This window comes from Barbus barbus (genome assembly GCF_936440315.1).
Source record: "Barbus barbus genome assembly, chromosome: 17".
Classification (NCBI taxonomy): Eukaryota; Metazoa; Chordata; class Actinopteri; order Cypriniformes; family Cyprinidae; genus Barbus; species Barbus barbus.
The window spans coordinates 30,694,319-30,766,407 of record NC_136745.1 but is presented as its reverse complement, the minus strand read 5'-3'; the positions used below and the strand labels follow the sequence as shown (position 1 = coordinate 30,766,407).

The following is a 72,089-nucleotide window of genomic DNA, read 5'->3' as shown; positions in this document are numbered from 1 at the left end:
AAGCCATCTGTATTACTGATGTTTTCTTTTTCTCCTTTGTTCAGCTGTTTTGGTTCTGAGCCTGGAGTTCATTGCATGAGAAGTTTGATTGTAAATAGCTGACCGTGTACATTGAAAACGTTCACATTTTGAAATGTAATTTCCTGTATTATATTGAGCTGAATTTTTCTGACATTAAAGTGCTTAATAAACATATCTGCTTTTCTGCCAAAGCTATTCATTAAGTGTTTCTTCTTAATTTGTGGTGTCGATCGTGACTGTTGTTGCTCTTGCTGATTTGACAAAACCCACAAACTTACATTGAAGGAGGGACTTGAGCAGCATTGAAACCCCCTATGAGTGGGTGAGCATCATGCATGTTGTCTTTACAAATTTATCAAATCTACTTTAGATTAAGGCAAGACACTACAGGCAAACCCATTTGATTTTTCATGCACTGGTCAATTTTCAGTTTTTGCCTTATTTTGCTTCAATAACATCTGTTGTTTCAGACTAGTGGAAAGAAAACATCCAAAAAAAAAAAAAAAAACATTTTAAGTTTGTTTTATTTCACTTGTTCTATTTGCATCTGTAGATTTCAGATTTCAAGTTTGTTTTTCCACTTCAGCAGCACTTCACACCAAAACTTAGAATTCAATTCCTCTCTTTAGTTTGTTGGTTTGTTCATATATCATTCACACTGATTTATACAACATTTTATTCCTAAAAAAGCATGGTAAAATCCATATATTTAAAGTCTGTGAGTTTTTTGTCTACTTCAGCAGCACTTACATACACCAAAACTTAGAATTTAATTCCTCTCTATATTCTGAAGGATTTTATAGAAGGGTTTGTTCATATATCATTCACACTTATGTTTACATCATTTTATTCCTTAAAGCATGGTTAAAGCAATGAAACATGCATAAAAAAAAATGTGTTTGTTTTCTGACTGTTGACAGTATTTTCTGATTTATGGAGTGATAAAAAAGAGAAATCAAACCAAAATCCACTCTGTAAAAACCTTTAACTCATATGTCAATAAAATCAAACAAGAACTATCAACCTGACTTTATCCAACGATCAGATTTATGTTCCTGAAATGTATGCAGATTTAATGCCTAATTTGCATATTTAAACATTACATTTCAGAAAATTTGTAATGCAAAACAATTGTACTGTGATTAATCAGCTGAGGAGAGTATGATGCTGTCTAGTAGTTAAATTGTCATCCTATTCACCTGTAGTGTCTTGCCTTAAAATCATTTTCCAAGTTCTTTGTAAGTTATAAGGTATTTGGATATGGACTCAGTGTCCGGATTCATCACACAGCCTGCAGACACCATGACAAAAATGCTTTGTGTTGATGTTTTTACCCCTTATCTGGAGACTAGATCTCTCACAGAAAGGAGCCAGTGATATCTGACAGCTTTCACACATGAAATATCTTGTGCTTTCAGAGTCCGGTTGATAAGACAGAGAAAAGCTGATTCTGCTTCCAGTTGTTCATGCCACTAGGTAAAGTGTGACAATCGCACATGCATCCAAACAAAAACTGAGAACACTGACTGTCACTGGAAATATGTTTCAGAATATTTGCACATATGTTACAGTATAACAGATTTTTTTTTAAACCCAAACAAAAATATTGCACAATGTCTAAGCTATTCGTTCATACATTGAAAAAGAAGGGGACTGTGGCTTTCTAAAAAAGTGCTTTGCTTTAAATAGCTTTGTGTGGGCAGTATAGCTCTCAAATCTCATTCGTGCTTGCGTTCAGGTCGGCCAAAACCAGGCCAGGTTTGACATCACGAAAGAACCAGCGATATTTGACAGTCAACGTCGAACCTGCTGAGACACGTCTCAAATTGAACCTGCATCATCAGGTTAGATTTTCAATGAATAACGCTATTTTCATCTTTCTGACAGAAAGCTGTTGTATGATTTCATAATACTTGGAATAAAGGACAAGACCCATACTAAGTACTTGTATGGTGCTTTTTCTAAACTGCTGGAGTATTGTAAAGTTGGGACAATATTTGGACAAGTTTTGAACAAATACTTGAGTATCTAAGTAAGGTCAAGGAACATGTTTAGAGTATTATTGTTCAGTTCACAGCACACAAAATCATAAATTGACTCATTCTACTAAAAACGTAACCCTGTACCATAAAACCAGTCATTAGGGTCGATTTTTCTAAATTGAGATGTATACATCATCTGAAAGATGAATAAATAATCTTTCCATTGATGGTTTGTTATGATAGGACAATATTTGTCTGAGATACAACTATTGGAAAATCTGGAATCTGAGGGAGCAAAAAAATCTAAATATTGAGAAAATCTCCTTTAAAGTTGTTCAAATGAAGTTCTTAGCAATGCATATTACTAATCAGAAATGAAGTTTTGATATATTTACGGATTGGAAATTTACTAAATATCTTCATGGAACATGATCTTTACTTAATATCCTAATGATTTTTGATGTCTATGTGCTCCAGGATACAAATAATCTTTGTAAAAGCTACTTTTTTGTATTTGTTAAAGGGTTTTGAGCCAAAATATGATCATTCTGTCATTTACTCACGTTCATGTCATTTCAAACCTGTATGATATTTTGAAGAACACAGATCCAAAAATATTGGACCCCACTGACTTTCATTAAATGGTAATTTTTCTCTAAATATATGTTATTTTTAGTAAATGAAGACAAAATGTTTGTTTCTGGGCGGACTGTCTCTTTAAGGGTTTGTTGCGGCCCTTAGAAAGCATAAAGCTCTTGAGAACTCTAAGAATCTGACAGCAGTGAAGAGCTGCAGCAGACGCTGGTATTACTCCAGCTTTCCTCAGTCTTTCCATCGTTTGTCCTGCGGTGAGCGCCGTAATTACACAGCCGTGTCCTGAGCTGCACGTGGCAGCCATAGGTTGAGGGGCTGCAGCTCAAACCTCAAACTTTTAACCGAGTCATGTCTAAATGTTTCCTGTTACGCTGACCCGACAGATTTATAGGCTACGTGACGCTGGGCCACGTAACAAACCGCAGCGGCGCACTGCGAAAACATCTCGTTTGCCTGTCTGTGTTGTTATCTTTAGCTATTAAAAAAATATTTTTTTAACTGAAATGAAAGAACATATAAATATTATGTGGAAAAAATGTTTAACCATACAATTTGATACTTGAAATAAAATATGTTAACTAAAATTAAATGAAATATAGAAAAAAAGTTAAACTTATTTTCTTTTCTTTTTTATAGTTATTTATTATATATTTTTATATTTTATTTTAATTTTTTATTTTCCCATTCAGTATAACTTGATGCACTAAAATAACTGAAACTAAAACATAAAGTCCTGGTTTCACAGACAGGGCTTAGACTAAACCAGGATTAGGCCATTGTTCAATTAGAATATGTAAGTAATTTTTATTAACATGCCTTAGAAAAAAAAACATTACTGTGTGCATCTTGAGACGAAACATATGCACTGATATATTTTAAGATTAGTCAGTGCAAGTTTCCTTCAGTTAAAACAGCTCAGACTTACACTTTAGTCTGGGACTAGGTTTAGGCTTGTCTGTGAAACCAGGGGAAAAATATATACAAACTAGACATTTTAAAAAACTAATAGAAATTACAAAAATACACAGCTAAATTGCTAAAACTTTAACTAAAATTTAAATGAAAACAAAATATAAAAATAAAAACCTAATTCAAACAAATAATAAAAACAATAATAATATCTCAATAATACTAAAATATCACTGTAACTGAAATAAATTCATGATGAAGCATTCAAATTACTAATAGGAAATAAAAACTAAAACGAAACTAAAAAAATCAATGAACTTAAATAGTAATATATAGAATGAAGAACATAAAAATATATACAAATGGTTGTACTAGTTCCGGTCAAAAGGGCACGCTGGCGCGTTTGGCTGCCGCTCCTTTCTCCCGTTTCATTTAAGTTGTTTCTGTGATTTTTGAGCCAGTGAAGACTGTATATGTCTTTTTATTCTACTGTGATGTGGAATCATGCTTCACACGCTGGATTACTGCTTTTATTTTTGAGTGCTGTTTGGTGGAATTTACTCTCCTGTTGCCTGGTCCAGGACGTACACCGCTGACACCGCTGCAAGGCTGCTGTTGGTGTGGATTCTCCCCGAATGGCTCTCAGGGACACCGCTCGCCAGTTGCTGAACCTGAAGGGAAACTTAGTCTTGGCGAATGACATGCGTGCTTTCTCGTGTTGGAATACTGCGACCTAAGCGTTACATACATCGCTCGTCAAGGCGTAGTTTGTTATGCTCAACATCTAAACCTGACGTTTATCTGACATTTCTGTGCAAACCCCAAAGACTGCTGTTTAGACCTACAGGGGTTAATTTTAATAACTTATCCGCACTCAAGCATGTGGAGGTTGCCTCGGCCTCATCTGCTCCCTCGCGTCTGCTGAAATCTGCGCTGTTTAACTCGTGCTCTGTCAACAACAAAGCTGTTATTTTATCCGACATTATTTTAGAACAAAAGCTGGACCTTGTCTGTTTAACTGAAACATGGCACAAAGAATCTGACAGTCTTCTTTTTAATGAATTGACTCCTGCTGGCTATGGATTATTTGATCTTCCGCGTTCCTCTGGTAGAGGTGAGGGTATCATTGTGTTGCACAATCAACATTACAACGTGTGTCCCGTGGCCGTTCCCAAATCTGACTCATTTGAATGCCTTGCTTTGAGTGTTTCTGCGCCCCTTTCTACTGCAGTGGCTACAGTCTACAGGCCTCCTAAGACTAATAAAGACTTTTTATCTGAATTTTCAGATATTTTGTCTTTTCTCTGCCTCAAATTTGAGAGAATCCTTCTTTTGGGGGATTTCAATATCCATATGGATATAAAAGACTCCACAATAACAAAATACTTTTCGGGCTGTCTTTTTTAACATGGAGTTACCTGACAAACATTTCCTCGTCTCGCATCATTAATTATCACAAATGGAGATCTATTGTGCCCACTGATTTCTCAGATTTTATTGACTCTTCTTTAAGTTGTGTTTCTCTTTCTGATGATCTGGATGACAAAGTCTCTATGCTGAATTCTGTTCTCTTGTCTGGTCTTGATATGTTGGCTCCCTTGAAATCACGATCTGTTTCTTTTGTACGCTCCTTGGTACAATGATGACCTGCGTGCTATGAAGGCCTTGTGTCGTAAAATGGAGCGTAGATGGCGTATGTCAGGTTTAACTGTTCATCACCAGGCCTGGAAAGAAACCTTACTTGAGTATAGGGCTGAAATTGTGTCAGCTAGATCAATTTATTTTTCACAAATAATTGTCAGCAATCAGAGAAACCCTAAACAACTGTTTCAACTAATGTTCCTGCTTCAGCTCACCTTTGTAACAAGTTCTTGGAGTTTTTTAACACCAAAATCGCTAATATACGTAACCGCATTATCAATGCTCATACTTCGGCTGCTTCTTCCTTATGTATTTCGGCATTCTCTGGTATTTCTCTCTACAATTTTGCAATTCTTGACTCCCAGACTCTCTGTAATATGGTTTTGAAAATGAAAGCTACGACTTCCAGAGTTGATCCGGTTCCTTGTCTGTTTAAATCATGTTTTGATTCCCTATGTCCTGTTGTTTTGAGTATTATCAATGACTCTTTGTGCACTGGTGTTGTGCCAGCTGCACTTAAAATTGCTGCTGTCACCCCTGTACCAAAAACTAACGACATGGACTTTGATAACCTGAATAATTTTCGTCCCATCTCTAATCTTCCATTCTTTACCAAAAGTTTAGAACAAACGGTGGCTTCTCAATTGCTTTCACATCTTTACGTAAACTGATCAGTACTGAAACAGCGTTAGTTACGGTCACCAATGACTTGTTAATGGCTTCTGATTCTGGCCGTCTATCTATACTGATTCTTCTTGATCTTAGTGGTGCTTTTGACACTATAGATCACTCTATTTTAATCACCCGTTTAGAGACTGTCTTTGGAGTTTCTGATACTGCATTGAAGTGGTTTAAGTCCTATCTGTCTGATCGCAAGCAGTTTGTTGCGATGGGTGGTTGCAGGTCTGAGGTCGGTGTGGTGCATTTTGGTGTTCCCCAGGGATCAGTTTTGGGCCCTTTACTTTTTAGTATTTACATTTTTCCTCTTGGCCAACTTTTAAGAACACTTGGTCTTAATTTCCACTTTTATGCTGATGACACTCAGATCTATATACATTCTAAACCTGATGTCAATATGCCTGCGTCTTTTCTCAATGTTTTACTGAGATAAAAAAATGCATGTCTGAAAATGTGCTCTGTCTAAACAGTGATAAGACCGAAGTGATGCTTATTGGTTCCCCTCACCAGTTTCGCAAAGCAGAGTCCACAACTTTAGGTCTGGATGCCTCTGCTTTACAGTTTCAAACTACACTAAAAAATCCTGGGGTGATATTTGACAGCAACTTAACATTTGATCCGCATGTTCGTAATAAAGTCGAAGCATCTTTTTTTCATCTCAGAAACACTGCCAAATTATGTCCCATGTTGACTTTTTCTGTGGCTGAAAAGTGAATCAACATTTTTGTGTTTTCGCGAATTGATTATTGTAATGCTTTGCTGGCTGGAGTTTAAAAAGCTACGCTAAGTAAATTACAGTTGGTACAAAATTCAGCTGCCAGAATACTGACTAGGACCAGTGCAAGGGAGCACATCACACCTGTCTTGGAAAATTTGCCCTGGCTTCCTGTTAGTTTTCGTATCGATTTTAAAATTCTCATGCTTGCTTATAAGGCCTTGAATAATTTGGCTCCTCAATATTTGTCAGAGCTTTTAACCCCCTACACACCTAGACGTGTTCTACGCTCCTCTGAAGCTGGTCTCTTAACTGTTCAATCAACTCGGCTTAAAACTATGGGTGATCAGGCTTTCTCTTCATTGACTCATAAACTGTGGAATTCCCTGCCCTCTGAGATTAGAAATGCAGAATCTCTTAGTGTTTTTAAATGGTGCCTTAAAACATACGTTTTTAGGGTAGCTTTTATGTGATTGATGTGATTACTTTGTGTTTTATTATATTGGCCTTGTATTGTTTTATTACTGCCTGTACTCTTGTGTGTATCTTTTTTACTTCATATTTGTATTTGTATGTAAAGAGCTTTGAGATGCTACTTTTAAAGGCGCTATATAAAATAACATAATGTAAAATAATGTTTATTATTACTATTATAAATGACAAAAGCACATAAATCACTAGAAATTAATATGAAAACTGAAAATACTAAATATTAAATATATGAATAGTATATAAATTATTCGAAAATAACACTCATTGGAGGCTGATAACATGGCTTATTATTTCCAAATGCATTTCACTCAAAACATGTGATTTCATTAAATGAATATACATTTATTTAACTTTTTTTTTTTTTTCCTTAAACAGCCATAGAGTTAAAAATCATTGACAAAAACATCTCTATTAGCGCATCTGAGAAGCTGTGGTCTTCATGGACAGATGGATGGAGAGAAACGAATTCAGTAATCAGTAAAGCTGTCAGCAGTAACGGTCAGATAGTCACTGTGTGTTCTGGACTCTGGGAATCTCTATCTCAACAGCTGTGTGTGTGTGTGTGTGTGCGCTGTGGCAGTGTTTTGGATGCCTTGTGGGGATTTCTTGAGGTCTGTGTGTGAGCATGTGTTCAGAGTTGATCTGAGGACACGTCTCTGCTGTCGGCGAATTATAGTCTCATGCAGAAGAATTTACAGTTACTGGAACTTCCTGTAGTCAGACACACACACACACACACACACAGTCTGTTAGAAAGCCTGAAACACAAAGGTGGGTGTGTTTAAGTTTCCTGATGCTTTTAAGCGTCTCTTGATTGTGTGTGTGTGTGTGTGTGAGTGAGTGAGTGAAAACACAGGTGTGACCCAATAGAACACTGAATAATTTATAGATGGCTTGATGTGTCACATGGTCATGTGACTTTAACCTCCATTAGCTTTACATCTGCAGAACGAAAAGAAAAGAACTGACACCTTGCAGTTCAAGAGTCTGAATCCTGATGTTAATTAACAGGAATCTGAATTGACATTTGAATTAAAGGAAGTGGAATTTTCAATTAAGGGAAATTCAATTAAATTTCTATTTAATTCTGTTTCCTTACATTTAATTCAAATTGCAATACTGCGTTCTGTTTGCTTTCAATTCTATTCTGAATTTTGCACAACCACTACAACCAGATTTTCTTTATGTCTTGCATTTTGCTTAAATACATCATATATAAACTAAAACATTCTGAAAATGTTTTGTTTTTAATCTTATTTCCACAGTTTGATTTCTTTGGACTGTAGATGTTCCCAGACTAAAGACAGAAACACCTGTCAGTCGAGCGCATCCACATATGTCTGTCTGCATTCATTACTGTAATCGTTAAGCGCTAAGACAGACCGTGACCCTGCCGAACGCACAGGTCAGAGGTCACGCAGGGTCAGACCAGGAGTGTGTGTGTGTGTGTGTGTGTGTGTGAGAAGCCAAATGTGTAATTTTACTGCCATTGTGGTTGTTTCCTAAATCAACGCTCCTCGTCTGGTTTGGTCACAGTGTGACAACCCAAAACTACTCACCGGCCAACAATAACAAAACATGTCTTTAATATCAAACACTGAAATTGAAAACGTGTGTGTGTGTGTGTGTGTGTATATATATATATGTATATTATATATAATAAATAATATACATGATGTAATACATTTTAATTTTATTTACAACCCTAAATATGTCTAAATGTTTTTTTTTACATTTTTTTTAGCATTTTTCCTGCTTGCAAACCAGAGACGCCAGATGAAAAACATTCATTGATTTCTTTCCTTCACATGTGTTTTATTAATGTCAAGAGGGGAGAAAGGCATAATTATTCCATTAAAACTACTTTTGTAATTCATTATGCATTAAGGCTTTCAGTAAAGTGTTACCAGAAACACCTGCAGGTTTGAAACAACTCAAGGAAGAGTAAATGAGGACAAATGTAATTTTTTGGTGAACTGTCCCTTTAATAAACGTCACTGATGTGTACATGTGGACGAATCTGTGTTTGATGTGAGAATAGGATGTTTAATGAGGTGAAAACACTGCAGGATTGGATTTTCTCTGTTGAACAGATGTGATGCTGTAAAGTGTGTTTATTACATTCTGATGAAAGATTACAAAGACAAGCATCATCCCAGTAAGAGTGAATGAATGAAAGTAACTGAGTTGGGTTTGATTTGTTGCTGGCCTGTGAGGTGATTCTCTTCATAAACAGCTGCGTGATGAGTCTGCACTCGCCCAAACACAGACACGCTCAGAGACGCTTATCGTGAGAGCAAGATCATAAACGAGCAGAGACGTGATTATACCTGCCCTCCGTCATGAAAGCAGAGGACAGGTGGATGGATGCTCTCTGTTTTTATTTCTGATCATACTTTCATCTGATGGACAAAGAGCTGCTTTAGACGAGAAGTGTCTGTTCTAGAGAGAGAAGAATAAATAAGCCCATTCTCTGTGTCAGGTGACTTAAAACAGGACAAAAGACCCGCCTACTTCCTGTTAGCTAAAACACTCAGTACCTGGTGTGTGTGTGTGTGTGTGTGTGTGTGTGCGCGTGTGTGTTTCCATCTCTAAATGTCATATGTTGCATAAGCAGTAGAGCAGTGATGAGTGTTCAGTTCTGAACGATCACATTTCAATTTTTTACTTATTTTATGAAAAAAATTAAAAAGATCAACTTTTGTGTGGAAAAAAGAACAAAATGCATCTATACTTAATTATTATTATATATAAGGAATATATAACAATATTTAATCAAATCACAATATCGAGAGATCATATTTTTTAAATATATTTTATATATAATATAATAATGCCTTTTGAAAGATACTTTTTTAAAAAATTGTTAACTCTTTAGACAAAATATTAAACGTTTATTAAAAAAGTTTGCATATGTATTTTTTATTCCTATTTGCTCCGTCAGGCTTTTATGGGTCATAAAGTCTGATACAGTAAGAAAAAACAGCTCAGTTTTATTCAGAGTAATGCAATGCTGATTGAGAGATGAAGAAATAAACGCTCCTCAGAAGATGTGAGATGAAGATCATTCCTCCGCTGAGGAACAGAGAAAGTAAAGCTTCTGGAAACAAACGCTCTTCAAAAGATCCTGACGATCAGATTTGAGACTAAAAAATGATTGATGGAGAATCAAGTAAAGCTGAGCTGCTTCAGTCCAGAAAGAGTTCATCTGGAAATATAACTGCAGATATTCTGATGTTTACTTAAACATAAAGTTTCATTAAAACTTATTCTGTCCTGTTGTTCAGGTTCTGATCATCGTCTGATCTGTGAGTCTTCATCGGTTTCTCAGGAGGTCGGGGAACAGCACAGGTTCTGATGGATTTTGTTGCTCTGAAGAAACCTGTCGGTTCTTCCCTGGAGCGTCCTGTCATCCTCATGAATCAATAACCCGTCTGCTTCATTTACACACACACACACACACACACTCTCTCTCTCTCTCTCTCACACACACACACACACAACTCTGTCACACACTAACACACACACACACACACACACTCTCTCTCTCTCCTTCTCTCTCTCTGTAACACACTAACACACACACTCTGTCACACACACACACACTAACACACACACACTTTCTCTCTCTCACACACACACACACACACACTCTGTCACACACTAACACACACACTCTGTCTGTCACACACACACACACACTTCATTGATCAGGGACTCGGGGAGTTTTCTCCTCTTCAGCTTGTCATGTCAGATTCTCATCATTCGAGAGCAGAAGAGCCGCTCTGACCTCCTGCTGCAGGAACAGAGCAACAGAAGTGTGTGTTTGACCCTCAGTTATTATCACAGATAATCAGCTCTGATACGCTGGAGCAAAAGCTGTTCTGGGTCTCTTAATCATAATCCAGTATGATTTATTCAAATCTGTCAAAGCTTATCTAATAAAATTCACCTAATATAGTCTATACACGTTTTGGTGCAGGAATTACTTAGAAACTATTTTCACTTATATTTTGCTAGTAGGTTTTACAAACAGTTACAAAGAAACGGCAAATAACATTGAATTAAACAAATATATTTGCATATATATGCAAGCCTGTTTCTGCCACTGAATAAAAAAGTAACTGTTTTTTTCTATCACACAATGCTGACTTTATTTTCTTCAATGCGGTTCATTTCTCAGAACTGCGAGAGTCCAATTCTGAGGCATTGAAAAGAGTTGGAAAAGACTATTTTCTTACAATTGCCAGTTTATATCACACAATTCTGAAAAAAGTAAGAATTGCAAAATAAACTCTCAATTGTGAGGAAAAAAAGTCACAATTAGCTTTTTGAATTGTATTCAGTGTCAGAAACAAGCTTCCATAGAAATAGCCTTTTCTTGTAAAGTATACTCCAATAATCTTTCATTTACAGCTTTGTTGCTCATTGCCATTGATATTTTACTATTAATTATTAGTATTACTATTCTAGTATTTTATATGAATTTGCTTTTATTACCGTTTTCATTTTAAGTTTAGTTTGTTTTAGTCCTTTTATGTGCTTGTCATTTTTATTTGTTTATATTCGCTGTATTTTTATTTCATTTTGAGTAATTTTGGCACTTGAACTTATTAATCAAACTTGAATCAGTTGCTAAGGCAATGCTTCTCATTTTTAAGTTCTATAAGTTTTTAATCTGATAATTGTTACATTATTTCAGTTTTATTTCAATTACTGAAAATTGTATACATTTTCCCTGGATTACACTTAAAACAAATCTATAGTTTATGCAAAATGTAACATTTTGTCAGTATTTACTCACCTTCATGCTGTTCTAAATCTTCTAAAATGGGATGTTTAGCATTCATAAAATCAGTCTGTTTTTTTTTATTAATTTACTGATTTATAGAAAAGATGAATCTCAAAAGAGTGAATAATGACTGATATTGTCATATGACCAGATGCACGAGGTCATGAGGTTATGAAGCTCATTCACTGTGGTCAAACTGAGCAGGACTTTCCTCAAAATACATCTGTTGTTTTCCACAGAAGAACAAATATGGGTTTGGAAGGACATGAGGGTGAATAAACGATGACAGGACGATCATTTAAGGCTGAACTTTCCTTTAGCGCAGTAATGAAGGAATGTGGAGCGTGATGAAATCCTGCAGGTTTGTGGAGGTCTGGTATCTGAGGTTCGTCTGCATCAGTGAGGAACCTCAGCCGTTCTCCGTCTGATGGATGTTCCAGATGTTTGTCGGCCCCCAGCGCAGCGGCCGGAGGAAACACGACCCCACAGAACCCCAGAAACCAGAGCTGAAGACCAGACTGAGAGGAAAGAAACCAGAGCGTGAGCTGGATCAGATTCACTAAACCACACCAGGAACGAGAGGAACACAAACCCAGTGAACGGCACTTTAACTCACAGCGTTATTTTAGTATCAGTTCTTGATTCTATTTTAGTTAAACATTTAGTAGTTTCTTGTTTTTGTCATTTTTATTAGCTTTTTTATGTCGATATAGTTTATCTTTTTTTTTTTTACTACATCAAGACAAACTAAATGAAAATTAGAAATGTTGCCTTGCAAGCTAAAATAAAATGTTTATTTATATTTTCAGTTCAATTTTAGCATTACAGTAGTCTTTGTTTTACTTATAATTTATATACAATAACTTAGTTTTACAGTGTGAAGTTTCATAACTAGTTGCCAGTGTTATTTTAGTATTTTTTAAGTAACGTGATAGTATTTAAATTGCATTAACTTTTATTTTTAGTTTTCAGTTTTCTTTTTTAAGTTAAGTTTAAGTTCTGGTAATTTTATGTGATTTTCATAAATTTTGTGCAATTTTTGCGAATTGTTGCTTTGGCAACTAGCTGAAATAAGTTTATTTCAGTAAATATTTATTTAAACTAAAATTTTTTATAATAATTTTAGTTCCAGTTAAATATAATAACCCTGTGCCCTGTGATTATTATTTTTTTTTTTTTATATTTTTAATTTGATTTAATTTATTTTTATTACTTCCATTTATTTTATTTATGTTGCTAAGGCAACATTTGTAATTTTAAAATTAATATTGTGTGTGCGCACGCACAACTGTAATTGAATTTCCTGTCATATTGACAGCGTGCGTGCGTGTGTGTGTGTGTGTGTGTGTGTGTGTGCGTGTGTGTATGTGTATGTGTATGTGTGTGTGTGCGTGCGTGTGCGTGTGTGCGTGTGCGTGTGTGTGTGTGTTTGACCTACTAAAGTCTTGGAGTTGTTTCTCCAGTCAGATGGTTGGAGGTGTTGGACGAAGGCCACCAGTGCGTCTCTAACACACTCATGTGCTGCTGCTGTGAGTTACACAGATCACACACACACACTGATTCACATCAGGCCTACATGAGTAAGGAAAGACAGAAAAATTATAAAGTTGCATTACAAATATGGATCCAAATGAAGAACAGAGGAATAGAATAGGGGTCTAAATGAAGCTGCCGGCAGTGAAATGATCTGAGGGTCGTTCACTGAGAGACATTCCTCTCCAGATGTTTGTTTGTGTGTGTGAATGTAGTTTTATCTGCTAATGAAAGAGTATTTCTGTGTAACACATGTGAGGGATGGAAGTAATTATTACTGTTTTCTCTGACTGTGGAAAAATGCATGTTTGATTTCACTTCATTTTTAATGTAACTGAATGTTGCACAAAATAGAATTGATCACTAACTTGAATAATATATAAAATATAATAAGTATTTATATATACACATATATATATATATATATATATATTTTGAACCTGTAGTTTTCACTTTTATAAATACATGATATATATACATTTCATGAGATCTATATATCACTAATTGTAAAAGTAAAAACAACTGATTAGATTAATTCATCAAAATTAATGACATAATTAGTACGCAAGGAGAAATTAATTTTTTTTTCACATGATGAAATCATCTTAAATCTCTTCTGTGTTTCTGTAGGTGATTCTGAGACTTGGACAGATGAAGGAAACTGAGTCTTTCTGCCGACGGGAATCCATGGAAATGAAGGAAAAATTCAGAAGCATTACAACACTTCACACAGAAAGACAGAAAACCTTTAGGGATTTTTAAGGTTTTTTTAACGTTTGCATGTGAAAAGTGAGTGATTTGGTGCTGGAGGTTTCATCATCACTATCAGAACTAGTACTAGTGAGGACTAACTTGGCAAAGACTGCTAAGTAAAGTTCACTGATGCTGGAAAACATGAAGCTGGAAACAAAAGCCTCATTTCAGAGCTGTGTGTGTGTGGTTTCACTAGTGAACACTAGAGGCATCAGAGTCACGTGTTGAACTGTAATGACTGCCATATGAGCCTGTTAAACTTTCCATCACACACACAAACACACACACACACACAAACACACACACACACACACAAACACACACACTCGGGTCGCTCCAGGAGAGAGAGATCGACCCACATTCTGGTTCTGCTCGGCTCAAGCTGCTGTTTATTTGCTCTGAACATTTTAATAATGAGTTTCTCTCTCTCTACAACACAAATCCAAAACCCATAAAACTCCTTTGAACGTGTGTGTGTGTGTTTGAGATACACGTGCCCTTCAGATGGGTTTGTTCAACTTTTGGATTAATATTATTCTGATACGAGTGTCCCAGTGATTGAAAAATATATATGTGTATATATACACACACACACACATATATACATATACACATAGGCCTATATGTGTATGTATATACAGTGCCCTCCATAAGTATTGGAACAGTAAACACAAAATTGCTCTGTTGGCTGTGGAGTCAAGACATTTGCAAATATGATTAAAAGATGAATATGAGACAAAACTAGAATGTCACATTTTATTATTGGGTGATTCAACACATATATGTTTTATCAGCTAAGAAGTTCAGCACTTTTAGAGTTCATCCCTCTATCTGATGAGAGCATAAGTATTGGAGTAGTTGCCTCTCAGGTCTTTCTAAGTGAGCAGCTGTGCCTGTTGCATTAATTCTTCAGATATTAAAAGCAGGGAATGTATCGTATCAGTTATATCCATCACGTCTGTATTCTGAATCTTGCATTCGATGATGACACACAAACCAGGATGAAGACGAGGGAGCTGACTTTGAGAGAAAAGTAAGCAATTTGGATGCTAAAAGAAAAGAGGAAGTCAGTTAGAGCTATAGCAAAAACAAAGGGCATGGAGAAATCAAGAGTTTGGAAACCACCAACTACCCGATCGGCTGAGAAAACAACAGTAGTTGATGACATACAAATCATAAAAGCTGTGAAAATGAACCCTAAAAGACATGTCTGTAAAATCAGCAACAACTTCCAGAAAGCTGGGGTGATGCTCTGACAATCTACTGTCCTCAGGAGACTTTGACACAGAATTACAGATGCTACACAGCAAGATGCAAACCTCTGACCAGCACCAAACATAGAAAGACAAGATTAGAGTTTGCAAAAAAGCACAAAGGTGAGCCAGAAGAGTTTTGGAACTGTGTTTATGGACCGATGAGACAAAGATGAACCTTTATCTGAGTGATGGGAAAGCACTAATGTGGAGAAAAAAAGGGAACTGCAATGATCCCAAGCATACAGCCTCATCTGTAAAGCATGGTGGAGGTGGTGTCATGGCATGGGCATGCATGCTGTCTCTGGAACAGGCCCTCTCAACTTTACTGATGACTTAATGTATGATGACAGTAGCAGAATGAATTTGGAAGGGTACAAAACCATCTTGCCTACCAATATTCAAGAACATGCCACCAGATTCATTGGGAAGTGCTTCATATTGCATCAGGACAATGACCCAAAACACCCGGCCAGTTCAGTCAAGGAGTTTATAAGAGCAAAGAAATGGAAAGTGTTAGATTGCCCAAGTCAATCTCCAGATTTAAATCAGATTGAACATGAATTTCAGCAGCTGAAGAGGAGAGGAAAGGCAGAAACTCCCCAAAACAAGCATTTCAAAGGATGAGACCAAGAGTCTGGTGATGTCTATGGGTCACAGACTCACTGCTGTGATTGTGTTCAAGGGATCTGCAACTAAATAATAGCTTTTAATCTTTTATATCTGCCTTATGTTCAACTGTCCCAATACTTATGCTCACATCAATGAGTGGGATGAACTCTAAAAGTGCTGTTCTTTTTATTTGGTAAAACGTGTTGAATCACCCAATAATAAAATGTGACATTCTGTAGTTTTGTCTCATATTCATCTTTTAATCATATTTGTAAATGTCTTGACTCCACAGCCAACAGAGCAATTTTGTCTTTACTGTTCCAATACTTATGGAGGGCACTGTGTATATATATATATATATATATATATTGGCACCCTGGATAATAAATATGAGCAAAGGCGGCTGTAAAAATAAATCTGCATTGTTTATCCTTTCGATCTTTCACTCAAAAAATTCACAAAGTTCCAAAAAAATCTTCTAATGGGCCATGTTTAGATCTTCCAACCGGACAATAATCCAAACACAAACCTCAAAAACAACACAAACATGGGTCACTGAGCACAAAAGCAAGCTTCTGCTGGCCATTCCAGTCCTCTGACCTGAACCCTGTAGAAAATGAGTGAGGTGAACTGAAGAGAAGAAGCTGTGAATCTGAAGGATCTGGAGTGATTCTGGATGAAGGAATGGTCTCTGATCTCTTGTCAGGTGTTCTCTAACCTCATCAGTCATTATAGGAGAACATTTAGAGCTGTTACTCTGGGAAAAGGACGTTGAGAAAAACTCTGGGAAAAGGACGTTGCAATAAATGGGTGCCAATAATTGTGGCCCACATGAACTAGGAACCTAAGGAACCGATTCGGCTAATTCTCTTCTGCTGGTTAATGGTCACAACATGCAAGTAAACAAATTAAATATTTCATCAGTATTTCAGCATGTCATTTTTACTGTGATTGTTTTCTATTAACATTTATTTAAATTTTACTTTTTATAATTTCATTTTTAGTATTTTTAGTTTACTTGTGATTGTTTCTATTTCAAAATATTTTTTTTTATGTTATATGATTTAATTAATTATTAGCTTTTCATTAATTAATGAACAGGTTTATTGTAAATAACTAAAACTTGATTTGATTTGATTTGATTTATTGATTTATAATAATGTGGACAATCCCTTTTATTAAAAAGAGCAGCTTTAGCCTCTACGGCTAATTTCCAGCTGGAGTCCCCAGCCAGTTGTTAGAAGGCATACATCAAATAAAATACATTACCATTACAATTACAGTAAGGCTAAGCAAAACATACAAGTGTGTGGAACACAATTAAGACAAGCATAAACAAGCAAGCACAAATTGCAAAGGCATAAGAGCAGTTCATGCATTAAAACAATACAGATCAACATACAAAATAACACATACAGGACCTAACATTGAAGCAGGCAGCAGAAAGCTAATGGCAGCAACATGACCATGTCACATCAACTACACAGCACAACTGTCAGATTGATGTGTGCAGTTATAATTGTCAGACAGCCAGTTTTTAAGGTGTATAGTAAAGGTGGAATACATATGTATATCTTTAATTATAGTGGGCAATGAGTTCCAGCTTTGTATTGCTGTAACAGAAAATGATAATTGACCAAATGTGCTTTTCCTGAATGGGATTAGAAGGTCACCTCGTGTATTGCTTCTGGTGATCTGACTACTATTGTTACGTTGAATTATAAATGAGTTAAGAGGAGCAGGAGCGATGTTATGCAAAATTTTGTAGACCAGACAGATATTTTTATATTTGATTACATCTTCCCAGCTTAGCAGTTTATGCTTATTAAGAATAATGCAATGATGTGAACTGTTAGGCTTCTGGTCCAGTACTTTAAGGTTTTTTTTATAAAGAATTATTAATGGCTTTAGTGATAAACCATTAGTTTGTCCCCAGCTTGTCAGACAATATGTTAGGTGCGACATAATCATGGCATCCATAAATAATTTAGCAGCATTAAAAGTAATTACATTTCTAATATATCTAAAATTAAAATTAAGTTAAACTTAACCCTATTGCATACTTTCTTAATATGTGCTTTAAAAGAGAGATTGGAGTCAATAATAACGCCCAAATACTTAAATTGTGGCACAATACTAATGCTTTGACCTGATATTATTATATTTGACACAATGTTACATTGTCTCTTGGTGAAAAACATTCCCACAGTTTTATCTACATTTAGTTGAAGGCATGAACGATTTAGCCAATTGGTGATCTGATCCATAGCTGTGGTCAATTTGGCAGCAGCCAGATGTTTTGTCTTGGCATGCACATAAATTACCGTGTCATCCGCATACATTAATGTATTAATATCAGGGCAAACTGATGGCAGATCATTAATATATAGACTAAACAAAAGCGGGCCAAGTATCGATCCTTGTGGTACCCCTGTGCATAAATTAAGAGCCAATGAACGATGGTTGTTCACAGAAACGTATTGAGTTCTACCAGTTAAATATGACTCAAACCATTTAATTGCAGAAGGGGAAAAATTATAAGTAGAGAGTTTGGCAATAAGGACCTGATGGTTAACTGTGTCAAAAGCTTTACGAAGGTCTAAGAACACAGCGCCAACAACACCTCCCTTATCAACCATTGCTCGAACAGTCTCTAGAAAGAAACAGTTAGCTGTTTCTGCAGAGTGATTGGCCCTAAAGCCAAACTGCATCAGATGAAGAGTTATTTAAAAAAGAGACAAGCTGCTCTGATACACACAAACTATAAAAACAGTATTGTTACTTATAAAACAAAAATGAAAATGAAACAAAATTTTTATTAAAAACATTTTATTTCACGTATAGCTGCCACTGCAACGTTTCTAATTTTCATTTAATTTAACTTAATTTGCTAAAATAACTTAATGATATTAAAATAACAAACCCCAGTTTGGGAAACCTGGTTATAGATTATAATATCTCCAGCAGTGATTTACATTCGGCTGCAGTGAATCTGATGTGTTTAGGGTTTTTCTCAGCTTTGAGGAGCTTCTGAGAGAAATGCTGACTCAAGTCCAGCCATAGATCAGATCAGATCCATCAATATATGAGAGAGAGACTGCAGTGTTCTGATATATGAGTCTCTGTGAAGTCAGTCGCTCTTAATTCCAAGGGTGTAGGTTTGATGTTGGCACTGGTGAGCACAGACGGCAGACATATAATTGTTTGATCTAAATTATTGCGGAGATATTTTAGTAGTGTCTGATATCCGTAGGATCATGTCATAGTGTCTCTAATAAACTCTACACCCTTGAAAATCATAACAAGCGAAGACTGACTTGGGAAACTAAATGGTTTCTATAACTAGTTAAACCATGGTAATCACAAATTAGCCGTGGTTTTGTTACACTAGCCATAGTTTAACCATGGCCCTTGTCAAAAAATCATATTGGATTTCAGTTTATCCTTTATGATCTAACTCTGTTGTAGTGCTACTGCAGCACGCTCCTTTGAACGGCCAAAGAGCAGAAGAAGCTGAGAAATCAAGTGATTAACATTGTTTAGGGTTTCCTAAATTAACTATTTAAAGAGTTCATATGATGCGATTTCAAGTTTCCTTTCTCTTTGGAGAGTTACAAGCTGTTTGTGCATAGATAAGATCCCTGAAGTTGCAAAGACTAAAGTCTCAAACCAAAGAGATATTCTTGATCAAAGTTAAGACTTGACCACACTCTCCTAAAACGGCTCACTCAAACACGTCCCACATGTCTACGTCACGGTGTGGGAAGATTTGCATGTCCTGGAGATGCTGTGAAAGCTAAAGTACTTTGTTTGGGCTTCCAAAAGAGGACACAACTAGAAATCAGTGGTTAAGTTGTATTTACAACACTGTTCCAGAACAGTTCAACACAAATATTAGAGTGTGTGCAGCGCATTTTACGGGGGACAATGTCCTGAACCTGAAAGAGAGTAGCCTACAATGCAGGCTGCACAAAGACTGTTTCTATAAAGTGGGGCAACCCCAACTTTGCGAGGACAGTCTGGCACTTCTGACTCACAGCCTGTAAGTATGTTTCTGCTACTGACTATTCAAACGTGAGTTATGAGCTGTGAAGAGTAGTGCTTGTTTGTCGTTTCTCCGATCACAAATGCAGACATCGCAAAAAGTATATAATCAGTAATTATGTGCCCAATGGATGCAACAAATGCCTCGTTTGTAATGGGTTTTATTGTTTTTGTGTCACCGCGCAATATGGTAAGGTGCGTAACATTTCTGTCACACGCTTGAGGTATTCGGCCAATCACAACGCACTGGATAGCTGGCCAATCAGAGCACGCCTCGCTTCTCAGAACGATGAGCTTTGTACAAATCGACACGTTTCAGAAAGGCAGAGCATACAGGAGCAACAATAATGTACAGTATGTGTGACCTATTTCAGGTGCAACTGAAATTACAACAACATTGGTTACACACATATATTATAATTGTTTGATCAAAATTATTGCTAGGGACATACTCGCTGGATATTGGACAGACTGCGTTCACAAAACTTTGTGTAATTTTAATAAAGTTTTACTAGTTGAACTTATGAACTAAAATAACTAAAACTTAAATAAAAAAAATTATAAAAAGTATAGACATAAAAACATTATGAGGGGGAAACACCTAGCAAAAGCACACAAAAAGATTGACTAAAATTTCAACAAAATTTTAAATGAAGGCGAAAAAAAAATAATAATAATAAACTAATTTAAATGTTAATGAAAACTCAGTGAAAGTAAAATCCCACTGATCGGACGTTCAGGCAGGAATGGTGGGGTTCTTCCGGGTTTTCAGTGTAACACAGTCTGGATCTGAACAGATGAGAGATGTTTGGTTTGTTCAGCAGATGTTTGAGAACTTTCTCTCTCTTCTGCAGGAGTCCTGAACATCCTGAAGATCAAGAAACATCAAAGAAGCGTCTGATCGTCGACACACTGAACACTGATCTGAGGTAAAACACTGATGCTTGCTGGACCAACACAGCATTTATCTTTCATAGAGCAATAAACCACCACAGAACAGATTCATACAACTTCTGAATATCTTCCAGCTGAATGTCGTCTATCTGCCAGTGGTTCAGTTGACTCCAGTTCATCAGTTCACATCTTGTGAAGCCAAAAGCCCATAATAACATTTCCTCTAGCGTCCTCCTGTTGTCTCTCACATCAACATTAGTGTAGAGCTGTTTTGTCTTGTAAACGCTGCTTGATCTGTGCAGATTTCTCTCCTGATTCAGACCAGAACACTTTTCACTGGAGGAATTGAGTTTTTACATGCTGTACCAATTTGTGATAAATATTAGTCTCAGATGAAGTTCTGAAAGTGTCTGAAATTTTGCATACAGTTTGAGACACAAAAATCATAAGAATCATAATAAGACCGGTAGCAGAGCTCCATTTTTTAGACTGAATTTTGTGGCCGACTCAAGCGCTGGCATTTCTGCAGCATGGGAGAAACATCAAGCAAACGAAACAAAAGCGTAACAGAACCGTGCTATATTTGACTGTTGTTTATCAGCTTGAAGTAATAACTGAGCGCTGACGCAGGAGACCAGCAGTAACACTGACTATACCAGAAATAGACTAAAGTCATTACATTATTAATTCAGGGTTTGTACAGCCTTTTGAGAAAGAAAATTCAGCACTTTTCAATGGCAAACAAATATTTTACACAACTACTTCCACCACGTTAAAGCTCTAAAAATGATCCAATTTAAATGTTATTTTTAATGGGATGACCAAAATATACTTTGTGGTAAAGAAAAAAAAAAAAACATCAAATTACCACTATAACCAGCAGATGGCAGCAGAGGAGCACTTATTGTCTTTAGTCATTCATTTCCACTTTTTGCTTTATATTTTTGAAATGATAAAATCACTATTATATAAAATCAAATCAAGAAATCAAATTTTGTCAAAGTTTTGCTCTTTTTTTCGTGTATGAGGTAAGAAAGGTCACGAAGTGCCTTAAAAATACACAAACTTCTCAATTTGCGCCTGAATCACACATAAAGCAAGAGCACTGCTTTTATAATCACAGAAGTTGTTGGTCAGTTTCCTATAATACTAGTGAAGAATAACGGAACATTTAATAGTAGAATATGTTCATTTTCTATAGAAAACTTTTTCTTTTTTTTGCACGTTACTGTTAATAAAAGTAAATTTTGAATGCTTCCCAACTCATGCTCAGTGCTATACTGCCAAATATGCAATAAACGTGTAATATTATTAGTAACTGCATTAATACAGTGAATTCAGTGTCACTGCAGTTCTACTATGAGCCATGAGATGACAGTACAGCACTGTGTGTGTGTGTGTGTGTGTGTGTGTGTGCGCGTGCGTGCGTGCGTGCGTGCGTGTGTGTGTGTGTGTGTGTGTGTGTGAGAGAGAGAGAGAGATGCATGAAAGGCTTCTGAATGCCATGTGCTGCATATGTTTGTGTTTAATAATCATAAAGCGGGAAAGCATTAGTGATTGTTCTTTGAAGTGAGACATGAAAGACACTAAAGGTGGACAAAACTCTGATCTGAGACCGCTGAGCTACAGACCAACGCTTCTGAATGAGACTGTGTGCTGGCTGTGGATAGCAGCTCATACTGAATTATTGTTTGGGAGTCTTTTTAGTTTAATTGGCGCCATCTAGAGGCTCGTCCTCATAATCAGAGGAGTACAGTGTTTGTCAGAAAAGCTCAGGAGGATTCTCTAAACATCTGCTGATGAACACATGCAGAATCTGCTCAAATATTTGCTTTTCTGTTCCTTTATATCCCACAATCCTCTCCGACATGATTATGATGAAGAACAGAAAGAGAGAGAGAGATGAACCTGCAGAGGAACTTTTGAAATTCATCTGGACAGCAGCTGCAGGAAACACACACACACACACACACACACACTTCTCTCTCTCTCTCACACACACACACACACACACACACACACACACACTATATTTCCTCTGAAAATAGATGTTATGCCTGTGACTCTTTGTTCTGTAGATGTTTAGGTTTGTCCGTCTGTTTTAGAAAGACACTCATAGCTGTAACAAGCATTATTTTGCCCTTTAAATCCAGGGTTGTGTGCAAACTATCTGACCTTTCATCAAATCATGAGCCAAAAACTCAATCCAGGAAGATGTTGTAACTGCTGCAAAGAGCATCTTTCATCTCTCTCTCTCTCTCTCTCTCTCTCTCTCTCTCTATATATATATATATATATATATATAGCCTATACACACACACACACACACACGGGCCATTTGTTTTGCAGTGATATTGAGGATTATGGAATTTGTAAAGATTTGGTTTTGATTCATTTTTAGCTTGCGTGTGTTTCAGTATATGTATTACATACTGCAGAAATAGTAAGAGGAGAAGTATAGGATGAAATAAAACAAATTTAACCAAGATTTCCTGAAGCTGAAGCATTAGGTGTGAGCAAAGTCAGGGTCATGGGTTCGATTCCCAATAAATAAAAAAGTCTCTGACAAATGCATAAATACAGATGGAAATAAGCAGACAAGTAGATTGTGTTGTAGATGTGTAAAGTGTAACCCGTTTTCTGTGAGTGAGCGATATAGCCCTGCAAGCAACCGTTTCCTCAATCCTGAGATGTAAATGCAAAATTGTGAGATATAAACTCAGAATTACAAGATAATCTCATAATTATGACTTTCACATAAGTTTTTTTTTGGTTCTGCCACAAAAAAAAAAAAAAAAGGATAAATGCAACATATCCCACAATTTAGACTTCTCAGAATTGAATTTATATCTCAGAAATTAATTTATATCTCATAATTCTGACTGTTTTCTCAGAATTGTATGAAAAAAGTCTAAATTGTGAGATATAACAATAATAATAGTGCTGTTAAATCGCAATTAATCACATCCAAAATAAATGATTTTGTTTACATAATATATGTGTGTACTGTGTATATTTATTATGTATATTTAAATACAAACATATGCATGTATATATTTAAGAAAAATATGTTGTTTATATATTAAATATATTTATATATAATATAAAATATAAGAATATGAATATATAAATCTATAAACTAGTAAATATTTTCAAAATATATACTGTATGTGTGTGTATTTATATATAGATAATAAATATACACATACATATATAATGTAAACAAACTTTTATTTCGGATGCGATTAATCAGCACTAAATAATAATAATAATACATTTTATTTGTAATGTGCCTTTCTCAAACTCAAAGCGCTACAACGTACAGAACAAAATAACAAATCAAACTAAAAATACATATTTAAAAAAAAAAATCACAGTAAATAATAAATCAAAAACTTTTCTAAAAATGTGTGTCTTAAGAAGTTTCTTAAAACAATCCAAAGAATTCCAGCATTCCTAATAAAACAAAAGCATTCCCATAGGTTTGCATCATAAAGCACAGTAATGAACTGATTTTGTAAAGTAACTGGGAAAATAAGATTGGAATTATGGATAAAAATCGTTTAATCTAATTCTAAAGGGCTGTTTTTGGCCATTATTCGTGTATTTTTAGTTCCAGTTAAATACTGGCACTATCCACGCGGCATAGTAAAAAGACAGACTGTCTGATTTCAGAATAGGCCTAACTGAGTTTTGTGATTTCCTGGGCCACCCTGCAGGTAACACACACTCACACACACACACACACTCACACTCACACACACACTCACACGCACACACTCACACACACACACACACACACACACACACACACACCTGTCTGTCATGTGGGTGTCTCTCTGATGGGGGTGCAAGTTCTGCTTCAGTGAGTGTTTATGCTTTACTGATAACTGATGAACGTCTCACACACACACTCTCAGTGACTCCGTGTGTCTGCGTATCTCTCCTCCATCTCTTCTCCACATAGTTAGCCGTTATAAAGGCCTGGAGTCGTAGCGTGGTTCGGCGCGCTCATGCTGGCTCATTGTGTGTCTTCAGATGAGTGTCACTGATAGCTGAAGATGCAGTCGCAGGTGTTTCTGTGAATCTGATGCCCTCATGACTTCAGTGCTGGAGAATCCAAACAGAACCGTGACACAAAACCCGCCAACATCCCTCATGAACATCAGCACACACCTTTAATCACGCTCGTAATGAATCAAAGGATCATTCATAAAGATGCACCGCATACAGAACAATGGGCCTGATTCGGGATTTTAAAACACATTTCAAGTCCTGGAAAGTTTGTGAAGTTGTACTAATTACGATATCAGATGTATACAAACGCAGTGTACCTTTCTACAACAAATCAGCAAGATCATTTCAAAATGATGATTGTGAATGAATATCAGGTGTGTTTATTCCATTTATGAAGGTTCTGTAAATTGTATATTCTATCGTAACTGTAAACTTCTACTGTATTTTGTACAGTTTTATTGTTTAAAAATTAATATCAACAAATTTACCATCAATACATATGCTTTATTGTAAAAAGGGGGGGGGGGGCATTTTTTATTACACAATCCTGACTTTTTTATCTTTTACCTCAGAATTGCAATAAACTTGCATTTTAAAAAGAAACTGTGATTTTCTTTCTTGCAATTCTGAGTTTATATCTTGTAATTCTTTCTTTTTCCACCTCAAAATATATATATATATATATAAAAAAAAAAGATAATTGTGATGTTTTACCTCACAATTTGGAAGTTTTTATCACAATTTTGACCTTTCGAATGCAGAACTGTGAGATTTAAACTTATCATTGTGAGGAAAAAAAGTCTGAATTGTGAAATTGTGTCAGAGAAAAGGTTTTTATTGTAATTTATTTTCCTGTGTTGGAAACAGGCTTCCATATGAGGACGATAAAATGATCATTTTTGTGTGAACTATCCATATTATTAACTAAATTCATGTCAGACTCCTGATAATATTTTTCCTATGGTATATGAATGTTTCTGGGGTGTTTTGTGTGTGTGTGTGTATATGTGTATATGGGAGTGTGTGTGTATATGAGAGTGTGTGCATGTGTGTGTGTGTGTGTGTGTGTGTGTGTGTCTGTGTGTGTATATGAGAGTGTGTGCATGTGCGTGTGTATGTCTGTGTGTATATATGGGAGTGTGTGTGTATATGAGAGTGTGTGCATGTGCGTGTGTGTGTCTGTGTGTGTATATGAGAGTGTGTGCATGTGTGCGTGTGTGTGTCTGTGTGTGTATATGAGAGTGTGTGCATGTGCGTGTGTGTGTCTGTGTGTGTATATGAGAGTGTGTGCATGTGCGTGTGTGTGTCTGTGTGTGTATATGAGAGTGTGTGCATGTGCGTGTGTGTGTCTGTGTGTGTATATGAGAGTGTGTGCATGTGCGTGTGTGTGTCTGTGTGTGTATATGAGAGTGTGTGCATGTGCGTGTGTGTGTCTGTGTGTGTATATGAGAGTGTGTGCATGTGCGTGTGTGTGTCTGTGTATATATGGGAGTGTGTGTGTATATGAGAGTGTGTGCATGTGTGCGTGTGTGTCTGTGTGTGTATATGAGAGTGTGTGCATGTGCGTGTGTGTGTCTGTGTGTGTATATGAGAGTGTGTGCATGTGCGTGTGTATGTCTGTGTGTATATATGGGAGTGTGTGTGTATATGAGAGTGTGTGCATGTGTGCGTGTGTGTGTCTGTGTGTGTATATGAGAGTGTGTGCATGTGTGCGTGTGTGTGTCTGTGTGTGTATATGAGAGTGTGTGCATGTGCGTGTGTGTGTCTGTGTGTGTATATGAGAGTGTGTGCATGTGCGTGTGTGTGTCTGTGTGTGTATATGAGAGTGTGTGCATGTGCGTGTGTGTGTCTGTGTGTGTATATGAGAGTGTGTGCATGTGCGTGTGTGTGTCTGTGTGTGTATATGAGAGTGTGTGCATGTGCGTGTGTGTGTCTGTGTGTGTATATGAGAGTGTGTGCATGTGCGTGTGTGTGTCTGTGTATATATGGGAGTGTGTGTGTATATGAGAGTGTGTGCATGTGTGCGTGTGTGTCTGTGTGTGTATATGAGAGTGTGTGCATGTGCGTGTGTGTGTCTGTGTGTGTATATGAGAGTGTGTGCATGTGTGTGTGTGTGTGTGTCTGTGTGTGTATATGAGAGTGTGTGCATGTGCGTGTGTGTGTCTGTGTGTGTATATGAGAGTGTGTGCATGTGCGTGTGTGTGTCTGTGTGTATATATGGGAGTGTGTGTGTATATGAGAGTGTGTGCATGTGTGCGTGTGTGTGTCTGTGTGTGTATATGAGAGTGTGTGCATGTGTGCGTGTGTGTGTCTGTGTGTGTATATGAGAGTGTGTGCATGTGCGTGTGTGTGTCTGTGTATATATGGGAGTGTGTGTGTATATGAGAGTGTGTGCATGTGTGCGTGTGTGTGTCTGTGTGTGTATATGAGAGTGTGTGCATGTGCGTGTGCGTGTCTGTGTGTGTATATGAGAGTGTGTGCATGTGTGTGTGTGTGTCTGTGTGTGTATATGGGAGTGTGTGTGTATATGAGAGTGTGTGCATGTGTGTGTCTGAGTGTGTATATGAAAGTGTGTGCATGTGCGTGTGTGTGTCTGTGTGTGTATATGGGAGTGTGTGTGTGTGTGTGTGTGTGTATAGGAGAGTGTGTGTGATGCCATCTGTGGCTGGGAATCGCTGCTGTGGTATGTGTGACTAAAGAAAGCTGCATATTTCTGCCAGCTGTACCGTTCTCCCAGAATCCTCTGCTGGATCGAATCCACGCTGTGAAACAGCCAGAGAACGTCTGGGATCCAGAGCTGGAGAAAACAGATCGTCAGAGACACGTTTGACCTTTTATAATCACATTCACCGAGTCATTTCTCTACGGCTTTATGTTGAACATGCTGAAAACACAAAACGTCCAGCAATCTTATTACTTACTTAAATCTTTTATTTCTTTATTTTCTTGTATTCACTATTGTGGTCCATCAGTCACGTGTGTTTTTGATTTTAAAGGCCATGTCGATAAAAGCATCTGCTGAATATATCAGTGTAAATGTAAAACGTCTGTATATTTGAAAGAGCTTGTGTGTGTGTGTGTGTGTGTGAGTGTGTGTTATTAAACTCTTTGATCTTTGACTTTAGCACTGATAATAGGAAAGAAGAAAGAAAGGGTGTAATCCTATAAAAGCGGTGACCACACACTCATTGTGTGTGTGTGTGTGTGTGTGTGTGAGCGTCAGTGAGTGAGAGCCACAGCTGTGAGCCATGCTGCTATTCATACACACACACACACACACACACACAGACAGACAGAGGAAAGCCCCTGCTCTGTTGTGTTTCTCTCTGTTCTCTCACCTGAGAGCCGTTCTGCTTCCTCTTATAATTAAAGGCTGTCTCTGGAGCTCCTGTCGGCACAGGCCGAGTTAAACCCTAACCGTATAAAACCAGCATCTCGCTCTGAATCACTGCTGGAGATTCCCTGCACTGCACAGATGATCGTTTCCACTACAAATATACAAACCATCTGCTTGTGTTCTGCTCGTTTTGACCCAGAGAGGATTTTATTCTCCTGTAAATGCTAATTAAGATGATCAACTTCACAAAAAATGTTGTGCATTTTTGTGGATCTTTTTCCCCGACCTTGTTACACTTGTGGTGTTTCCAGTCAAAAATGACTGGCCTACAAGAAAATGCTTATAAATGACTTATGATATATTGTTACCAATTATTGGATTCAATCTTTTTTCTTTGAATTAGTTCAGGTTTTGTGTTTCTTTTTGGAGCTGACTGAACGTAGACCTCATTGATTTGAGCTCATGCACCTCAATTTTTGCTTGAACATTACCAAAATTATCCACAAATTAATGTTTTTTTTCACTCAAAAACTGAGGCCTACCAATCAGTTCTAAAAAGAAATAAAAAAATCTCTGCAAATTGAAAGAAAACAAGTGTACGATAAGATTGAAGGCAAGGTTTGGTCACATAATGAGAGATTTACAAGTTACAGTTTTTTGTATGCTGGTCGTTTTTGACAGTAAACACCAATTTAGGTAAAAGATTTTCACAGATCAAAATCAAATCAAGATACATTCACTTGCGAAAGATCTAGATCTTTTCCAGACAAGGTTTTGTTGCACTGGAATATTGTAATATTCCCATTAGGATTCTCTTGGATCGGTTCCACATGATATCAGAAATCCTGACAGAAAACAGAACGAATATGAGAGGATTCTTACACTTTAAGACAGTGGTTCTCAATGGAAAGGCCTCAAGATGACTTAAAAAGCTCTAAAAGTAGACAAAACAAGCTACAAAATAAGATGAAACAACTAAAAATTTAAATATTTATTACATTTATACTAAATATATACTACATTTAATTTGCCCCCAAACTTCTGGAATTCAGCAGTTTCATTATTTTAATTTTAATTTACTTCAATTACTTATTTTAATCTACAGACACTCATAATTTCTGTAAATTAAAAAGGGGGGTATATTTTGAATATTGTTATGGTCAAAATGACTGAGATTCATTGCATTAATAGCCTCAGACACTGATAAAACATCTAGAATGGCATGAAATATTGGTTGTTTAAGCGTGTATTTCACCTGTGGCTGATGAGTGAGTGTGTTCAGACGTGTGTGATCTGTAACTGGACTGTATTGTCCGGCTGAAGCTGCTGATGGACACAGAGCTGAAGCATCTGCAGCTGGACGCAGGTTATTTCAGCTGCGCTTCCAGAATATGCAGCCTTTTCCAGCTCACTGCCGCTCATTAGACCCAAACAAAACTGTGAACACTCACGGGGATCTCTGTGTGTGTGTGTGTGTGTGAGTGGTTTCTTTCCTGATTTTTCCACTGTTAAAAAGTTTAAATATTATACTGATATACAGTATAAATAAATATATACTGAAATAGTTTTCAGTATTTTTGAAAGACATCTCTTCTGCTCATCAAAGCTGCATTTATTTGTTCAAAAATACTGTAAAATTTGTGAATATTATTGTAATGTAATATAGCTGTTTTCTATGTGAATATCTGTTAAAATGACATTTATTTCTGTGATCTGCAGCTGTATTTTCAGCATCATTCCTCCAGTCTTCAGTGTCACATGATCTTCAGAAATCATAATTATATACTGATTTACTGCTCAACAAACATTTCTGATTATTATCAATGTTGAAAACAGTTGTTCTGCCCAATATTTCTGTGGAAAGCATGATACATTTTTTTTTTTCGGATTCACAGATGAATAGAAAGTTCAAAACAACCCCATTAATTTGAAATACACTGAACGAAATTATAAACGCAACACTTTTGTTTTTGCCCCATTTTTCATGAGCTGAACTCAAAGATCTAAGACTTTTTCTATGCACACAAAAGGCCTATTTCGCACAAATATTATTCACAAATCTGTCTAAATCTGTGTTAGTGAGCACTTCTCCTTTGCCGAGATAATCCATCCACCTCATAGGTGTGGCATATCAAGATGATGATTAAACAGCATGATTATTGCACAGGTGTGCCTTAGGCTGGCCACAATAAAAGGCCACTCTAAAATGTGCAGTTTTACTGTATTGGGATTTTACTGTATTGCATCTCCTTCGCATAGAGTTGATCAGGTTGTCCACTCCTCTTCAATGGCTGTGCGAAGTTGCTGGATATTGGCTGGAACACGCTGTCGTATACGCCTATCCAGAGCATCCCAAACATGCTCAATGGGTGACATGTCCGGTGAGTATGCTGGCCATGCAAGAACTGGGATGTTTTCAGCTTCCAGGAATTGTGTACAGATCCTTGCAACATGGGGCCGTGTATTATCATGCTGCAACATGAGGTGATGGTCGTGGATGAATGGCACAACAATGGGCCTCAGGATCTCGTCACGGTATCTCTGTGCATTCAAAATGCCATCAATAAAATGCACCTGTGTTCGTTGTCCATAACATACGCCTGCCCATACCATAACCCCACCACCACCATGGGCCACTCGATCCACAACGCTGACATCAGCAAACTGCTCACCCACACGACGCCAAACACGCTGTCTGCCATCTGCCCTGTACAGTGAAAACCGGGATTCATCCGTGAAGAGAACACCTCTCCAAAGTGCCAGACGCCATCAATGTGAGCATTTGCCCACTCAAGTCGGTTACGATGATGAACTGCAGTCAGGTCGAGACCCCGATGAGGACGACGAGCATGAAGATGAGCTTCCCTGAGACAGTTTCTAACAGTTTGTGCAGAAATTCTTTGGTTATGCAAACCGATTGTTGCAGCAGCTGTCCGGGTGGCTGGTCTTCACGATCTTGGAGGTGAAGATGCTGGATGTGGAGGTCCTGCGCCTTGTGTAGTTACACGTGGTCTGCGGTTGTGAGGCCGGTTGGATGTACAGCCAAAGTCTCTGAAATGCCTTTGGAGGCGGCTTATGGTAGAGAAATGAACATTCAATTCTCGGGCAACAGCTCTGGTGGACATTCCTGCAGTCAGCATGCCAATTGCACGCTCCCTCAAAACTTGCGACATCTGTGGCATTGTGCTGTGTGATAAAACTACACATTTTAGAGAGGCCTTTTATTCTGGCCAGCCTAAGGCACACCTGTGCAATAATCATGCTGTCTAATCAGCATCTTGATATGCCACACCTGTGAGGTGGATGGATTATCTCTGCAAAGGAGAAGTGCTCACTAACACAGATTTAGACAGATTTGTGTTCAAGCAAAAATTCAAGCAATGAATACTGTTTTGGTGCTCTTTAATGTGGTGTGATAGATCCCTACAGACACCTCAGAGCAAGTGAAGCATCAAACATCAAACGGATAGCAAAAAGACTGGAGACAGTTTTATTTTTGTTCTGGAGCTGATGATCTGGAGCGCACTCGCCATCAACTGGACAGGGGTGGGAATTACAGTTATTAATTACAATAGATCACCCTCAGTGTAATCTGTCAAAGTGATGGACAGCCTTTAGATTTTCCCGTCACTGCTAAAAAAATTACGTCAATGACGGAACATTTTGGTTAACGTGACCTCTGATGTGAGGTCACTTCCTCCTCAGTGACCTCTGACCCCTGCAGATGAACAGACTAAGTGAATCTGTCATCAGTGTCCCGTCTTTCTGACACACACCTGTCAAGAGTTCGATCGCTCCGCTGTTTGCTAAACGCGTCCGTCAGCACTAACTTATTACTGTGTGTGTGTGTGTGTGTAAGAGCATGTGTGTGTAAGAGCGTATGTGTGTGTGTGTGTGTGTGTAAGAGCGTGTGTGTGTGTAAGAGCGTATGTGTGTGTTTGTGAGTGAGAGCGTGTGTGTGTGTAGGTGTGTGTGTGTAAGTGTGTGTGTGTGTAAGAGCGTGTGTGTGTAAGAGTGTATGTGTGTGTTTGTGAGTGAGAGCGTGTGTGTGTGTGTGTGTGTGTGTGTGTGTGTGTGTATTTACTCACAAACACCTGAAGCACACACGGTTGGAGGACATCTGAGTTCATCTGCGATAGGAAAACATGAGTCACACGAAGTGAATAGTTTTTATGTTCTCTTTCAGGGGTTATGGTTATTCTGGAGTTATTAGTGATGGATTGCTGATTTAATGTGTTTGTGAAGCGTATTGTGAAAGATCTAATGATGACACAGAAACTGAGGTTCAAATGAGTTCATCTGAAAGAAATGGCAAACAAGGCTAAAAAAATATGGCTAATATAGGGCTGAAACTCTCTTCCCTTTCTCATTTTCTTTGTTTTTCTTTCTCTTGCTTTCTTTTAGATGCTAAATATTCTTATCATCACAAATTATATGTCATATTGTGACTACAGTAGGCACACGCACAAAAACTGATGTTCTTCCTTAGTCTTGTTTTATAGCAACATCTAATAATTTTGGTAACACTTTATTTCGATAGTCCACTTTAGACATTGTACTAACAGTAAGTAACTTTGCAACTACATGTCAACTAGCAGTCATTAGAGTATTAGTAGACCGTCTGCTTAATATCTTCTAACACTTTATTTTGATGGGTCCACAACATACTGAGTATGAGAAACTTTGCAAGTATATGTCAACTTATTCTACTAAACCTACCCTACTGAGAGTTAGTAGACATGTAGTCGCAAATTAATGAGAATTACTTGACATGTAGTTGCAAAGTTACTTATAGTTAGTAGAATGTCTAAAGTGGACTATCGAAATAAAGTGTAACCAACATTTTAAAATCAAAATACATTTACTAGAGATGGAAAACTTTTTTTTTTTAGTTTATGCTTAAAATAAGAATAAATATCTGCCAGCAGGGTCAGAAATGCATCATTATTAAATTCTTAAAACATTCCCTTAATTCACAGGGAAAGCTATTTTATTGCATAAACTCATATAATGTATCTTCATTCAAGAAATGTGTGTGTGTATATATATATATATACACACACACACACACACACAGCTGTTTTAATTAATTAATTTTATTTTTTTTCTATTTGATATATACATAAAGATAAACAAGAACTAATCAAATATAGTCATTAAAAAAGAAATATAAGTATCATAAATAGAAATGATTAAATATAATAAATATTAAAAACTACTAAACAAAATTACTAAAATTGTAACTTAAAATTAAAATGAAAACAGCATATAAAAACAAAATCTAATTCAAAATCTTAACCTGTAATAGTAGTTCGGTGCTGCTAGCCGTGTTGAGGAGTCTCTGTAGATACGTGCAGTCGTACTGGATCTTCTCCAGCAGAGCAGAAGGAATGTGTGTTCTTGTGTAGTGCTTTTGTCAGACGTGTCCGGTCTCGTTCAGACTCTGGAGGTCGAGCTGAGTTCAAACCCTCAGGAACCAGTCAATCAGTCACACCATCAGCTGCGTTACTGATATCAGATCTGCTCTCACGACAACAAACTGCAGAGAAAAACTATTTCTGACTGTAGTTTGTCTGTGCAATGAGCCGTTGCCAGGGTGTTGCTATGCAGTTTCTAAGCAGTTGCAAACTGGCCAAAGCAAACTCACTGGAAAAAATATATATTTTCTAAAATATTTTTGTCTTTTTTTTTCAATAAAATATCTAAACATTCTTACATTTTAAATAGTTTCTTTATTAACTATTTATCACAATTAATTGATTTGATGCTTACAATAAGAAAAAAAAAATCTGCCAGTGAGGTCAGAAAAATAATATTGCTTTCCCTTTGATTTAAGTTTATTTTTCTGAACTCATTAGCAGATTTGTTTTCTGGTTCTAAGCACACACTCACTTTATTGTGATCAAATTTTCTCCAGTAAATGCATCTTGATGTGAGAATGTTTAGATATTTTTACTGGAAAATGAGACAGTTAGTTCAATTGAAATATTATTATAATTTTTATTAACAATTTGAATTGAGTTTACTTCATATTTTCTCATTTAGTTTTAATGTTAGTTGAATTTTTTTTGTAACTTTTTTGTGATTTGTTTTGTGATTTTTAGTGGTTTTTGTTTGTCTATATAGGTACTCCCAATTTCTCTCAACATGGCAACATAAGAGCTGTCAGTCAATGCATGGGAAAACAAGTAACTGGTGTTATACTTATTTGAAAAAGTAACTCAGATATGTCCTTGTACATTAAAAAGTAATGCTTTACTAGTTAGTTTAAGAAGTAATGTGATTGCGTAACTCGACTGCTCTGCTTTGGCTCTGAATGCATGTTTTTTTCCAGATCTCAGATGATTGCAGGACGTTTCTTGTTCCTCACATCAGCTCTCTTCGCTCTGATCCTCCACTCTCGTGATTATTTGGCTTTGCTTTCGACCCGATGTCACAGAGTTTGCCAGAAATATTATTGCTTGTCTTCTTTAATCTGCACTGAGTTTTAAAGACGTAGAGTTTTGTGGGATGTTTGCTCATGTCTGTACCTTCAGCAGCTCTGCACTCCGTCTCTTGGTACATACACGCATTCATACATATATACATACATATCTGACATGAGAAGAGAAACATTTAAATAAGACTTAACAATAATAATAATGTGAATGAATCTGGAAGAGACAGATTTGTGCATTATTTTCTCTATATATACAGCTGTATGGAAAATATGCATATGTATTTACATAGTACTTGAGAGAGAGTCAATAATTAGAGATGGATAATGAATTACAGGCATGAATTACAGAACACAGGTAATAACTCCTGTGTTAGTTGTTTAGGTTGGAGATGGCATGGGGAAAAAACTATTTTTATGCCTAGATGTTCTAGTGCACAGAGATCTGTAGCGCAAAGCACAAACAGGTCGTGTCCAGGGTGAGAGGAGTCTGTGATGAGGTTACCTGCCTGTTTCTTCACTCTGGAGAAGTACAAGTCCTGAAGGCTGGGCAGGTGGACACCAATGATCCTTTCTGCTGACCTAACAGTCTTCTTATATCTGATTTGCTGGCTGACCCAAACCAGACAGTTATAGAGGAGCACAGGACGGACTCAATAACAGCAGAGTAAAACTGTGTCGTGTGCCTGTGGCAGGTTGAAGAAGGAAGAACTATCTCTGCTGAGCCTTTATCACGATGGAGTCGATGTGAGTATCACGCTTCAGGTCTTGGGAGATGGTGGTTCCATAATGGATGAATGAATCCTTCCAGGAACATATGAATTAACAAAAAATTAAGAAATTGATTTGTGTTCTGACTCGTTACGCAGTAATGAAGATTTGTAACATGTTTGCCAGAGATTTAGCTTGTTTAGTTTAATCTAAGTAGAGAGTGCTGATGTGCTGATGAGGTGCTGATTGGCTGGAGGGTTTAACAACACCTTTAGATTGATAAACACTTGAATTATTATTATTATTTTTATTATTAAGTTTATAATAATGTTTTTATTATTATTATTAATATATATATATATATATATTGAAGTAATTTTTTTAATGGTTTTACTTTCAGGTTTTATTATAAATAAAATAATAAAAACCTAATAATAATGAAATAACATCATATAATATAATATTGTGAGAAAAAAATAGTTTTTAATATTTTGAATCTATTTTTATTTTTATTTATATTCCTTTTTATTTTAGTTTTATTTTTTAGTATTTTTAGTAGTTTTTGTACTTGTACTTTTAGTGTGTGTGTGCGTGTGTGTGTGTGTGTGTGTGTGTGTGTGTGTGTGTGTGTGTGTGTAAAACACAGCTGTGTGTTTTGTTTGCCTCTTCTTTTCCTCTCTGCAGGATGTTTTAGTGAACGTGTTACCTTGCTTCAGGTAAAAGCTGTCATCACTCTGGGTGGGACTGACGTACTTTCAGTGTGTGTGTGTGTGTGTTTAAACTCTTCATCACACACACACGAGCAGCAGCTGGCAGGTTGGTGTGTGTGTGTGTGTGTGTGTGTGTGTGTGTTTTGTTTGCGTGTTGTTGGCGTGTTTGGCCTTGCAGCCCAGAATCTCTCGTACAGAAGTGCTGATGGCCAAACGCGTTCCTGACTGAGCGACAGAACGAATGAACGTGAGGAGTCCAGCTGTCAGCATGAATTACAGCGCAGCAACTTTATCAGCTGTCATGTGTGCAATTTATTATCCACACAGAGTTGCACAACATCCACATTCAACTTTTAAACTGGAGCAGAAGATTCATTCAGAGTCATTCAGAGGTGAATGGAGCCGCTGCTGCGCATCTGCTGCGTTTGATGGCCCTTACTGTGTTTATTAAGTGACTAATGCTAGTGCGCATAGTGATCAGATCACCCTAACAACCGCATAGCAACACCCTGGAGACACCTGTTTCCACCTGTTATTAAGAGTCGTTTTTTGTCAATTAGAACCATCAATTCTAAACCATCCTAAAACCACATGCAGACATTGTCAAAGCACATATTAATATCAAAATTAACGTACTTATGCCAGGTTAACTTATTATTGCTTATGCTGTATTTCATATATATATATATATATATATATATATCACACTCATAGACGTGAGATATGGCTGTATATCGGCACGGCTGTGATTCGGTGGTAGATAATCATATCTCATGTATATGAGTGTGTGTAGTGACTCATAATGTAATAACTGCACATAATGTAAAAACTAGTTTGACGGCATGAGTGTGTAAATACATAGAACAATAACAACGGATCATCTTTAAAATCCCTCTTTTGTGCAGAACTACTTCCTTCCGCCACAGATTCAAATCTAATGTTGACAGTTTAACAGCTGAGCCCAAGCCTCCCTTACCGGTTCCAAAACATCACTTTAGAACTAGTAACGATGGAACATTGAGTTGCTTCATTAAAGCTTATTGTATTACTGTAGTAAAAGCAGTGTATTATTTATAGTAGAGTATTATGAGAGAGAGATTGACTGAGCGATCATTATTACCTGCATCTGATATAGCATTCATTCTTAAGATCAATCTCATATTCACAATAAAACATTAGTATGAATATCCGATAGGCTCGTACTATCCTCTCAACTGTTAAGGGCAATTCCTGATGACAGCGCTGCTCGGTGCATTTGTTGTCTGCCTACAAGCATTTTGAAAGAAAAAATTACTTCCTTGTTCAAAACTGCACTTTTGCATTCTTCAATTTAAAAGTCTTTACTGCTGACTCACAACACAGTGCCTTGTCGCCATCTAATGGTGGAGCAATGTAACTAAAATCACCATCACAAACACACACACGCACACTGTTTCCTAATACTAAATACTACTATTATTTATGTAAAATATTATTTATTGAATAATAATATTTAATACACAACAACAGCCATCATAAAAGTTGTTAGGCAATTCAGTCAAAAGTACAAAGGCAGCGCTCTGATATACATCATTTAAGTTACATAAACATGATGAGATTCTGCCAAAACGTTTTGCTCTGGAAGAAATAATAGATTAATGAGACCAAAGACTGCTCGTTAGACTTACCCAAAATGAATTACATCTCATGTTTAACCACTACAGAGAAATCAGAGCCAGCGCTAAATTCCAGAAGAGGTGAGGCGCTCTCTCCACAGGTTCATGAGCGCAGAACAACCGCTGACCATCTGGAGCTTACGTCTCCGAAAACCTCGAAGCAAATTTTCAAATAGATTTTAATCTTTATTAAGTCCAAACAAGTACATTCTCACCTGAAAACCTCTTAAAACTACATTCTGTGACACATAAACAATATTATTCTTAAATTATAGTGGATTTGGGCATCCGCTATGACATTTGCGGTGAGAAATATGGCAAGCGGAGTGATACATGATACAAACGGTGAAGTGGTTAGAGCAGTTCTGATATCACTCTAACATTGCACTCTTATCAGCCAATCAGATTCGAGGACCTGAAAGAGCTGTTATATGTGTGTGTGTGTGTGTGTGTGTGTTAAACATAATATTTTATTATTGTATATTTGATTATGTTATGTACACAAATATTAATATTATAATTGAAAACAGAAATATATATTCTAAACTTCCCATTATAAATACACACATCTAAGTAATTATTATATATTTTACTAATTTTTATTATTATAAAAGAAAGTTTTAAAATGTCATTAATATTATAATAAAAATATAAATATAATTTTAAGGTAAATATAATTATATATTTCATATCTATACATATTTTTATTGGCGTTTTTTTTTTTTTTTTGTATTTTTGCATTTTAATTTATTTATATAGCCGAGACAGTGGAATTAGCCTATTTTCATTTTCTATGTGTGTCTCTCGCAATGCATCTTTGTATTTGTGGTATTTTAATGTCAAGGTCTTTTCACATAAAACTGTCTCCTCAAGGAATACTGGAGAATATAAACTAAACTATGAAACTTATGATCACTGATGATGTATGTGTGCTTTGCATGATTATTGCAAGTTTTCCATCCTATCATGTAAAGTGATTTAGTTCTTCTTAGTACTTGTGAGATTCTTTCATGACCGTGTTTCATGCATCTCTTTAGTCTGAGTTTGACCGATGGTCAGAAATGAAGTGTCATTGAATAGAAACTGTTGATATGCAGAGCAATCAGAGACCTGAACAGGCCAGCAGGAAACCGTCCTGTAGGCTAGTTCATAACGATGACCTGAACTTTGATGAAGAGCAGAAGATGTGACCTGAGATCGGAGCGTAATGGTTTTATAGGGTTGTGTGGATGTGTATTAATCAGCAGAGACTCATTAACACTCACAAACGAAACGAGCGCTGCGCTCTGCTTTTGTCTTACGAGGTGATTTGTGTGTGGTGATGAATGAGTCCTGAAACTCTGCTTTAACTCCCGATGGACAACTGAGTCCATTTACAAGTTATTAATGCCTTTGATTATTTAAACTCCACACACATCCGCTTCCTCTGAGGATTGATGAATAAACACACATTCCTCTGACGCGATGTTTCAAACACTCCTTCAGCACTTTCTTCATATTTGAGCTGTTTTTATCGGCTGTGTAATGACTCTGTGACTGCATCTCAGCCGTCGCCTGACAGTCTTTACTCACGCTCATTATTACACAAACTCTCTGAATACTGTGGGGATGAAATCACTGAAATATATTCCCAGATATCAGCTAAATCTGACAAAAAGTGCTTGAAAAGTCCTGAAAAGGGAAAAATATCTCCTAAGGGAATAAACACAGTTCTGTAGTAATTATTATTAGTTTATTTAATTAAGGAAGGCTGCGTTCGCAATGAAGTACTAGTGTACTGCTTATTGTGCATTATATAAAACAGTATGCAACAATGTATTTTATTATTGTCACATGACCTCATAACATTACATGTTTAATTCAATGAGTGGAAAAATAAAGCACATGAGTTACTAGTTTTGTGTAAAAACATTCGTAAGTCTGCTAAAATCACAACAGATCTTATTGGATGCCGTATCTTTTGTATTTATACTGCTCATTTTGACAAATGCATTCAATAATTTGGGTGAAAATTGTGTACTGTGCTCAAAATTGACTGCATAATGCTGAATATATATATATATATATATATATATATATATATATAATGTATGTTATATATAAAAATGACTGGCAGTGGCACTGTTTAATTATATAAAAATAATTCATAAAATATTATATTAATATTATATTATCTAATTATGTATTTATTTAATATATTAATATTGTAGCAAAAAATATAAACTGTGTATATATAATTCATAAAAAAAATGTATTACTGGCCATGAAACTGTTTTAAAAATATATTGTAGCGCACAGACTTTATTATCATGGGGAAACTGCTGTTATTTGTTTTGCACCAGCAATGATAGTGTTAATGTGGGAAGTTCAGGACCCGGAAGGGAGAGACGAGCGAGTTAGTTAGGCTGGTGCGTCTGTTCGGCGTTCTAATAAAACGAGGATACATGGAACGTCTTTGTCATTCTTCAGACGTTACACTGGTGTCAGAAGTGGGATATGTCGGAGCGTGAATTGGAACGCATCCTGCACGATCTGAGTGGTCTCGTGGAGGAGATGTGAGACGAAGTGCATAGCCGCGGCAGGAAAAACCCCACGCCTGATACGATGTGGACACCCGCGTTGGGAGCGAGAGAAGTGGCCGGAGCCAGTGCATGAGTTACCCGTTCATGGGAATGCCGCGATCTTTTCTGTGATGGCCCAATCGCCTCTTTAGAGGTAAAAACACAAGATCCGTGCGGGCTGGATGTAAGCCAGGACGAAGATGATGCTTCAGCCGGTGGAAGTACACATGCTGGGTTTGAGTTGTTGAGGAAGTGCCATCTTCCCATACAGGTAAGGGAGGTGAATAGGGTTGAGTCTGGCCCAGCGCAGGTGAATGTTAAGTTGCCCAGATATGATGGATATGTGCCACCTGAGCCCTATTTTGCGCAAGTGCAGCTGGCAGCCTGGCGGACTGGTTGGAGTAAGGAGGATTCAGCGGCTCAGCTGGCACTTGCACTGGAAGGACCAGCATTACAAGTGCTGCTTGATCTCACCCCGGCAGAGCAAAGAGACTATGGCATTCTTACAGGGGCACTTGAACAGCGGTTCAAGGTGCAGCAGACGGCAGAACAAAGACGGGAGCAGCTGGCGAATAGACAGAGGAAGGAAGGTGAGTGTCTGGGTGCTTTGGCCGCTGATGTGCGGTTCTATATGCGGCGAGGATGCCCACAGTGCGCTACAGCTACACAGGAGGAGCTGGCTCTCCATGCATTTCTGAAAGCCCTGCTTCCGGAGAAGCTGAGACAGCATGTTCGTTTATCTTCCCCCCGGACGCTGACTCAAGCACTGGCAGACGCAGAGCGAGCGGAGTCTGTATTTCTGTCAGCCCGAGTAGCGGCCCCCTTTTATCACGCCCCTGCCCGAGTACGCCAAGCTGAGCATGCTGATGTCGACGATTCTGATGGGATATGTTGTATGGGTGATTTTATGCATCAAGAGGAGAGCAAGGAGCAGGCCCTGAACCGGCGCTCTACTCGATGGGACCCATGTTACCGTTGTGGGGAGGTGGGGCATGTGGCCCGTGATTGTTCCACCCCTGCACCTTTGCCCCGCAAGTCTACGGTTTCGGAAAACTAGGAGCGAGCGGTCGGGTGGATGGACGGCCGCTCCCACCACAGTCTACACCCCTCCATGGGAAATGTTCACTAGTAGGTCACACCCAGGGTTTGTACATGTACTGTGTTCTAAACGGGCATGCCAGCAGAGCCCTCATTGATACGAGGTCCACTATTTCCATTGTCCATCCAGGAACCCTGCCTGAAATGGAAGGGTCAATGCCAACTGTGTGGTCAGCCGCTACGATGCAGATGAGAACGGTAACTGGGGAGTGGGTGGCCCTTAAAGGAGGAAGGCTCCTGCAGGTGACGTTGGGCACGAGTGTTTTCGTCCATGAGTTTTGGTTGGCGGATATAGAAGATGCTTGTATTATGGGACAAGACTTTTTGACACTGAGTGGGGACTGAATAAACGTAGCTGGGGCCTACCTGCAAATTGGTCAGGAAGTCATTCCCCTAAAGAAAGGGCGAAGGGCGGATTATGTGCCCTTGGTCCCAGCAAGGGGGCAAGCAACTGGCCAGAATAGTCCAGCACCCACATTGAAAGCTAACCCCAGGAATGTCTGCACCACGCCGACCCAGTTCACCGTACCAGTACCCTCCCCGTCAAAGTAGACTGTACAGGCCGTTCAGGAGTTGTGGCAATGGAGCAGTGAAGGACTTACGCCCACTCAGCATCAACAGTTGCGGGAAGTGCTTGCCCGCAACCAGGACATCTTTGCCGCACACGATGAGGACTGTGGACGAACGAGGCTAGTACAGCACGACATTGATACCGGCGCAGCTCCTCCCATCCGTTTGCGTCCACACCGGATAGCACTGGTCAAACAGACTGCAGCAGAGCAAAAGATCCAGGAGATGGAAAAGACTGGGGTAATTGAGCCATCTAACAGCCTGTGGGCAGCCCCAGCTGTGCTCGTCAAAAAGTAGGACTCCTCCTGGCGGTTTTGCGTGGACTATCGTCGCTTAAACGCGGTCATGAGAAAAGACTCTTACCCATTACCACGAATCGACGACACCTTGGACTAGACCTTGGGTCTAGTTGGTTTAGCTCCCTTGACCTCCGGAGTGGGTACTGGCAGGTGGAGTTGGCTCTGGAGGCCAAATCAAAGACTGCCTTCACCACTGGCCAGGGGCTATGGCAGTTCTGTGTAATGCCATTTGGCCCCTGTAATACTCCAGCTACCTACCTTGCTGCGTAGTGTATCTGGACGACCTGTTGGTGCATGCCAAGACTTTGATGGGGCACTACAGCATCTCCAGGTGGTCTTTGCTGCCATCCGCCAAGCTGGTTTACGACTCAATCCCAAAAAGTGCCACTTACTACGGAGAGAGACTGTCTACCTGGGGCATGTGGTGAGTGCTGCTGGAGTCGCAACTGACCCGGCCAAGGTAGTGACAGTGAAGAAATGGCCTGTACCAAAGAACATCGCTGAACTGCGGAGCTTCTTGGGCCTGGCATCATACTACCGGCGCTTTGTCCAGAACTTCTCCACGATTGCCAGCCCACTGCACCAGCTAACGAAAAGCTGGTGCGTCTGTAAACAGTTGTTCGGCATTCTAATAAAACGAGGATACACAGAACGTCTTTGTCTGTCATTCTTCAGGCGTTACAATATATATATATTTAATATTTCACACATTTAATATTTGTGTAAATGTGTGTGTGGAATCTGCGTGTGGCCTCTGTGTGCGCTCTGAAGCAGATCTCCTGCGTCTCAGTCCCAGGAACAGCGTTAATGAGCATGTATTCAGAAGAGCAGAAGTCAGAGCCGGAGAATGTGAAACATTCAAACATCTTACATCAAATGATGGAGCAACATCTGGAGCCCGAGCCTGAGGCGACACATCGACAGCAGATCAAACACACGTCAGCGAGTGGTGTGTGTGTCAGGATTTCCCCGTCTCTAGATGTGTGAAGTGATGTGTGTGTGTATGTGCCCTGTAATGATCATGCAGAAGATCACAAACATCTTCAGGTTCTCCTGGGAAGTTCCTACTTACAAGTTCTGAGATCCTAATTATGTTGTGTTTGCAAGACATTTTTGTTGGAATAAAACAAGACTCTTTTCTTTTTTTTTATTTCCTCGCAAACACAAGTAACACCGGCAAAGTAAGACCCTGTGTGTGTGTGTGTGTGTGTGTGTGTGTGTGTGCGCGCGTGCGTGCGTGTATGCGCATGTGTGTGCGTGTGGCTGCAGACTGACCCTCATCATAATGGACGAGTCCTTCAGCTGTCTTGCTCTTCCTGCTCTGATCAGTGAAGGTCACTGTGTTGTGTCTGACAGTGTGTGTGTGTGTGTGTGTGAGCCACATGTTTTAATCACCCAGTATTATTGAATGCAGTTTTTTCATGCTTGTTTGAGTTTTGTGTTGTTATCTTAGCAACTTATTGCAAGGCCTGTATGTGATCTTTATGACTGGTGTTCTCCTTCAGGTCCCGTACCACTGTAACCATCAGCCTCAGATTTGTATCTTTAAACTTACTCCATGATGTGAGTAATTAGACTGATGTTAGATGTGGTAAGAGGATTAATTACTGTGCTCCAGTGATAATCTGCTGACTGTCAGCGGCACTATAAAGTTACACACACACACACACACACACACACACACACACATAAGCCTCTAACAGGTCAGACAGGTTTACGACAGATCATATTTTAGGAGTCTCAGTAACAGCTTTTGTATATGGAAAGGTGGTTGTTGGACTAAATATTTTAGGAAGCTTGAGTGAAATTTATATTCATACCTGGGAAGAGTGACAGCCTGTGTGTGTGTGTGTGTGTGTGTGAGAGAGAGAGAGAGAGAGAGAGAGAGAGCGAGTGTATGTGTGTGTTCAACACAGACTTGTCACTTCATTTTATTTTTTCATGTTAATTTTATGCCTTTATTTTATTTTATACACTTTTTTTCATAATCTATATTCTTTCTTTGCACTGTTTTCATTTCGCACTGTTTTAATAGCAGCAACAGTACAAATATTTTGGCAACATGAATGTGAAAATATGTGTCATGCCAATGAACTGAGCGATTCAGACAGATGCATTTTATCCTTCATTGTGAAAAAAAATGTTTTCACAAAGATATTTTACATTTTCCACTAAATGCTTCTGGATTATTACAACTGCTTGAAAATGTGACATGTTCTAGCAACCCACTTGAGACTACACTTTTTTCATTCACATTTGTGAAATATTAATGTTAACCACTAAAAACAAAAAATTATGAGGAGCAAATCATTTTGTGTCTCACAGACAGAATTAATCATCTCTGATATAATGTCATGGACCAACATTTGTCACAAATATTTGAGAAAAATCATCTACAGACAGATGGATGTTTATGGATGGTGGGTTTCATTAATGTAAATCCATCAAAAGATACATACATGATTTTTTTGATCAAATAAATGCAGCCTCAGTGAGCAGAAGAGAAAAAAAACAATTACAATCTCATTATTATTTCAAACTTTTGACTAGTGCTGTAAAGAGTTTTAAATGTTCATTTGATGGTAAACATTTATCTGCGAGCATCTCTGGGGTTTTCCTCCATCCTCCTGTTGGTTTGTTGTGACGTCAGTGGATGGAGAACATGACTCCATCTGCAGTCAGACCTCTCTGTCTGTCTGTTTTTCTCATGATCCCGTCTGACTCAGACGTCTCTCTCCGATCTGCCTCCGGTTTCCTGTGAAGTCACGACTGTGTGGGAAAATGTGCAGTCATCACAGAAACATAGAGCTCAACGAGAAGCTGGAAGATCCACATCTGTCCCTCGAGACGCTCAAGAACATGTGAGAGTGAAGATACACACACAACAACCACACAGTGACATTACAGGAGAGTTTCATGCCTGTAACATACACATGAACTAACTCATCTCCACACACTCTTTCACACACACACACACACACACACACACACGCACGCACGCACGCACACAGACAGACAGACACACGCACACACACACACACGCACACACACATACACACACACACACACACACACACACACATGCTCTCCAGTTGTTACTGGTAATCAAATATCTCAAAGCCAGTTGTTTCCATCTGCAAATAGACACCAGAGAGTCTCTCTGTCTGTGTGTGTGTGTGTGTGTGTGTGTGTGTGCGTGTGTGTGTGTGTGTACACTGGTATTCTCTATGTTATGAGGACCAAATGTCACCACAAGGTCAAAATTTACTGGTATTACTATCCTTGTGGGGACATTTGGTCCTCATAACATTGAGAATATCGGTGTACACATTTTTTAGGTCTTCCTGAGGAAACAAGCTGATAAATCAGACAAAATGAAGTGTTTTGAAAATGTTCCTGCACTAATTCCCCTGTCCGAAGCGCTTTCCATGATGGGGATCGCTTTATGTTGTGTTTGGGCTGCGTACACCACCATAGAACTCCCAGAGGTAACGGTGGCCACTATTATGTCTTCAGAGGTGGCGGCTGATGTTGCAGAACCTCCTGAGGAAGTGGCACTCGTTGCCGTGTTCCCCGAAGTTATGGTACCTGCTGCAGTCTCTCCTAAGGTGGCAGCTGATGCTGCAGAACCTCCTGAAGCGGCGGTACCCTCTTCAGTTCCTTGCACGGTGGTGGCACCCAGCAATTCATGTCCAGTCCGTCATATCACGGTCGGAGGAACTGTAGATGAGCACTGTTCCTGTCCTGTTAATGAACTCTACCTGTTCCCTGATGTTACCATTTTAGAACCTCCAGAGGTTACGGCATCTGCTGCAGAACCTTCAGAGGTGTCAGTAGTAACCACCTATGAATCCTTGTTCTGCCCTGCCACGGCTATGGAGGCCGTTTATGAATCCTCGTCCTGCCCTGCCACGGCTATGGAGGCCATTTATGAATCCTCGTCCTGTCCTGTCACGGCTATAGAGACCATCTGTGAACTCTTGCCTTCCTTTGAACTGGCCACGGAGGCCATTAATGAACCTTCTTTTGCCCATGTCACAACCTATAAACTGTTGTCCTGCCCTGAGTCAGCCGAGGAGGCTGGTTGTGAATTACCAGTCCCATCAGTCACAACTGAGGGGGTTATGGGTGAACTTCCTGATTGTTGCGTTTCGCCTCTAGGGGCCGTTTGTGAACTCTTAACCCTGCCTGTCATGAACTCAGAAACTATAAATGCACCCCATATCTGTCCCATTAACCTTATCACTGCCATGGAATCCTTAAATGAACTTGGGGGCGGGGCTCTGTCACGAATCCTGGCCATGAACTTCCATTCGCTCACCACCAGAGGTCACTCACTCACCACAGGGACTCTTGCACTACACTAACTGTTGCACGCCACCTCAGACTACAATTCCCATCATCCATTGTACTGACGACACACACAGCTGATTGCACTGATCACACACCCTACAGAAACCATGGACTTCCTCTTCCTCTCGGCCGAGTATTGTTTAGCGTATATCCTAGCGATAGCTACTCTACTCTAGCCCACTCAGTTGTTAGTCTTTCCTTGCTAGTTTTCTCGTGTTTTGATTCCTGCCCGTGTTTCCTGGATTATCTCTCTGCCTTGCTCTGTTGGATATTGTTTGCCAATCGTCAACCCACGCTTGCCCTAGGATTACTCTTGTGTCTTGCCCGTGCCATATCTGTTTGACCCTGCTTATAAATAAAAGTTTGCACTTGGATCCGCACGTCTCACGTCTCGTTCACCCCATTATAAGTTCAGTGTTGAGTTTAGTTTTAATGTTGAGGATCTGTTCAGTGTGTGATGGGATTGCTGGTTTGTGTGTTTTCTGGATGAACTGGCTGAACTGTTGGGTAGTGTGAGCTGGTTGTGTTCTTTTGTGTGGTTTGTTGGATAGTTGGACTCTGTTCCCATGTGAATTGTTGGGTAGATTTCAGGTCGTGTATTTCTGGATCGTCTGGCAGACTGTGTATTGTTAGGTAGGTTATCTGATTATCAACTTCAGCAATTTCAAAACTTGATTATTGACTTAAATGAAGTTCAACTATTTTAAAATGTACATTTGTAAGTAAAGTTGGATAAACAGATTGACTCTTATATTATTAAGTTGTATAATTAAACAAAAGAAAGGTTTTAATGATTTAAAGTTAGATAAACATATCATCGAATCATTAAATCATTAAATAAAAATTGAGTTAAAAATTTAAAAGTTTTTAAGTTGGAAAAAAAGATGATTGACTTTAATAATTTAATCATTTAAAAAAAGGTTATATTATTTAAATAAATTTGGATAAACAGATTATCTGCTCTTAAATTATTAATTTCAAAAATGTTGGATAAGCTCAGGTGACTGCCTTAACTAAAGTTTTTTTATTATTGCACTTATTAATTTAAGTTCTTTAAGCCTCTTAAATGTTTTGGTTCAATAATTCAAAAACTTTAAAATAATTTAAATAAAGTCGGGTGAACAGATGATTTATGAGTTCAATAATTTAAAAACTTTCAATTACTTACATTTGGATAAACAGATTGACTTACATTTTTAAATTCAGTAAATAAAACATTACAATTATTTAAATAAAGTTAAATAAATTTTTTTTACTAATTTAAAAACTTTAATAAGGTTTATAAGGTAAGCAGATATGCTCAGTCCTGAATTCATGCCGTTTCACAGAAGGTTTCAGATTGTCACCAGGAATTGATTCACAGGCATTAAAGAGTCTTTTACGTTGTCAAAAAAAAGCCATAAGAGTATTGAAGAGGAATATTAATCAGTCAGTCATAAAAACTTCAAAAGACACATGCAGAAAAACCTTTGCTTTGCTTTAATGTTTCATTCTTTGATGCAACTTTAACACACAATAGCAATTAAAGTCAACGGCTCGTATGTAGAACATCTGGCAACATTAACACACACACACACACACACACACAGCTCAACATTTCTACACTGCTTTACACAAGCAAAAACAATGTAAACAAATATACTTTTATAGTCAGATTTTTTTTTTTTTTTTAAGAAAATGCTCTTTAAGGTAAAAGAAAATCTAAAAAAAAGTTGCATCTGTTTTTCTGTTGAGTGTTAGATCAGGCTTTTATGGCTCATATAGTCTAATATAGTAAGAATATGGAGGAAAAACAGCTAAATTTTATTCAGAGATGCAAACTATGCAGTTTTCTGCAGATGCTGATATTTCTATGATGAAATTCTGATGCTTGTAATGTAAATCAATGAGATCTTTATAACAGTATACTGACATAAAATGATCTAAATATCAGTCGTTGCTCTATATCTCCAATAATATGTCTTGATAAGATGAGATGTAAATGATCCAAACATATAATGCAATGCAATGCTGATTGAGAGATGAAGAAATAAACACTCCTCAGAAGATGTGAGATGTTTTGGAGGATTGTGAAGATCATTCCTCCGCTGAGGAACAGTGAAAGTAAAGCTTCTGGAAACAAACGCTCCTCAAAAGATCCTGATGATCAGATTTGAGACTAAAAAATGATTGATGGAGAATCAAATAAAGCTGAGCTGCCCTTTATACCGACACAGTATAAAGGGGGCGCCAGGAAAATACGTCAATTCACTTCTTCATCTGAAGCTTGCGTCCGAAGCATGGCACCAAGCCTAGAGGACGCAGTGTCTCGTTCCCTACTCAGGGAACCATGGTTACATACGTAACCTGAGACGTTCCCTTTCGAGGGAACTTCAGAACTGCTATGGGGAGTGGAATACCCACGCCACTATGCTGAGGGGAGTGCAAGCCAAGCACAAAAAGGCGAGCACTAAGTACCAACTCTACAGGGCTAAGGGAGTTGCCCCTGGGACGGTTAGACGGCTGTCAGTGACATTATCCCCTACGGCCAAAGACCCGAGCTGCTTACCCTAAAAAAACTTACCTGTTAAGGGCCGGGACTCTTGGACCCAGGGTAGAGCTTGAAGGCTTAGAATAATAAGAAATGATTCCTTTAAGAGGATACGTCCAAGTGCCTAGGATAGTAGCTAGGTCCTGGCCTGTCACCCAGGGGCTACCGCTTGCTCAGCACGAACTCACCCATCTCAACAGACCCTTGGTAATAACCCACTGTTCAAGCCCAGAAACATTGGGAGAAATAGCCGTACAGGATTTTAGAAAGAACGCAAAACACTTGATGTGCGATCTTACCACAACGTGGCTTTCAGAAAGTGCACAGAGACTAGCGTGCGCACTTACCATAACATGGATTTGTAAACACCATTCTAGGGAGCAAAGCGAGCAACTTAACCTGGAGGCAGAGAGAGGCCTAACAACCTGAATTTGCTGACTCACAGAACTCTGGGAGGTGGAGAACTCAACTCTCAGGATGAGAGGGAAACTCCAATGCTCAGGAAGGGGTTGCGTGCTCACAAGAGACCCTCGGAGTGAGGGGAGCCCTGCCAAACACACCATGAGATCAGCCTAAGGGGAAGGGCGGAGAAACAGCCTGACCCATTGGCATGACTGCATGGTGGATCCAATTCTCAGGATGAGAGAGAAAGTCAGATGCTCGGAAGGGAGCAGCACGCTCATAGGTGACTCTCTATAGCGAGGGGAGCAATGCTAGCTCAAACAACAAGGAGAGCAACCTAACAGGGAGGCAAAGAGAGGCCTAACAACCTGAGGCCGCTGAATCACAGAGCTCTGGGGAGCGGAGAACCTAACTCTCAGCATGAGAGGGAAATCAGACGCTCAGAATGGAGTGGCATGCTCATGGTGAGGGGAGCAACGCTAGCTCAATCAAAATACAGCCAACCAGGGAGGCAGAAGGTAGCTCAACAACCTGGCATGACTGCTAACCAGAGCTTTAGAGAGCGGAGGCCTGACTCTCAAAATAGGAGAGGGACTCAGACGCTCAGTTTTGAGCTCTAAGTTTAAGAAGTTCATGATGTATAGTATTTGACATGTCTGAATAAGCCTTTTCCTCTACAAGCTTAATTTCTTTTTCTAATAAATTTAGTTCCAATTTAAGTTTATTCGTTTTTGAGCTAGTATAACAAATTATCTGATCTCGACTATATGCCTTGAATGCTTCCCACCTTATGGTAGCTGACGTTTCATTTTTATTATCTTCAAAAAAATGATCTGTACTCCAATTAATTTTATAAAATTCGGATCATGTAACCATTTCAGGTGGAGGCGCCAACGATGAGTTTCATTAACATTATTTATTGATTTATAAGCTAAAGGTACTGGGCCATGATCTGAGATAACAATAGAATCTTACAGACATAATGTTACTCTTGGAAATAGATCATTTGAGAGAATGACCCATCGTCACTGTAGAACAACATGAATATGTTCTTTTATTAGGGTATAACCTTCGTAATGGGTCACACAAATTAAGTTATTTTATGTAGTCCCATATCTTTTTCCTAGACTGTATGTGTGTTGTGTCTAAACCTGTTGAGCGGTCAAGGATAGGAGATAATGTGCAGTTAAAGTCTCTAGCAATTAGCAACTTTCCTGACAAAGAAGACAGTAAAATAAATAATTTTTCAAGAAAAACTTGGACAATCTGTATTAGGTCCGTACACATTTGCCAAAATAATGTTTTCACTCAGAATAGAACCGTTTTTGAATAGGGCCATTTTTGCCCAGTCTCTTTCTTATGGTGGAGTCATGAACACTGACCTTAACTGAGACAAGTGCAGTTCTTTAGATGTTGTTGTGGGGTCTTTTGTGACCTCTTGGATGAGTCGTCGCTGTGCTCTTGGGGTAATTTGGGTCGGGCGGCCACTCCTGGGGAGGTTCACCACTGTCCCATGTTTTCTCCATTTGTGGATAACGGCTCTCACTGTGTTTCGCTGGAGTCCCAAAGATTTAGGGGGGGGACACTTTTTCACACAGGGCCATGTGGGTTTGGATTTTGTTTTTAAAAAAACCTTCATTTAAAAACTGCATGTTGTGTTTACTTATGTTATCTCTCATTAATATTTAAATTTGTTTGATGATCTGAAACATTAAAGTGTGACAAACATGCAAAAAAAAAAAAATCAGGAAGGGGGCCAACACTTTTTCACACCACTATATATATATATATATGTGTGTGTGTTTGTGAGTGTGTGTGTGTGTGTGTGTGTGTATGTGTGAGTGTGTGTTTGTATTAACCCTGTAAAGTAATAGTCAGAAAAAAAAAGAAAGAAAATGCTCTTTAAGATAAAAGGAAAATCTAAAAAAAAGTTTGCATTTGTTTTTCTGTTGAGTATCATATCAGGCTTTTATGGCTCATATAGTCTAATATAGTAAGAATATGAAGGAAAAACAGCAAAAAACATTTCAGAGATGCGAACTATGCAATTTGCTGCAGATGCTGATATTTCTATGATGAGATTCTGATGCTTGTAATGTAAATCAGTGAGATCTTTATAACAGTGCAGCAGATACTGACATAAAATGATCTAAATATCAGTCGTTGCTCTATATCTCCAGTAATATGTCTTAGTAAGATGAAATTGAAATGATCCAAACATATAATGCAATGCTGATTGAGAGATGAAGAAATAAACGCTCCTCAGAAGATGTGAGATGAAGATCATTCCTCCGCTGAGGAAAAGAGAAAGTAAAGCTTCTGGAAACAAACGCTCCTCAAAAGATCCTGATCATCAGATTTGAGACGCACTGATTTTTCTAGAAAATAACTGATGGAGAATCAAGTAAAGCTGAGCTGCTCATCTGGAAATATGACTGCAGTTTTAACTGACAAACAGCTTTAACAGCAAAGTTTGGTCATGCTGATCATTTAGAGGAAATTAGTGTATAATATATGATACAGTAGGATTTCTAAGGTTAATGTATTCTTTTTGCAATTTAGAGACTATCCCTTTGTGCACTTGGCCGGTTGCATAAACTGGTTAGACTAGTCTTGCAAGTTCATTTACATAACAGAAGTAGATTGGTCTATTTGGTCTAAAACAGGAAGGGTGGTTATCTCTTATCAAACTACTAGTTAGTCGGACTAGTTCTTAAGACTTGTGAATATTAAATATTGCATCTAATTCATTAGTTAATTTGTTAGATAATGTTTGATAAGTTTCTTTACACTGTTAAATCAGTAAACCGGTCAGAGCAACCAATGCCTATTTGTGTGTGTGTGTGTGTGTGTGTGTGTGTGTGTGTGTGTGTGTGTGTGTGTGTGCGTGTGTGTGTGTGATTGTGACTGAGTGTGTTTATGTTTGCACATGTTTGTGTTTTGGACTGAACAGGAACAGGAAAGCAATGATAAACATCCATTACGGCTCTGGATTCATTGTGACTCTGAAACACAGTCGCTCTGAGAATAATTACACCTGAACGACACACAGAGAGAGGAACATTTGTAAACCATTACCAGATCATTTCCTCTGCTAATACAGGATGTGGCTGCAACAAATGTCCCATGATGCATTTGTAATATTAAACTCCAGTAGGTGGGTGTGTGTGTCTGTCTGTGTGTGTGTGTGTGTGTGTGTGTGTGTGTGTGTGTGTGTGTGTGTGTGTGTGTGTGTGTGTGTGTGTGTCTCAGATAGAGTGTAGAAACTGCATCAGCACCTGCTTTGGTTTGTTTCCTGGGCTGGTTTTTGGGAGTTTCTGATGACTTTGGAAAGGTTCCTTGGGAAAGTTCAGGACCTGGAAGAGCAAGCGAATCCCCGATCGGGCCTCTACATGAGCTTTTACACGAGCTGTCGGGAACTGAAGTGTGTGTATGAGAGCGAACAGGAAGTAAACGTTTGACTCACACACTGTTTTATGGTTCAGAGGCGGTTAATGTTTGCCAAGAGCGAGAGAGCTGCAATTGCACACTTCCTCTGAAGAGCGAGAGAGACAGAGAGATCATATGTACAGCTCTCCTTATATTATATAATTCAGTTCAATTCAAGTTTATTTGTATAGCTCTTTTCACAATACAAAATAAAAGCGTTGCAAAGCAGCTTTACAGAAAATTAAAGTTTCTACATTATATTTAGTAATAGTTTATCAGTGTTGACTATCTCAAGTTGATGTCCATATGGTAAAAATCATGCAGTTAGTTAATGACATGTAATCAAATGAATGGTGAATGCTATTAACTGCAATGATTATTTATTTTGATCAAACTAGGCAAAATTTGGTAGTTTTATATGTTGCTCCAGGGTTAGCAGATAGGTCATCTCAGATCTTTTAAGGGTTGGATCCACACTGAAGCTTGTGTAATTCCTAGTTATCTCAGGATATCAGTCCCGTGGCAGAAATGGAGAAGCAAGTAGAAAGAAAATGATAGTGTAGCTTATGTTCAACCCAAGCAAAAGAATTATAAAGTGCATTTGATCAGATATAACTGAAGTACATGTATGCACATAACTCCTACTTTGACAATATCTTATTTATTTTAGTTCTGATATTTAAAAACTTTATATATAGTATAAACAACAGAAACATGAAACAGGTTTTTTTATTTATTATTATTAGTTTGTTTAGGTAAACTCATAACATGACAATTATTTAGATTTTTTTTACACAATTTACACAATTATTTAATGCAAACCTGAAGAGGAAAAAACATTTGACAACAACTTCTTTGATTAGATTTTATGTTTGTGCCCACTTTTAAATAAATGTGCATGCTTTACACAATTATTTGCTATGTATTTGAGAAAAACTGTGAAAACTAAATGATCGATTGATTTGATCAGAACAAATGAAGGAAAAGCACAGAAACACACTCAGCAGGACTGTCTCTCTCTCACACACACACACACACACTAATCTTACTGTCTGTATGAGGATTTATTACACACATTTACTCTGATGTTATTTTATTGACAGAAGTTCAGCTGCAGTATTAATGTCATGAAGAGAAAAGAAGAGACTCTATAACATCTGTTACTGATTGATCCTGCAGCTCAAAGCATTATGGGTAGAATCTCTCATCAGTCTATTCTGATTCATCAACACAGTTTCGCTGATGATCCAATATAATCAACTCTAAACCCAGGATAGAGGGTCTGAGTGAATGTGGTCTGGACTGTGTGGATGAGGCTCATTGTGTCAGAGACGCTGTAGAAGGACAGAGTTCCTGCTCTGGGATCCACAAACACTCCTATCCTCCTGATGATGGACTTCACAGAGAGATCAGTCCATATGTTATTGTGTTTGAATGAGTAACTGGAGGAAGAGCAGAACAAACTCCAGGACTGATCATTACCTCCAAACACACACTCATAACCCCGTCCCTTCCTGCTGATGCTCTTATATGACACTGATATACACACACCATAATCTCCACTCCACTCAATCTCCCAGTAACAGCGTCCACACACACTCTCTCTACACAACACCTGAGGATACACATCAAATCTGTCTGGATGATCAGGATACGGCTGATCTGTGCCAGTGTAAGTAATCACTCTGTTGTTCTCAGACAGAAGGAGGCGTTTATGTGCTGTGTTCAGATCCAGAGTGAACTGATGGGAATCTGATGGAGATAAAACACATCAGAATCAGGAATTATGAATCTGTCTGATCTTCTCATGTAGCTGAACTCTTCATGTTCAGTATATCATCAGTGTCTGAGTACAGATGACCAGATTCACAAAACATTATTTAGAAGAAATTTCTTAACAACATTTTCCTCTTATTATCTAACTTGAAAAGTTAAGAATATTTTGTATTCCAAGAAATATTTAAGAATGTTCTCATCTTTTTTCTTAGGATTTTTCTTCTCTATAATTAAACGTTACAACAACACTAGAACTAAATGAAGATCAGAATGGTGTCATATAATGCTCGAGGACTGCGTGTTGGCCTTAGTGATGCAGATAAATCACGCTGTTTTGTGATGGGTAAACTAGTGGAATCCTGTGACGTTTTGTGTGTCCAAGAGACTTTCTTAGCTGCAGGACTTGGAAAGACTGAATTCTATACATAAAGACTTCTATGGGGCGGGTGAATCTACCACTGACCTCAGCACTAAAATAGTTCAGGGTAGAATACCAGGTGGTGTTGCAGTATTATGGCACAAAACGTTTGACCAACTAGTTAATGTGGTTAGACTGGATGTTGATTGGGTTATAGGAATTGAGTTCAGTGGTGATGGAAAAAAGTTCATCATTTTGAACATTAATACACCTTATGAGAGTCCCCAGAATGATGGATTATGGAGAGCAAAGATGCCTTTATTGTTCTCTTAGTTTGCCAACTAAAGTTATCTATGGATAGTTCTACAAGACGGGCTTTGGTTCTACTAGCGATTTGATTGGAGACCAACAGCCAATCACAATTGACCTTTAATTTTCCGATTGGTTGATTTTGTGGCACACTTGTAACGCTGTTGCAAGTTGAGCGAGCGTGTGTGTCAAGAGTTGAGCGCGCACAGAATTAAGAGGTTGAGAGAGAGAGAGAGAGAGAGAGAGAGAGAGAGAGAGACTTGACAGGAGCGCAGAGAATAAGTTTGTGAGAGAGCACCTGAGTAAACTGCGTGAGAGGGGTTATTATTGCACGTTAATATGGATAATAGCAAATACATTTATTGAGCACGGAATCGTTTTTTCTTTGCTCAAACGAATTTTTTTTGCGATTGTTAATTTCTGTTCAAACTATAATGTAATGTGCTTGCAAAATATAGTTCTCTGTGCTCAAAACTTACAATTACTCGCTCAGGATTGAGGCACACATATAACGCCATAGGCTTGCGGCGCTTAAGTTAAATACTGAGTGTGAAGCAATAAAATAATATGTTAAAACGTGTGCTCTTGTCATTCTGTGGACAAAATCCCATGAACTTCGCCCCGATCGGGAGCTGTATATGCACGTGTGTGCTCATCTGTTTTCAATGCAGCTAACCTCGCGTCGCTTCAGGTCATCTTCCCACTCGTTAAACTATGACAGATCCTTTACTGCAAAAAGACTCTACAAAGTGATAAAACTATGGTGCGTACATTTTAAAACCATTTTTATAGGTTTCATGTTATATTGTTGGCTCAGAAAATATGTAAATGCACATGCCAAGTAGCTGCAGCTGTGTCACTTCTAGCCTTAACCACAAATCAGACAGAAGAGCAGATTAACTTAGGTGGACTTAAACTTGAAAAATGGGGTGTTCCGCGGTTGACATAAAGCACGATATGAACATAAACATCAGAAAGTGTTCTAAGTAAATATGAAAAGACGATCGGATCACGTATTTGAACTGAGGCAATATAGTGATCTGTCACGACACATTGAAGAGCCACAAAACGGTATTTATTGTTTTAATTTCTTTAAAAATAACTCCTGAGGGTCTGAGATCTGGTTTCATATCAGAAGTAACCAACATATAATGTTAGTAATGAATGCATCTACACTTGTGAATAACTTGCGTATATGAACTTGGCCCATGCATATGCACCTATAAACACTCGCATATACATAAACTCGCTGCATGCAGACACACCTATACATAGGCTACTCGCATATACGTATAAACTTGATCCATGCATATACACCTATAAACACTCGCACATACATATAAATACGCCACAGCCATATCACCCTGCAGCCCAAGACCGGTTGCCCACTGAAGCTAAGCAGGGTTGAGCTGGTCAGTACCTGGATGGGAGACCTCCGGTGAAAACTAGGTTGCTGTTGGAAGAGGTGTTAGTGAGGCCAGCAGGGAGTGCTCACCCTGTGGTCTGTGTGGGTCCTAATGCCCCGGTATAGTGACGGGGACACTATGCTGTCAAAAAGAGCACGGTCTTTCGGATGAGACATTAAACTGTGGTCATTAAAAATCCCATGGCACTTCTCGTATAGAGTAGGGGTGTAACCCCGGTGTCCCGGCCAAATTCCCTCTACTGGCCCTTGTCTATCATGGCATCCTAATAATCTTCATCCACTTGATTGGCTCTATGACTCTCTCTCCTCTCCACCTGTAGCTGGAGAGGAGGTGGATGCTGTACACTGGTGGTGGTTGAGGAGAGACCCCCCACATGATTGTAAAGCGCTTTGGGTGTACAGCAATACACAATAAAGCGCTATATAAATGCATCATTCATTCATTCATTCATTCATACAAAATAAAATTATCTGACGTGTACAAAAAAATATTTAAAAACGTGTATTGTAGCAGTAAATTTAAACTGGAGAAAGTTTTGAAGCGCTATATGTGCTTGATGGTTAAGGGACCGTCTGACAATTCCACCGACTGGGTTAAAACGTCCGATGTATTTTTAATTAAAATAGCTTTTAAAATAACACATTGTCAAACTGTAAAGCTTGTATTACATATATAGCGATTTACAGTGAGTTTTTGTTTTTGCCAATACATTCCTTGTACACAATTATTTAAATAATAAATGTAGCCTAAGTCCAAATTCTCATGTAAAATGATAGTGTACTGTACGTACAATAAGGGAAATATTAGAAGTATTGTCTAAGGCGAGATATTGGCAAAATATATTCCAACATATTCAGTCAGTTTGCCTACTAGGTAAATCTCCAGATGTCGGGACATTTTAAAACGCTGTGGCTTCTGAACTTCTTGGAATTTATGCTAAATATTAATTTCTTAAGATTTCTTTTAATCTGGCCCCAGATAACCAGATATCCCGTGCAAATCATCATTTACATCATCAGTTATAAAACTCTTCTTTCACCTTCTACAGAAGAACATGAACACACTCAGTGAGTTTTTCTGCTGGTTTTCTTACTGACTTACATTTTAGGAAGTCGTTCCTGGTCCTGGGAACAATGTTGGTGGATGTGACTGTGGAAATCAACAGACATGAACAGTGTGATTCTCAAGATCCTGCATCCATTCCTAACACATTTCTAATATGATGTTCTCCATGATATGAGATGATGATGAGCAGATGAATCTCCAGGACTTTACCTCTGTCTGAGATCTTCTTGAGCTGCTCTTTGCAGAAATCCTCCAGTTTGTCTCTCAGCTGATGGACAGATTCTCTCAGATCATCAAAAGAGACGAGAGAACTGAAGAGATGATCATTTACGTCTGTAGATTCAGGAGGAGCTGAGAGAGACTGGAAACTCTACAGAAAACAGAAATCAAACTCATCAGCTCCACACTTCACCCAATAACCTGCTCCAACATCAGATTTGTGCGGCTCTTGTTGACTGATCTTTACCAAAAACTGTACTCAAGTGAAAGTAACAATCATAATAGTTAGGGTAGAGTTTTTTTCTGTGAAACAAAAGTTAAATGTGTTCAAAAAAAGTTATCATAATTTTTGTGACACGGACATAAATTATAAACCAAGTATGAAAAATGTCCAGACTTTATGTTATTAGATTTTCAACAAAAGTTTAATTTGTGAGTTTTACACCATGGATGGGTAAAATGCCCCCCAGTCTGACAAAGCAATTTGCTTTAAACCTTTACAGTAAAATCAGAGTACATGCAGTTTGAGCTTAAAATTTAAAAAAGAATATAATAAATAATTATGAATTACAAACTTATAATAGCCTATTTGAAAAAAAAAGCTGATACTGATGTTAATTGGCTAGCTAACTAGCTTCCTGATGCTAACTTGAGCAAATTTTTAAATATAAAGTCCAAATATTTTTAGTCAACCAACTAGTTAGAATACATTTGATGGAAAAACAAAGGATTTGATGTTCAGAACAGAATAACTAATTGCCCATTGCCCCCTGGGGGCGTTTTACCCCACATGCTATGTTTGAGAAAAGAATTATGTAATTCTGAAAATATAATTATATTTTCATTAACACATACTCTCTATCTACAGGCCCTACTGTTCTCATATCATATATAACTGTGATGTTCTACAAAACAACAAGCTTTAAAACACTTTTTTTCTTCCTGAAAATTAGATCATTTACTGTGAAATCAGGTACATCAGTGTGAGCTTCATGGTGAAAACATCAACATCACTCTCGTCTATGTAGACCATAGTTACAATAAACATTTATCTTGACTTTATCCTGTGTTTACTTTGGGGAAAAACAGTCGGGGGGGGGGGGGGGGGGGGCTTTTACTTTATAAGAGTGAAAAAGTATTCAGTGAAAAATCTACTCAAGCAGCGAGTCACTTAGTAACTTTTATTTATCTATATATATATATATATATATATATATTAGGGCCCTATGAAATCCGTTTAATTTCTTCCTAAATTCCGTTTTATATTTTTCCAAATTCCGCTTTTTCGGTTTTAATTTTTCTGGATTCCATTTTTTTTTTTTCCATTTTAATTTTTCTTGACTCCTTTTTATACATTTTATTAATCAAAAACATGTCTAATTAATTAAAATCATGAAACTTATACATTTTGACATTAATGTATTAAAAGTTTAACAAACATTACATGTTTATGGCCCTATGAAATGTTTTTTTTTTCACCATATTTTTTTGTTACCAAATTCTGTTTTAGCATGTCTAATTATTTGAATGCATAAAACAACTTAATTTATAAAACATTTCTTAAAGTAGCCTTATGAAATGTATTTTCCTCAGAAATTCTGTGTTGTGTATTTAGATTGTTCTGGTTATCAAATGAAGGCATAAAACATTAATTTAATTTATTTTTTAATTATTGAAAATTAAGCTAACTTTATTTTTTTGCCAAAATGGGGATTTACTATTAAAATTAAAACATGGAAGAAATGTTGTGTGATTATTCCGTAAAAAATAAAGTTTGTTTCATTTTAGTAGTAGTAGTAGTAGTTAGGCTAACCCTATAGGCCATGTATAAACACAACACTTTTGTTTTTGCCCCATTTTTCATGAGCTGAACTCAAAGATCTAAGACTTTTTCTATGTACACAAAAGGCCTATTTCTCTCAAATATTGTTCACAAATCTGTCTAAATCTGTGTTAGTGAACACTTCTCCTTTGCCGAGATAATCCATCCACCTCACAGGTGTGGCATATCAAGATGCTGATTAGACAGCATGATTATTGCACAGGTGTGCCTTAGGCTGGCCACAATAAAAGACCACTCTAAAATATGCAGTTTTACTATATTGGGGGGGGGGGGGGGGTCCGAAAACCAGTGAGTATCTGGTGTGACCACCATTTGCCTCACGCAGTGCAACACATCTCCTTCACATAGAGTTGATCAGGTTGTTGATTGTGGCCGGTGGAATGCTGGTCTACTCCTCTTCAATGGCTGTGCGAAGTTGCTGGATATTGACAGGAACTGGAACACACTGTCGTATACGCCGATCCAGAGCATCCCAAACATGCTCAATGGGTGACATGTCCGGTGAGTATGCTGGCCATGCAAGAACTGGGATGTTTTCAGCTTCCAGGAATTGTGTACAGATCCTTGCGACATGGGGCCGTGCATTATCATGCTGCAACATGAGGTGATGGTCGAGGATGAATGACACAACAATGGGCCTCAGGATCTCGTCACGGTATCTCTGTGCATTCAAAATGCCATCAATAAAATGCACCTGTGTTCGTTGTCCATAACATATGCCTGCCCATACCATAATCGGGAAAGCCGATTTGTCACCAGCAGAGACGGACTACAGCTGCGTAAGTGTTTTGAATAACTTGGTTGCAGTTCTGTTGTTTTAATAATTTACTTGCTACTAGGAAGGAATAGTTAGTTTCTACCTATTTCTACTCTGCATTTTCGCAGTTTTTTCTGTTAATTGCACTTACTGGAAATTAGAATAATTTGCGCCTCAGGTGAGAACGAACCTTTGTGTTTGTGCAAAGTGTTAGTTTCGTCTTGAGCTATCTAGCAGTCCTTTAACCTTATTGGCTGGGCTGATCAGAAGCCGGCAACAGCTGTTTTCACTCTAGTTTCTTAGACTGTATTTAGTTGATGTCAGAGCGCTGACTCGGAAGCGTCAGCGGAAGCGTTCAGCCTCCTCGTGTGAAGACCAACGAGTGTAAAGACAGACGACTTTTTCCTGCGCGACTTTGACCGAGCAACGACACCGAGCACACACTTAAGTATCCTTTATATCTTCCCTCACGCTTTCCTATCCTCTATCATGTGTTTCCAAACCATTCCGGTTCTCTCTCTACCTCGCTCTAAAATACATGCAGAAGGTCACGTAACCCTGCCAACCTGCGCACTATCTCTACATCTTCCACTGCACCTCTTTCTTTCTCTGTAGGTCTTTGGAATTGCCAGTCAGCTGTCAACAAACCCGACTTCATTTCTGCATTTTCCTTACATTCCACACTCAGCATCCTGGGCTTGACTGAGACCTGGATTCGTCCAGAAGACACGGCAACCCCAGCTGCTCTCTCTCACAATTTCTCTTTCTCTCACACCCCTAGGCAAGTTGGCCGGGGTGGGGGCACTGGCTTGCTCATTTCTAACAATTGGAAATACTCTACCCACTCTCCCCTAGGCAATCTCAACTCATTTGAATTGCATGCTGTTACTGTGACAGCTCCTATAAGACTCCAGATTGTGGTAATCTATCGTCCGCCGGGCCAAATACCACCAACCTTCCTAGACGAGCTGGACGGACTGCTGTCGTCTTTCATGGAGGATGGCACTCCACTCTTAGTCTTCGGCGATTTCAACATTCACCTAGACAGGCCTTATGCTACAGACTTCCAGTCACTCCTAGCTTCATTTGATCTCAAACGCCTCACCACTACTAGCACGCACAAATCTGGTAACCAACTCGACTTAATTTATACACGCAATTGTTCTACAGATAACATTCTGGTACAACCACTCCATATCTCTGACCATTTCTTCATTACATTTACGTTACATTTTGCAACTCAGGTGCCACCATCTCCCTTACCGGTTACTTTCAGACGCAACCTACGCTCCCTTTCCCCCTCCCTTCTTTCCTCTGTAGTATCCTCCTCTCTTCCCTCGCCTACCCATTTCTCTTCTCTGGATGTAAATGCAGCCACTGACATTTTATGCTCTACCTTAACCTCTTGTCTAGACGACATCTGTCCTCTCTCCTCTAGGCCAGCACGGGCTGCTCCTTCTAACCCCTGGTTATCCGATGTTCTTCGTGAGAATCGGACCAAACTCAGAGCGGCAGAGAGAAAATGGCGCAAATCAAACGATCCGTCGGACCTGAGTAGGTATCAGTCTTTGCTTTCATCTTTCTCTACTGAAGTCCACACTGCCAAATCCTCACATTTCCACAACAAGATCACCAGCGCTCCAGACATGCGTAATCTCTTCAGAACATTTAATTCTCTCCTCTGTCCCCCTCCTCCACCTCCCACCACTTTGATAACCGCTGATGACTTTGCCTCTTTTTTCACAGACAAAACTAGAACAATCAGCAACCAGTTCTCAACTCCGCAGGACCTCCGATCAACCACATCCACCGCTCCAGCTCCCATCTTCTCCTTCTGTCCTCTCACCGAGGCAGAAGTATCCAAACTTCTCCTCTCCAGCCATGCTACAACATGTCCTCTCGACCCGATCCCCTCACATCTTCTCCAAACAATCTCTCCCACACTCTTACCGGCACTCACACACATTATCAACACATCTCTCCTCACAGGCATCTTCCCCACAGCATTCAAGCAGGCTCGGGTAACCCCACTGATCAAAAAACCTACATTAAATGCTTCTCTTTTAGATAACTACAGACCTGTCTCTCTCCTTCCATTCATAGGGAAAACACTCGAACGAGCTGTCTTCAACCAGCTCTCGCGGTTTCTTTCACAGTACAACAAGCTGGATGCTAAACAGTCAGGTTTCAGGAGTGGCCATTCAACAGAGACTGCGCTACTCTCAGTCACTGAAGCCCTACGAACTGCAAAGGCTGATTCCAAATCGTCAGTCCTCATTCTGCTGGATCTCTCTGCTGCTTTTGACACTGTCAATCATCAGATTCTCCTGTCTACACTCTCTTCACTGGGCATCACTGGAATTCCACTTCGCTGGTTTGAATCCTATCTCACCGGTAGATCCTTCAGGGTGGCCTGGGGAGGGGAGGTATCCAAACCACATCAACTGATCACTGGAGTTCCTCAGGGATCGGTTCTTGGACCCCTCCTCTTCTCCACGTACACTACATCGCTGGGTCCCATCATACATGCACATGGCTTCTCCTATCACTGCTATGCCGATGACACGCAGCTCTATCTCTCTTTTCAACCAGATGACCCAACGGTAGCTGCACGGATCTCAGGCTGCCTGGCGGACACCTCGGCATGGATGAAAGAACATCACCTACAGCTCAACCTGGCAAAGACGGAACTTCTGGTCTTCCCTGCCACTCCGACTCTACGGCATGACTTCACGATTCAGTTCGGCTCATCAATGATTACCCCATCAACTTCGGTCAGAAATCTTGGTGTAATCTTTGATGACCAGCTGACCTTCAAAGAGCACATTGCAAAGACTGCTCGTTCCTGCAGGTTTGCACTACACAACATCAGAAAGATCAGGCCCTTTCTGACAGAGCATGCCGCGCAACTTCTTGTCCAGGCCCTGGTTGTTTCTAGACTGGACTACTGCAATGCTCTTCTGGCTGGTCTGCCATCAAACGCAATCAAACCTCTACAAATGATTCAGAATGCAGCGGCACGACTGATCTTCAACGAGCCCAAAAGAGCGCATGTTACACCACTCTTCATCTCCTTGCACTGGCTACCAGTGGCAGCTCGCATCCAGTTCAAGTCACTGATGCTTGCGTACAGATCTACCACAGGCTCTGCACCCTCCTACTTCCACTCACTATTACGAACCTACATCCCCTCCAGAAGTTTGAGATCTGCTAGTGAGCGACGCCTTGTGGTACCATCACAGAGAGGCTCAAAATCACTCTCCAGAACATTCTCGTTCACCATTCCTGGCTGGTGGAATAATCTTCCCACCCCTATCCGGAACGCCGGATCTCTGGCAACCTTCAAGCAACAACTGAAAACTCATCTCTTTCGGCAGTACTTGACTTCATTTCTCTCCACCTACTAGTTTGTACTTATTTGAACAATGACTGAGACTTGGTGTTACGAGCACTTCCTCTGTCTGACTGCCTCTTCAAGATGAATCGCTTTTTGTATTCCCCAATTGTAAGTCGCTTTGGATAAAAGCGTCTGCCAAATGACTAAATGTAAATGTCTAAATGTAACCCCACCACCATCATGGGCCACTCGACCCACAACGTTGACATCAGCAAACCGCTCACCCACACAACACCAGATTGTGAGGCCGATTGGATGTACTGCCAAATTCTCTAAAACACCTTTGGAGACGGCTTATGGTAGAGAAATGAACATTCAATTCTCGGGCAACAGCTCTGGTGGACATTCCTGCAGTCAGCATGCCAATTACACGCTCCCTCAAAACTTGCGACATCTGTAGCATTGTGCTGTGTGATAAAACTGCATATTTTAGAGTGGCCTTTTATTGTGGCCAGCCTAAGGCACACCTGTGCAATAATCATGCTGTCTAATCAGCATCTTGATATGACACACCTGTGAGGTGGATGGATTATCTCGGCAAAGGAGAAGTGCTCACTAACACAGATTTAGACAGATTTGTGAACAATATTTGAGAGAAATAGGCCTTTTGTGTACATAGAAAAAGTCTTAGATCTTTGAGTTCAGCTCATGAAAAATGGGGGCAAAAACAAAAGTGTTGCGTTTATAATTTTGATCAGTGTATAAATCAGCATCAGAAATTAACTGATTTCCACAGGGGTATTTCTTCATTTCTTACTTGAGGGCAATTTTATAACTACCTTAACTCATATAACAAATTAAAGATTGAAGCTACAATGTCATGCAATGGCAGTTTGTTGTTTATGCTGATGAGAGAATTTGCGAATACATATTCATCAGAATTCAGTCAATAAGCGTGCACACTGAACAACTCCGGAGTTCTCCGCGGTGACGAATCAAAACGCCTCTGATTGAATAATGCATTCATAAAACTCAACAAGAACGTGTGTGATTGGTTATAATGCTTATCGCTGCAGACCGTGTTCAAAAAAGTATTTGATGCAATGTAATAAAGCAAATCTACTATAGTAAAGGGAAAGGGAAAGGGAAAGGGAAGTGGTGTGTGGCCAAGTATGGTGACCCATACTCTGAATTTGTGCTCTGCATTTAACCCATCCTAGTGTACACTCAGTAGTGAACATACACCCGGAGCAGTGGGCAGCCAATGCTGCGGCGCCCAGGGAGCAGTTGGGGGTTTGGTGCCTTGCTCAAGGGTCTCACCTCAGTCGTGGTATTGAGGGTGGAGAGAGTGTTGGTTATTCACTCCCCCACCTACAATCCCTGCTGGACCTGAGACTCGAACCCACAACCTAGATAACTATACTATAGATACACTATATAATGAAATGCCACGATCGAAAATGTTCTTTCATTTCACTTTAAACTTTTCACTTGATTGACAGTTGCGCTTCTACAATATTACTTAAATGAAATCGTATGTAAGCCTGTGGAACCTTCAACTAATAAAGATCCTCAGTGCAGGCCAACAGTAGAATTTGCAGATTTGGCTTTAATTGACTGTAGGTCTTTATGTTCTCCGTGTTCTTAAATTACCCTGAATGAATGAGAAACCCCTTCAGACGATTCAGTACGGCAGGGAACTGAACAAATCATTCAAAATGACTTGCGAACCAATTAAGACCGTTTTGCAGGCTTATTTGTTCAAGGCCTTGAACAGAATTTACTCAAAAGAGTGATTTATTCGGGCATCCTTCATGCCCCAGATAAAAGAGACAGCACGCTTGGAATAAACTACGTGTTTCTTAACATGTATATCATTAAAACTGTAAAAAAATAAATAAATAAAAATGTAACTAGAGGAATGCTGCCCACTGAAGCGAAGTAAAAGTACTGTTTTTTTCATTAGAAATGTACTCCAGTTAAAGTAAAAGTACCCATCTTTAAACCTACTCTTAAAAGTAAAACTTTTCCAAAAATTTACTCAAGTAAATGTAACGGAGTAAATGTACTTTGTTACTACCCACCTCTGTTAGTACCTTACCTCAATCCAGCACTTTCACAGCATCAGCTTTATTCTTCTCATATTCATTACATCACATTAGAGAACAGATTATAGTATTTGCTGCTTACACTATATGTGAACTTTCTAGGACATAGTTTGGATGATAAAACATCTGCTAAGAACATAAATGGCCATCTAACATCTCAAGCACATCAATGGAGTCTGATTGTAGAGTTGAGTAGATTTGCTCAGGAAAAGCAGCTCAAAAGCTATGATGGCGGTGGTGATGGCGCAGTGGATAAAACCATGCCTTTGGTGTGAGAGACCCGGGTTCGAATCCACTGTGAGACACCAATGTGTCCCTGAGCAAGACACTTAACCCCTAGTTGCTCCAGAGGCGTACGACCTCTGACATATATAGCAATTGTAAGTCGCTTTGGATAAAAGCGTCAGCTAAATGAATAAATGTAAATGTAAATTAGATTGACCATTATTTATAACTTTAGAGCAGTTAGAGACACTGAAACTTCACAAAGATCCTTAAGACACTCTCAGGTTTGGTTTGGTTTGGTTTCAATACGCTGGAGCATTGCAAATATACAGCCTGACTTAATGTTTGGGGTCTTCATGGTCAAATTAATCAGTTACAGGCAATTGAAAATGAATTTTATCAGGTTTGAGGATCACCTGATCCGATTCTGATGAACGTTACTCAGAATGAGTACTATCGAGTTCACTGATTGCACCGTGAAGTAATAAATCAGAAGGAAAAATTAGGTAAAAGGTTGAAATGTTAGTGAAGTTTTGAGCTGTTGGTGATGCTAGTGGTGTTTGACAGCTAAGTATATCTTCCAGAAGAAAGAGCTCAGAGAAATGATTCCTAAGAGATTTCTAGAGCTGAAAGCCATTTGTAAGCAGCGTCTCTTTCAGAAGAAGATGATCAGATGAGAGTCTGACTGATGATTATATAATAAGACACTCATGAAATGTTTCTCTGTGAGTCTCCTGTCACAGCAGGATCTGCTCAAGTTCACTATGATCCTGTTCTTCTAGATCTGTGTTACCTGCAGGAACTGGATGTGATCCTGTGTGTGTGAAAGCTGCTCCAGCTCAGCGTCTCTCCTCCTCAGATCATTGATCTCCTGCTCCAGTCGCTCCAGTCGTCCTTCAGCTCGACTCACTGCTTGCTTTTCCTGATCTCTGATCAGCCGTATCAGCTCAGAGCGGCTTCTCTCAATGGAGCGGATGAGCTCAGTAAAGATCCTCTCACTGTCCTCCACTGCTGTCTGTGCAGAGCGCTGTTAGGACACACAGTGATTCAGGCTTCAGTGAGTCTGAACTGAGACGGAGACAAACTTCTCTTCTTCTCCAGACTCACCTTATGAGACTCCACAGCCTCTCTCAGCTGCTGGAGATCTTCCTCTCTCTGCTGGATTCTCTGCTGGATCGTCTTCTGCGTCTCCTTCAGCTGCTTCTGCAGGACAAACAGATGATAGTGAATGTCACAGAAAACTACTGGCACTAAATCATCATGTGAACAGATGAATCCAGTAAAAGTGGAGCTGATAACTAATGGCTGTAGGTTCAAACTCCAGAAGTGATGATCGGTTACAATCATCATACATGAATAAACATGAAGATTAAGGCGTGTTTCACACTGCAAGTGTAAGTGTTATAAAAGTGAAACTGACACAGACATAGAGCTGCAAACTCTTTTTTGTGTTCTGTGTAATTATGCTGCGGCTCTACACTGAATATAAACAGACTATTGGATCACTGTACTGAGTATTAACTTGATGTCTAGTTTTAAATACCTGATTCTCTGTCCTCTGTTCTGCAGCTGATACAATGTCATGGTTTTTATGTTCAATAATCGTACACAACATACATATACATTCCTGGTCAGTGCAACAAAAAACCTCGAGGATCTTCTCATGTTTCTGGCAGATCATCTCCTGCAGTCGTCCAGTGGCTTCAGTCAGATTGTGTCTCTTTCCTTTAAAGAAACTCTCGTGTTGTTCGAGGTGATTCTGACAGTAAGAGTTCAGACACACCAGACAGGACTTGACGGCTTTGTATTTTCTTCCAGTACAGACGTCACACTCCACATCTCCAGCTCCAGCGTAACAGTCATCAGAAAGTTTGGTCTTCTTTAGTTTCTCCACCATTTCAGCCAAGATGGTGTTTCTAGCTAAAGCAGGTCTTGGACTGAAGGTCTGTCTGCACTGAGGGCAGCTGTAGACTCCCTTCTGATCCTCCTGATCCCAGCAGTCTGTAATACAGCTCTTACAGTAACTGTGTCCACAGGGAATAGCCACTGGATCCTTCAGGAGATCCAGACACACCGGACACAAGAACTCCTTCTTATTTACTAAAATTCTATCTTCTTCCATTTTACTGCACTAATACAGAGACAAAAACACACAACAGCTCAACTACACTTCAGTTTCTCTTTCCCTGAACTCATGTGATTCCTGTTTCCTGGTTCAGTGTTTGAGTGACGTGTGCAAAACAGGTTTGTCTGCAAATGTGTAAAGCAGGTTCCTCATTCCTGCTCCTATAGTGTCACACTAACATGTATTTTGGGTTTGCATATTTTATGGGTTCATTCCATAGATGTAATTTTATATTGTACTAACTGTATTTTCTATCCCCATACCCGAACCCTACACTTAAACTTACCCCTCACACAAAACTCTCTGTATTTTTAGATTTTCAAAAAACATCGTTTAGAATGTTTTTTAAGCCATTTGGGAAGCGTCCTCATAAACGCTCCAGTTACTAACAGAACCCCGGCTCCCTTTCAATATGATTTACTGAATCATACTTTGGGGGTAACTCAGTTTTCTCTGAATACTGAAGCCTGATTTGATATTGTTCATTTAACTGCATGATCAAATGGTATTTCAGCCCGACTGCCTATAAGTCAATGCTGAGTGCATTTCATCAGAATCTTTTGACTGATAAGTGACAGTGTTGACTCGCATGCAGCTTTATAGCATGGGCATAATGCTTTTATTACTGTTATCTCAGGGAACCAAGGTTATGTTAGAAACCAGAGTGTTCCCTTGATTCACTCACATTGCACAAGTCATGCTTTGGGGAATGATGTCGTTGTGCTATAAGTGCAAAGAAAAACCTGTGAGCAGGACGCCCGAGATGAGGGCTCTTAGGGTATGAAGGAGAAATGCCTATGTATATACAATTTTCTGATCAATTCTCTGTTCCTGATCAATTCTCTATTGGAAACAGTAATCATGACCCAAGTACGGTTAATATAGATTTTGATGATTTGATCATAGAAGGATTGCTGTTGAAAGAAAGCCGGAAAATAAAAATAAAAAACTAAAGAATGGCGCCAGACCTTCAATTTTAAGATCAGGACCATCATAAAATTGATGCGAAAACAAGAAACATGGAATAAGAAAATAATGAGACTGTTAAGAGAAATATTTGAATACAATAATTTTAATCTTGAGTTACAAACTTTAGCTAGTAATATAGAATCACTGAAACTTAAAGCTCCATTTCTAAAATTATAGAAGGTTTCAGATGTACTTTTGATCACACATCTTGTTCCCAAAACTATAAGTGTTGAAGCAGAGCAGAGCGTTGGTGTCATATGGACTTATAGGCTTTAACTTTAGTGCTATTAAACTGTCCCTCTAAAAGAGATAATAATAGAGTAAAAATTCTTCTAAATTATTTACTATTAGTCATATACACCAGGAAAGACTAATTATAATGTAGGAAGTATGCCAGTTATTCATTAATGTTAATAAGAATTTTAATTACATATAAAAAAATAGCATTTTTATTTCTGTATTGTTATATTTATGTTAGTAAGTGGTGTTAAAAATGGCTCTGTGCGTAATGAGCTGGTGGGTTTATGGTGTGGTGTGGTGTTGTGTTGTGGACCGGGTGTAGCTCTTTTTAGCCCCAGTCCACCCCTGCTGGAGAACATCATCAGATGCATTAATAAAAGTGTTTTAACAGTGATATGAGCCTCATATTTGTGCTTTTAATCCTCTAATAATATCCTTCTCCAGTATTCATGTTAGTTAATGCACACAACCAAAAATCAAAGTCGTTTTCTGAAAAAAAAAAAAAATATTGAGTTCATACTATAGTCCCTTTTGAATTAAATGTCTTTTTCAGAAATGTAGGCTATATTTCAGAAAACAAGACTTATCTTATATCTAAAGTCATTTAGTTTCTCCAGTAAATGCATCTTGATTTAAAATGTTTTAGACGTCTGTACTGGAAAATGAGACAAAAACACTGAAGATGTTTTAAGGTGAACTGACACATTATTCATTATGACCATCATAATGTTGTGTTTATTTTGCTCCAGAACAACCAATCACATGATGTTATGGGCTGAAGCAGGAACAAATTCCAAACAAGGCAAGCATTTGAACATAACTCTGAAGAAATGAAATGATGTGTGATGCAGATTTCTGAAAAACTCAGTCTGACGATATCACTGCATTAAACCACATCATGATCATAACCAGGGGCCTTATTAATAAAGCGTGCGCATGCTCAGATTTGATCTTGGAGTGTGTGCTTAAATCCACGCCAGCGCTCATATTTATGCAGACGGTCTTTGACGTGGAAAAGTGCTCAGCATCACATCAGGGTCTGAGCAGACGTATGCACTTCTTATTGTCGGAGTATTGCAGGTTGTTTTAAATATAAGCTGTTCTTGCAGCTCGCTGTTCTACATTATGATGATTGGTGATATTTTATATGTTAATGACATTAGGAGTCATTTACAAGCAGAGAGCTGAAACCATTCAGTTGCGCAGAAGTTCAAGATCATTTACAATTCATAATTTCACCTCTGAAAGAGAGGCGTAAGCATGTTTTCTGTTCGTATGTTCATTCTATGAATCAAATGTATATTCGAGATATGATCGTAAGATCAAATTTAGGATGGTTTCTGCGCAACATTTTATAAATGAGGCCCCAGGTTTCTGCTTGATCTTTTAACATAAATGAGTTTGATGTTACTTTATGATATACAGTATGATAAAATATAAAATTTACTATGAGTTCAGGTTACAAATAAATAAACACATTGATAGAATCACTAAAGTGTTTTCTGTGTAGCTGTGTTCAGTTAAGCTGGTAAATACGTGTGTGTGTGTGTGTGTGTGTGTGTGTGTGTGTGTGTGCGTGTGTGTGTGTGTGTGTGTGTGTGTGGCAGAACATCTCTCAGTCATTCAGCAGCTGAAGTCCTGTCAGTCACACAATAAGAGCCGCTGCTTCCTTCCTGCCTGCTGTTCCAGTCCACTTCACAAACTTAATGTGACTCTCTCTCTCTCACACACACACATGCACGCGCACACACACACACACACACAGAACGTGAGTTAACTTGATCAGAACACAGAGAGACTACAGGATGAAAATCCTAAACAATGATTAGTTTCTGTGAAGATCATATTAATCACTACGGACTTTCTGAAGTTTCATCAGTATAAACATTCATCACAATATTTATTATGAGCTGAAATACAAATCTGATCATCGGCCTCATTAACAATCAACTGGATTTGATCAAATATGAAAAATAGTCTTTAGACACATTAGATTTTTCACAAAAACACAACTGATATCTTTTACTTTCAAATCAATATTAGTGAAGCTCATTGATTCACTTCGTGTTGATCACATGATCATCACATGAATGTATTTTATTTGTAATTATAAAATGTTAATATATTTATTTAATTATAACATTTCAGATAAATATTTAATTATTAAATTTAATATATTTAACATTTTTATAAATATTAAAAATATATATTCAACTTTAATAAAAACAATAATAAATATTGAATATAACTTATAGAATTAATATAATTTTAATATAAAATTAAAATACTCAATGAATAATATTTACTATA

The 72,089-nt window shown here is 38.6% G+C and overlaps 2 protein-coding genes across 2 annotated transcripts in view; one reads left to right on the top strand and one right to left on the bottom strand.

Moving 5' to 3' along the window:
• The window catches only part of LOC306882915 (ankyrin repeat domain-containing protein 50-like), a 25,022-nt gene extending 24,801 nt beyond the window's left edge, over positions 1-221 (top strand). Inside the window, exon 5 of the mRNA XM_079437913.1 lies at positions 1-221. This exon is cut by the window's left edge and continues 1,359 nt beyond it. The gene's annotated coding sequence lies outside the window, so the exon portion shown is untranslated.
• Positions 222-53,177: 52,956 nt separating this feature from the next.
• LOC306882918 (E3 ubiquitin-protein ligase TRIM16-like) lies at positions 53,178-68,665 on the bottom strand. The gene is made up of 6 exons (XM_079437920.1): positions 67,989-68,665; positions 67,553-67,648; positions 67,239-67,472; positions 58,167-58,326; positions 57,993-58,040; positions 53,178-54,773 (listed from the first exon to the last, which is right to left on the bottom strand). Exons 1-6 carry the CDS (start codon positions 68,565-68,567, stop codon positions 54,247-54,249), a joined length of 1,644 nt encoding a protein of 547 aa, XP_079294046.1. The 5' UTR covers positions 68,568-68,665; the 3' UTR covers positions 53,178-54,246.
• Between the last annotated feature and the right edge of the window lie 3,424 nt (positions 68,666-72,089).

Excerpts from the sequence above, each read along its gene's own strand:
- LOC306882918 (XM_079437920.1), bottom strand. The coding sequence starts at position 68,567 with ATGGAAGAAGATAGAATTTTAGTAAATAAGAAGGAGTTCTTGTGTCCG. Across the intron at positions 67,473-67,552 it reads AGGCTGTGGAGTCTCATAAG|CGCTCTGCACAGACAGCAGT; the intron begins GTGAGTCTGGAG and ends GTGTCCTAACAG. Across the intron at positions 54,774-57,992 it reads CAGGAACGACTTCCTAAAAT|ATTCCCATCAGTTCACTCTG; the intron begins GTAAGTCAGTAA and ends TATCTCCATCAG.